The 72,089-nt window shown below is 41.0% G+C and overlaps 2 protein-coding genes, 3 long non-coding RNA genes and 2 other non-coding genes across 7 annotated transcripts in view; 3 read left to right on the top strand and 4 right to left on the bottom strand.

The window, feature by feature from the left end:
• The first annotated feature begins 689 nt into the window (after positions 1-689).
• On the top strand, positions 690-1,681 carry LOC112169810. The gene is made up of 3 exons (XR_002924891.2): positions 690-932; positions 1,003-1,069; positions 1,194-1,681. It is a non-coding gene; the product is annotated as an uncharacterized LOC112169810 (long non-coding RNA).
• A 10,954-nt stretch (positions 1,682-12,635) lies between these two features.
• On the top strand, positions 12,636-13,363 carry LOC112169803 (auxin-responsive protein SAUR20). The gene has a single exon (XM_024306863.2). It carries the CDS (start codon positions 12,800-12,802, stop codon positions 13,106-13,108), a length of 309 nt encoding a protein of 102 aa, XP_024162631.1. The 5' UTR covers positions 12,636-12,799; the 3' UTR covers positions 13,109-13,363.
• An 18,234-nt stretch (positions 13,364-31,597) lies between these two features.
• On the bottom strand, positions 31,598-34,223 carry LOC112169806. Its single transcript, XR_002924888.2, has 6 exons — positions 34,139-34,223; positions 33,908-34,016; positions 32,859-32,923; positions 32,086-32,196; positions 31,718-31,804; positions 31,598-31,609 (listed from the first exon to the last, which is right to left on the bottom strand). It is a non-coding gene; the product is annotated as an uncharacterized LOC112169806 (long non-coding RNA).
• On the bottom strand, positions 33,503-33,579 carry LOC112174891. Its single transcript, XR_002926203.1, has one exon. It is a non-coding gene; the product is annotated as a small nucleolar RNA Z195/SNORD33/SNORD32 family (small nucleolar RNA).
• Positions 33,746-33,827, bottom strand: LOC112174943. The gene has a single exon (XR_002926253.1). It is a non-coding gene; the product is annotated as a small nucleolar RNA U31b (small nucleolar RNA).
• Positions 34,224-34,315: 92 nt separating the features above from the next.
• On the bottom strand, positions 34,316-41,785 carry LOC121049716. Its single transcript, XR_005801137.1, has 3 exons — positions 41,733-41,785; positions 35,103-35,211; positions 34,316-34,394 (listed from the first exon to the last, which is right to left on the bottom strand). It is a non-coding gene; the product is annotated as an uncharacterized LOC121049716 (long non-coding RNA).
• Positions 41,786-69,431: 27,646 nt separating this feature from the next.
• The window catches only part of LOC112169801 (pentatricopeptide repeat-containing protein At1g77170, mitochondrial), a 17,211-nt gene continuing 14,553 nt past the window's right edge, over positions 69,432-72,089 (top strand). Inside the window, exon 1 of the mRNA XM_024306861.2 lies at positions 69,432-69,875. Coding sequence (XP_024162629.1) covers positions 69,438-69,875 — 438 coding nt within the window. The 5' untranslated portion in view covers positions 69,432-69,437. The remainder of the gene's footprint in view (positions 69,876-72,089) is intronic.

Raw genomic sequence — 72,089 nt, 5'->3', positions numbered from 1 at the left:
CAACATCACATCATAAGTAACATTCCATCGTTTCACTACTAGAAAAACTAGCCAATGCACACAGATGAAGTCCACACAGATATTCACACGGGTAGAAATCTGTGTGAGAAACACTACAATACATACAAATGTCTGTGTGAAAACTATATTCACACAGTCATCCGAGTGAAAAAAAATTCTAAAAATGGGACGGCAAAAATTCACACGGATGTCAGTATGAATTAAAATTGACACACAAAAATCTATGTGAATTGTATTTCAAAATAAAACTAAAACAAATTAAATACATAAAATTTAATAAATATATTTAATTTCACACAGATATCTATGTGAATTTTTTTTTTCCTGCAAATTTCAATATTTCCTCATTATCTCATAATTGAACACACACTCTCTCTCTCTCTTTGGGGAATTTTTTTTCCTGCAAATTTCAATATTCCTCATTACTTAACTTCAATTTATCAACTTCCTAACTTCTTTTGAATTTTTGAATTTTATTGTTTTTCTCTTTAAAGCATGAGTGGATAGAGTTTAGGTTGGTATATATTATTTAATCTTCATACTTTCTTCTTATCGTTTACTAGTGGCTAAGAAGGGGCTGTAAACAATTGTTGCCAAAGAGGGAAATACTATAACTCCTTCAAATTCTGCCAAACAGAGACTCAAAAACTGGGTTGCAAACTATCAAATACACTTCCAGTCCCTATTTCCATTTCTTCTCTTTTCACTCCAATCACCTATTCCCAGTCTCCCTCTCTCTCCCAACCCCTCCTTTCTCAACCCCCACTGCCAGACTCCTCATCTCCTCCGGCACCACCGCAAGTAGGAGCTATGAGAAGAAGAAAAAAAGGAGAACTGATGGAAAATGCTCAGATCTCTCTCTCTTTCCCTCTGTTAACCTCATATATGAACTCGTGATGCCAAATCCCCAGGTAACATGGGTTTCAATTTTCTCTCTTTACTAACTCTTGTAGATCTGCCTGATGTTGTTGGTTGTTATAGGATCTTTCAAACCCAACAGAAAATTGAGCCAAGAAGTTTCGATATTTCTCAACAAATTAAACACACTGTAAGTCTCTCTTTCTCCATCTCTACCCAATTTACAGTATTGTGATTGCCGTCCTAGATTTTCGGCACTTCTTACTACTTCTCTGATCCAAAGTTTGTTATTTTTCCCGATTTGGTGCCTGCAGAAGAATCCGTAACAGATCAAAATAGAACCCACTCACTTCGGTTCTGCTTCTAGATTTGGTCAATTTCTTGCTTTTTGGGTACTAGGTTTCCGGTCTCGGAAGCTTGTATATCAGTTCATGCATTACAGACCTGCAAGTATATATGTTTTGCCTCTTCTGTGAGATTAGTGTTTGAATCGGACGAGTTGGCTCTGTCCCATGGATTTGGTGGTATTAAGGAATTCAAATGGACCGGAGATTTGGTGGTATTGGTGACAGCAGATGTAGTGGTATTGGGAATTGAAAGGACAATAAATTGAGAGACCAAAAAATAAATATGTAACTATAAATAATATAGGGCCTCAATGAGGCCTAAAATTTGTGGCCTCAAATCCTAGGTGTCATGCCATGTAAGCAAATACAAATTTTATTTTCAAATCCACATAATAAATCTTGTCACGTCATACTATTGCAACACCAATTTTACCCTTTTATATTTCCTTCAAGATGTTAGGGGATGAATCAATTACATTGATGAACTAAATTAGGTGACAAAAAAAAAAAGATAAGCTATTAATTATGTATTAATTTAAGAGATATGTCTACAAATTCTTTGAAAAATATTTTTCTGTTTAAGGATATCTCTATTTGTGTTTAATCCAAACTCTAGGTTACTTGACCTAGTGGTAATAGGGTTCAATTACAAGAATCTAGAGATTCTCTTTCCTTGTATGATTTTAACTCTATGCATTGTAATCCTCTATATAAAGAGGCCCCTATTATCAATGAGAATACAGCAAATTCCTCTCAATTCTTGTTTCCCTAAAACACGTTATCAGCACGAAGTTCTAACCCTGAAACAAATAGCCAAACTGCCAAACCCTGATTCAAGAAGCTAAAAACCTTGAATCCGAATACAAATCGTGGTAGCCTTTTCTGCCTCCACCTCACACCTTGAAGGAATCGATCCCAGGAGTCCAGAACCGGAGGCCCCACCCCAAGAACCGGCCGGAAACTTACCGAACCGGCCACCGGAAGCTCCATACAACTTGTAGCAAATATTCCACCGGTTCACCATCTTTCGGACCTCCAAATTTCATCAAATTTTGGTAGCAGAAGCCCATTGATCTGAAGTTTTAGGAACCTGAAGAAAAAGTACAAAAACCGGCCTAAAAAGGCGTGAACCGGCTACCTGAGCTGCTGCATCTTGAACCGGCAGAAAAGAAAAGAGAAGGCAAAAAAAAAAAAGGGAGAAAACAAAAGAAGCCCAGAAGCCCAGGCCCACTGACGCAGACCCCACTGCCACGTCAGCGCCCTGACCCACTGCCACGTCAGCAAACAGGGACCCACTGCCACGTCAGCAACCTGACCCACTGCCACGCCAGCAACAGGGACCCACTGCCATGTCAGCATAGGTCAACAGTCAACGGTCAACGCCGGTCAACGATTTTCAGGAGACTTTCCGGCGACTTTTCCGACCACTTTTGTAACGTCCCGTATCTCAATTACCTGTTTACTAGTCATTTGGACGGTAAACGACCTCTATTTTCACTTTTACTATCGTTTCAGTACGTTTAGTGGCCCTAAAAGTTGACTTTTTGTTCGGGTCAAAATTTGAGAAAATTTCCTTCATGAAAATTGTAGGGGACGTTAAACTGAACGCATGCATATGTGGTACGTAAAAATTGGAGTTCGTATGCCAAAGTTATAAGCGAAATATTAAAGTTACTGTTCACAGTAAGTAGTATATATTTGAATTTCTACTGTTGGCCGGTAATTTTTCTTTTCTCTCTCTCTCTCTCTCCTCCTCCCCCCGCATTTTTCTCTCTCCCTTCGGCGATCTGCAACTCCGGCCATCTCCCTCTTCCGGCCACCTGGGGACAAAAACCAAGCACCGGTCGACTCCTCTACTCCTACCCAACCTCCCTACGGCGACCATTCACGGTGTCTTGGCCGGAAAACGACGCATCGAGCCTGCGAAGTTTACTGTAGCAGTTTGAGTCAACGCCATTTTCTTCCGATTCCGGCCACCCCAGACGATAAAGTTCGGTTCTTTGGAAGCGCCTTGGGATGTAGATGCTACCCCCTGAATCTTGTGCAGCGATTTGAAGCATAGAGGAAGAACTGGCGGCTGGAAGATTACGATCACTATTCACGATTCGAGTTCAAGGTTCTCCTTAATTGTTGAGGTACTTCCGCTCATTTTCTAACTTGGTCACAGTTGAAAGAATTAATGGGTGTGTTGAGAAGGAGCTACTGCCAAATTTTGGTGGCAGTGGCGGCGCCGCCGCCACTGTGGGTGGCAGTAGCGGCGGCTAGAATAGCTTTTTAATTTCAATTTCTGGCTAGTTAAATTATATAATTATCATAGAGCTTATATATGAAGTTTGGTAAGGATTGGTGGAGTTTTGAATCGGTTATCAATTTCTAAATATTTGGATTTTGGTTAATGTTAATCGTGAATCCGATTGTCGGATTTCCGCCATAATTGTTATATAGTTTGAAATCGACGAGTGGGCAATGTTGGTGAAGTTTGATTGGATGTGGAAGAGGATTGTAGAAGTTGAGGTTATGGGTTTTGAGATTTATTATTGATTATCGTAAAATTATTTTCCGTTCGGTAATTATTTATGTACGAATAATTGTGTACAGGACGAGGTACCGACTCATCGCTTGACGAGGATCCTTACGCTTGGATACCACGTTAGCCGTATACTGTGAGTGGACTTTTGATTTTAAGTGATGCATGCAATATTGTTTCGTAATTAATTATTACGTTTATTTATTTGAGAATATAAATGGATTTATCTCGGTTATAATTTCAGAATGATTTTGGCTCTAAGTTTTAAAAGGATATTGCGAATTTTGAAATAAAGTATGATGATTTTCTATCGAAAGTGATTTCGGATTTATTTGGGTTTTGAGATTTATATAATATTATAAAGTAATTTCGGGAATGAATTGTTTTTGGATTTTAAATGGAATTTTTGTTGAGGAAACGATTGATTTAATTACTCTTTTAGCGTGTGGGACAAGCTGTTGATTTTTGTGACTTACTACGAGAATTTTCGGGTACAGTTGGGAATCGTACCTGTGTTTTCTTTATCCGCGGGACTTATGGGGAAGCCTTATAGATTTACTGGATTTGAATGGTTTTTACCCGCCATACCTGGGTCGCTATATTTTATTGCTAGCTAGCCTATTAGTACTCCTCCTTGCTTACTATGTGTTCGTGGGTGAGTAAGAGCAGAGCATGGGATGCTCCAGAGTGTGGGACACTCCGACCCGAGCCTGGGAGGCTCCCTTCCTTCGTAAGGTGAAACTTCTTCCCCATATCTTATCGTTGCTTGACTAGCGGGGCTAGTCCGATTTTCACTGTAGCCAGCGGGGCAGGTCTTATCTTCTTGAGAAACGAGATTTCGGTTTTACAATATATTTTTCGAATGTTGTGACTAGCGAGGCTAGTCGGTTTACCGTTTTGAAATTCTTAGATTTAAAGCTAAATGTGTTTTCTAATTTGTGCATGCATCGAGTTTTTAAAGGAATAAATGTGGGAAAGTATGAAATCATTTTTCTTTTAAATTGTTTGTTTTTGTCCACTCACGCTAACGTTTTTATATACTTTCCCCTGGGCCCTTTGGTTTCAAATGCCCAGTCTGTAGAGTAGCTGGTTCGACATACTAGGATTCGAGGCATAGCATCTGCAGCAGTCGTTTTCATATTGCAGGTTAATCGTTGAACCTACGTGTATTATGAATTCCTTCTCTCTTTTAGATTGCTCTGATAACCTGTGGGACAATTATTGTAAAGTTTGGGTTATGCTGTATTGTTCGGATTTTAGTTGTAAACTGTAAATTGTGGAGTTGTTGGATTTTGAGTAGTAGGGTGACTCCAGGAGATTATGGATGATTTGTTAGAAGTGTGATTGTAATTCTACAGGTTTTGGGTAGTCCATTTTTAGGGGTAACTCTGCTGAATTTTCGGTAGAGTTATTCCTAAGGTGGGCCCCACAGGGCCACCTCGGATTTCAGGGTGAAATTCGGGTCGGGTCCTGTCAACTTTTCCGGCGACATTTTTCCGGCCAAGTTTTCGGTCAAGTTTTCCGGCCACTTTTTAAGGTATTTTTTATTAAACGTTCCCGTTTTTTTTTTGAGTTTTTAAATTCAATTTCTTTTTTTTTTTCAGGGACTTCCAACATCCCTTCTTCTACCCCCCTTTCTCTACATAGGGGAGACCAAAAGCCGAACTGTGGGGGGGTTCGTGCTCACTCCAAGTTTGGAGCATGTAGAGTCCTCCAAACTTAGAGTTTGTTGAGAAGAAAACGATCAACCACATACATCGTTGTTTCGATCTAATCCAAAACCCCTCTTGGAATCGGATTTTCTTGGAAGGGACTACGCTCAGAAAATTCCTAATTTCTTGGAAGCGACTACACTCAGAAATTTAGTTTTCATGGTAGCCTTTTTCGCTCCGAAACTAACCCTAATCTTGTGTTGTTTTTCCGGATGAGTTACCTGAACAAGTTGAACTTTGTTCCACTAGAGACAACTGGCGCAGGATACCATAGGTGGGTCCGAGATGTGCGCCAACATCTTAAGGTTGATGGACTTCTGGAAGCCATCCAAGAGCCTAGTTAGAACGTGCTCTCCATTGAGCAAGCTACTGCTTTTGAAGCAAAACAAGCTAAAACCATAATTCTCATGACAAGGCACATGAATGAGCACTCCAAAATGAATACCTCAATGAGGAAGACCAAAGAAAGCTATGGGTAGAACTTGAGCAACGATTTGGCAACGTTCGTGACTCCCTGCTTCCTGATTTAGAAGTGCGATGGCATAGCCTCCGCTTTTGTGATTTCAAGTCTATGCTTGATTATAACTCGGAAGCTCTTCGTATCAAGTCTCTGATGGAGTTTTGTGGCCAAGCCATAACTGATACGATGTTGATCGAGAAGACTCTCTCTACCTTCCCTGTCTCTACATTGATGATTTCAAAGAATTATCGGATTGATGTAAATGCAGGACTTATCACAAGGTTTCATGAGCTCATTGGCGCCATGAACGTAGCTGAAAAGCACGACAATATTCTTGTGAAGAACTATAATGCTAGACCCGTCGGAACTAAGCCTATTCCCGAGTCTAACTATAGTCGCGCCCCAATGGAGGACGCAAGGAGCGAAACCGTAAGAGTAGGGACAATTCTGGACATTTTGGTCCATATGTTCACCCTAAGGAGGAAGGAAATCGCCGAGAGAGGCGTGCACGGAACCATGGAGGTCAACGTGTGAAGAGAGAGAGAGGCGGAGCCTCCGACCATGGTGGTAACGCCACCAAGAGCATAGATCGTCCAAATCGCTCCCCAATGCCACCTCGATCAAGGGAGCCTGACCATAATGATGTTTGTTTTCGATGTGGATCAACTGAACATTGGGCCAAAACATGTACAGCACCCCAGAATGTTGCAAACGCATACAAGACGTATCGTGAAGCAAGAGAAGCAAATTACATGGAACAAGAAGATCAAGATGGCGATCTAGATCTAAGGGTGGAAGACTACAAGGATCAAGACCCAGAAACTGGCGATTTTGATTAAGTCTTTTTATTTTCCAAGAGATGTAGGCGATTGCCATATTACTTTTTATTGGATTAGATTTTCTTTGATCAAAGAAACAATGATGTACTCCGTTGGCTTATGAATAACATTTCGAGTTCTTTTCATTATGACTCAATTTTGATTCTGAGCATATTACTTTGTGACTACGATGGTTGGGCCATCAATATTAATTCAAGGACATGGAATAGCCCAAGTTCCACTTGCCAAAGGGCACCTTGATTACAGCTGTCACAGAAACTCTCTACGCTCTTAGGGAAAATCGTACCCTATGAATAGCCAACGAATTCCATGCGAAAATGCATGTAGAGAACAGAAATGAGTTCCTTTGCATTACCTCTAATGATTGCGAATAAAGGCGCATCTTAGAGAAGTTTATGTGTCTCTCTAGTGGACTTTATGTCAGTATTCGAGCTATTAATCCAATAAAGTTATGAGAGAAGATCTCTTGGATTTAGAGACATATTGGCTTTGTCACGACAGGATAGATCATCCTAGTCATGATATGATGATCCGTCTACAAAGACATCAAATGGACATCCTTTCTCTCGAGCGAAATGAAGCATGAATCAAAAGTTGATTCCTAGACTACGTGTGACCGACGCTATTGCCTAGGGCACTGCCTCCGTCCACCACCAGCCTAGGGCTGGCGCAGTCCCTATCCATGACGCCATGGATGGCGTCCATCATGGTGATGACGCCCCAGGTGATGCTGCAATCACCAACTTGCTTCAAATAGCGTTTTAAACGCCCAAGCCTAACCAAAATACTCAATGGTTGCTTCTAAGGTCCCTCGCTCGTTTTACAAAGCCCGTTCCTTAGGGAAATTAGGACTGAGATCGTCCTATGCAAAGGATATGACATTACTCATTCTGTTCTTACAAAGAATCCATAGGGATTTTGTGGATTGATTCAACCAACTTGCGGACGCTTAAATATTTCATGATATTGGTTGACATGCAAACACGCTGGTCACGTGTTGTGCCATTGTCCACCTATAAATGCTGCTTACGCTATACTCCTAGCACATATCATATGACAACGGGCTCACTCCCCAGATCATCCTATTCAGTCAATTGGATTTGACTATGCCAGAGAGTTTACATCGAAAGACTTTCAATGGATATTGCAATGGGCTTGATGTTGGACATCACATTCCCATGTACACACCCAATTGGTCTCACGGAAACAACTACGATGGTCGTCCGAACATTGGTAACGCGCACCAATCTTCTTACATCCGCTTGGGGTGATGCAATATCGCATGCAGCTATGCTAATTCGTCTACGACCTACCGCTACTCAATGTACCTATGTGTTACAGCTAGTGACTGGGTACACGTATTTTGTACTTACGCACTTTTGAGTGAGCCATTTATGTGCCGATTGCGCTGCCACAGCTCTCTATAATGGGTCCTTATAGACGAATGGGCAACTGCATTGGATTTGAGACTCCAACAATCGTCCGCCACTTAATGCCCTTGCAAGGCAATCTTATTACCACTAGATTTGTGGGTTATCACTTTGATGAGATAGTCTTCCTATCGTTAGGAGGAGATCAGAACATGGATGTTCAGCAGGAACGACAGGAATTGTCGTGGCCTGTCCCCACTATGTCTCATCTCGATCCCTATTAAAGTGACGAGATCACACAAATATGCTGCAAACATGCCTGCAAGGAAGGACGTCCCTACGAGAGGACGTAGCGCCACCCTACAAGGAGGTAAGCATGGTGCCAACGCCAAAGAGAGTGGCACTCTGGCGTTATAGGCCATGGCCCCAGCTATGATGCATGGGAGGCCCGTGGGTTCGAAGGATACATTGGCACAAACCAATCCTTGAATCATCGACACTCAAAATCCGCCTCATGAGAATCTTCTAGGTTATGGTTATTGTTGGGGGACGCCTCAACGTCAGAACCTATTCTTGATAATATAGAGCTCTATGAAACTTACACTAGTGTACATGAGACGTGGCATAGAAACTCCATCATAATTGATGATATAGTTGCGCATTTCGTTGCGCATGAGTTTGTTGAGTCAGATGATATCGAACCACGCTCCGTTGATGAATGAATACCAACGTAGAGAGTTTTTGGCCTAAATGGAAAGATGCGATCCAGGTTAAGTTGGATTCTCTAATGAAGAGGAAGGTTTTCGAGCTAGAGATGCCAACACCTCCTAACATAAAACCTGTTGACTAATGGGTCTTCGTTAGAAAGCGTAGCGAGAAAAAGAGATGGTAATCTCGCCTTATGGCGCAAGGCTTCTCACAAAACGCCCTGAAATCGACTACGATGAGACATATTCTCTCGTAATGGATGTCATTGTACTCCACTACCCTATCAGTTTGGTAGTTTCCGAATAACTGAACATGCAGCTTACAAATGTGGTCACTACGTATCTCTATAGGGATCTAGATACGAAATATACATGAAGGTTCATGGCGAACTTCATTTACCCAAGTCAAGAGGTTCTAGACCACGGAGCGCGTTTACAATAAGGTTGAAACGCTCACTAAAGTGATTACTTGATTGGGAAGGGATATGCCCACGCGTTTTTATAACAAGTTTCGGATTCTATCGCGGTTCATGTTGGACGTGATCTTCATTAGAAGCCCTTAAATAGTTAAGGGAAATCGCTGAACACTTGAAATCCGAGTTTGAGATGAAGGGTTTTTGGAGAACACGATTATGTCTCGGTTTGGAACTTGAGCATCGTGTCGATAGATGCTTAGGCATTTTGACAAGGTCAAGCCTTCAAGCACCCCCATAATCGTCCGTAGTCTTGATCCTGAAAAGGATCCTATTCGTCGAAAGGATGGTGACGAAGATGTGCTAGAGGCAGAAGTGCCTTACTTAGTACAATAGGGGCATTATTGTACTTATCCCAATGCATAAGACCGGACATCTCATATGTTGTGAACTTGTTAGCTAGATATAGCTCTGCGCCAACGCAACGCCATTAGATTGGTGTAAAAGATATCTTTTGATACTTGAGATGTATGAGTGATATGGGCTTGCTCTATCCCTACAAAGAGATGATGGATTCGGACCCATCACACACCAAGAACGCCGCCAACACTGGCCTGCGTCCATTATCCCCATCCCAAAACGACATGTTTTTTGGAAGGTTTTGCTGATGTTGGGTATCTCTCTTACCCACACAAAGGTCATTCCCAATCCGGTTAAGTGTTCACCATGGGAAAAGACCGTGACATCTTGGAGGTCTACAGAATAGACCCTAGTCGCTATATCTTCGAACAATGCAGAGATCATTGCTCTTCACGAAGTGGTTCGTGAATGTATATGGATTGGATCCATAATTACGCATGTTCGAACAATTGTGGTTTGAAGTCTACCACAGATGAGCCTACGAGCGTTTAGGATAATGCTGCTTGTTTTGAACAAATGAGGCAAGGCTACATTAAAAGCGACAACACCCAGCATAATAAGCAGCAACAGACTCTCCTCGAGATCAAAGTGAACTAGATTCAATCTGAGGACAGTGAGGCAGACTTGTTTACTAAGTCATTGCCCAAATCCACGTTCGAGAAACATGTGGCAAGAATTGGCTTGCGGAAATTATCTGAACTCCCATGATCGTAGTCATCAGGGGGAGGCGCAGACATCAGGGGGAGATGTCTACATGTTCACCCCGAAACGTGAAGGGTGTGTTGTGCTCTTTTTCCCCTTCGACCGAGGTTATTTTTGTCTCACTGGGTTTTTGTTACTCGGCAAGGTTTTTAACGAGGCAACGAGAGAAGCACCGCGTTTGGACAACACAAGGGGGAGTGTTTAAGGATATCCCTATTTGTGTTTAATCCAAACTCTAGATTACTTGACCTAGTGGTAATAGGGTTCAATTAGAAGAATCTAGAGATTCTCTTTCCTTAAATGATTCTAACTCTATGCATTGTAATCCTCTATATAAAGAGGCCCCTATTATCAATGAGAATACAGCAAATTCCTCTCAATTCTCGTTTCCCTAAAACATTTTCTTCATTTAATTAAATTCTTTCCTATAAATTTTCTTTCCAAATAGCATCAATATAGTCAAGAAATAGGCATTAACTTTTCTTTTCAAATATTGATTAATTTCATCCAAAAAAATAGCATTAATAAATTGAATTTGGAAAATATGTATGTCTAAATTAAAAGGTAAGAAAAAATTCCAGCTATTAATTATCATCTACAAATCTAAATATAAGGGAAAAAACAATAATAAACTCAAATATAACATGTAAACCCGCCACATAAAGAGAGAAAAAAATAAACAAAAGAATATATATATAATCATATGAATATGTATTTTTCACATTATATTTTCAAAATTTACAGGCCCAACAAACGTTAAATTCATATATATATGTTATGCAAATATATTGATCGAGTGTACGTGCAAATTTATTGACTAAATTACATGAATTTTTTTCTATTCTTGATTGAAGAAAAAAATTGTTGTTTAAATCTAAGCATGAGTGTAATGAAAAGAAAAAAATAAAAAATAAAAAAAACCAAAATAATTTTTTTTAGAAGAAAGCTAAGATAACTTCTTTTTTTTTTTTTTTTTTAAAGAAGCCAAAATAACTTAGATTCATTAGATTTTGGAAGGATAATATGGTATTTTTTTCAAGAATTACATGTCATGATTTGACAAATTGGTGATGTGTATAGGTGACATGGCATGACACCTAAGATTGAGGCCACAAATCTTTGGCCTCATTGAGGCCACAAATCATTTTCCTTTAATAAAATTCAATCAAATATATTATATTTGGTACACACGGATCTTTTCGGTGATGGGATATAATTGCTGGAGTTGTGATTTAAGTGGACCCATTAAATGCATTCACACGGATTCAAAAAATCCGTGTGCAAGTAGTATTAGCAACGTCAGTAATACGTACAGATTGTTTATCCGTCGTTGTACCGTGTGTATTGATATATTCACATGGATTTCCGTGTGTGATGAGGGGTTTTTCTAGTAGTGTATCGTAATAACCTTCACACGGAAAAATCTATAGTTATTGTTTGCGGTCTTTGATTTAAAAAGAACCAAGCATGCATGCTTGAAAAACTAACTCTATGTTAAAGGGGATTCCACTGCAAGAACTGCGTATGAGACACTAGTGACTAGTATGAGATATCCTTGCTATAGTTGGTGTTATAAATAAAAGGGGCATTGGGTATAAATTATTGGATATAACTACCAACGCCTTTCTGGACACTTCAATCCATTCAAAACTCCCCTCACCCTAAGTGATGAGTTACCTCTAAATTTTCCAGCAGTATTCTTCGAGTGAAGTAAGAAAAATAACAAATTTGCAATGGCAGAGCTCGGAAGTTCAAAGCAAGTTATATTGTCATTTTCAGACAATATATTAGAAAACTGTTTGTATGATGTTTGCCTCAACTTACAATTCGGGCAAAGAATCAACTGATTGGTACTAATTATCGTACGTACTATCTAGCTAGCTTGATATTCCGAAATGCAGGTTACGTTGTGATATTGCTGGGACTCAATTTGATCCATACATACAGTGTTTACATGGTGTTGTCAACTAATTATGGTCTTATGGACATATATGTCTATGGCTGTCCGGTATTCAAGGCTAGCCACTAAAACTAACCAAACCAAATGCCAGCAGTTTTAGTTTTCCTCACTTTGTATGTTACGTGGTCACAAATAATGGCTGGGCATAACAATCCCTAACAAATCCACATTAAGGTCTCTATCCACTACCAATATTTTGGGACGGGTAAGAAGACATAACCATGTGACCTTCCAAACACTTGTGTCGTACCCTTCCCCACCCAATTGCCCCACCTCTGTCCCAACCCTGCCCTCCATGGATTTTTCAAATGTCAACATGGCTTTGCTTCTTCTATTTATACTCACTCATTATCCCCAAAGCAAACTCATACCAAGCTAAGCCCTCATATTCTCTACAACTTACTCTCCTTCCTCCTCAGACCTAGCTCTTCTAGTTCGGGTGATAACTACTTTTAAGTATATCATGGCTATTCGAGTACCAGGAATCATGCATGCTAAGCAGATCTTGCGCCAGTCAAGCTTGTTTGCGAACAAGCCGAGTTCAACGTCTTCTATGGGAGTTCCGAAAGGATATGTCGCTGTGTACGTTGGAGAGAGTGAAAGAAAACGATTTGTGGTTCCGATATCCTTTTTGAGACAACCTTTGTTCCAAGAGCTGCTAAGTAAGGCGGAGGAGGAGTTCGGGTACAACTATCCAACAGGCAGACTCACGATTCCTTGCACAGAAGACATCTTCGTTGACCTCACTTCTCGACTGAATAGATTAATGTGATTCACGGCATGCATCCTTTAATTACACTTATGATTTTCGTAAACTGATTGATCTTGTACATTATTTTTGTTTCCATAGCTTTCTGAAGCTGAAGGAAATTGGCTAACCACCAAAAAATTGATGAATTTCTTACAAATTTTCTTTCATCGATTCCCAAATCGATGAAATAACTACTGAATTTTTCTTCTTTCTATTTAGGAATCAAGGTTCAATTAATGTAAGTCATCATTACTAATTTATTCTCTATTGCAACTATGTTTCAACTCCTGGTTCTTGACTCCAATGGTCTCTTTCTTCATGGTAAAAATGCTTGCGTACTGAAGCTACGATACCAACATGGCAACATGCTTCTTAATACAATTGGACGTAGCTTATACCCAAACCGATAAGTCCAAAAACATACACTCCTGATGGAAGAAAACACTAGCCATCTCAAGAGCTTGTCAAGTCCAAAAAAATTAGGTCTATCGATGGAATCGGAATATAACAGGGAAGTGATTTCCATTGATAAGGGGAAATACTAATTCCTAAATAACCGGGAGTTCAGGAATGAGTTTTTTGATCGTTAGGAACCACTTACCCTAGCCAGCTTTAGAAATTGATTTCCCTACAAGGGAAAAGTGAACTCCCCGTTATTTAGGAATAAGTTTCTAATCATAAGGGACCACTTCCATTGTGTAATAGACGCATGACAAAATTTGTTTTGTATCGTGCTCATTGCAGGTAATAAACCGTGTCAACCCATTTAAATCTCTTTAATCTTCTTATTAAACATTTTCCTCCTTTTTTGTTACTGTCATTTTCATTATTTAATACCTCCATCATAACAAATATACAAAAAAAAAAATAGCATCTTCAAAATTAACGTTTAATACTGTACATATTTTGTTTAGTCATTCAATGTTGTATCAAGCTAATGTGTTGATCTTTTAAAAAATAAAAAAAAGGATCAAAGGATTTCACTGAAAAAAAAAAAGCTAATGTGTTGATCGGAGAATTAAACTTTTACCAAAATTGTTTTATGACTCACTAAACGACGATCTTATATTTGATTTACATTTTAAAAAATTGATCATGACATGATGATGTAAAATGAAAACTTCTCATTACAATGCTACACTATAATATTCTAGAAAGAGTGAATTGTTTTTTTGAAATAAAAGTTGAATTCATTAGATCAACAACCAAAATGTTAGAGTTTACTAAACTCAGCAAGAAAATCTGAAATATCTAAGCTAGAGCAGATCATTAAGATCTCTGGGACGCTTACATTTAAGCGAGCCTCGCCTCGAAAAGAAATCATTCAACTAGCCCCCAATTGCCAATCACGCAATTGTGGTACAAGCAAGACACTAGAAACGTCATAGAAGACTCATAGAAGTTAATCAAATCTCACACAGGCTCAATACCCTAAAAAAACATTAAAGTTCAAAAACAGGCCCAACTGGCCTCGACCTGAGCCCAAGCTCTTAGACCCAAGCCCAAGTCAGATCTTGACTAGCAGGAGGGCTCCTCTACATCTCCACCACCGGCATGGTTTCCGATGGCCTGCCTATCCACCCCATCAGCTGCCAAATGAAATAACCGCCGATCAACAATGCCACCACCAGATCAACCAGCAGCACCAGATTGCTCCCTCTCCAATCTGGCAACACCCCTTGCCGCCGACCAAAAAACGACTGGTACTGATCCTTCAAATACTGCCGCACCTGCTTCTCGACGGCTTCAACCCGCAAATTGCCTCAGCGCTTGAGGTCTACAATCCAAGCTAGTGAACCTGTCCTCGACGACGAAGAGTTTTCCTCACCCAATTTTGAGAAGAGGAGTCCCGACTACACCGTCGCTAGTCACGACGACGAAGTCTGCGCCACTGCTATACTCAGAAACCCTAGGTTTCAACTTGCTCCCTTGGTTTTCCCTTTTACCACTAGAAAGAGTGAGTTGTTATTTAACTTATTTTGACATCCTAAATATATACCTTCATACAGTTAAAATACCAAATTCCATTTAAAAAAATATTAAGGACAATTACATAATTAACATTTTTTTAAATGAATTACATAATCAACATGGGTAGAGGCAGTAGCAGGGAGAATAGCTGTGCGTATGGTTCAATAAAAAAATCAACCACCTATTTCCTTTGGGACAAATGCTTTGAAGTTAGCTACTTTTATAAACCAAAGATCAGGTTCAATCACTTCTATTTACGGACGACTCTATGAAGATATTAGTGAAGGGCTATCATCTATACCAAGAGCTATGCTTAGGAATATTTCTAGACATGAGAATGTTGTTGCATGCGCATTCTTTAACTAAGGTTGCCTTGCATTCAGGGCAGCCGCTATGTTGGGATACTATTCCTCCCTCATTCATTCAAAATGCTTTAGCATCGATCCGATTGTAATCTTCTTCATTGATTAATATATTTGACACTTTATTTCAAAAAAAAAAAAAACATGGGTAGATTAAAATGTAAGAGAGTAATATAAAGAGCATGATATTTGGTCTAATAACATAAGTATCTCCTTCATAGATGGGAGATAACTCATGGAAGACTAATTGTGATTCTCAGTTGATAATAAAAAAAAATGACATGTAGTCTAACTTTTAGAGTTTGAATATACATTTATCTGATAAAGTAGAATGTAAAGACAAAGTCGATCTATTTTCTCAGCTATAATTGAACTTGGTCATGCCTGTCTTTTGTAATAAGTATGAGATTTTTAGTTCAACTCTCTTAGATTTCGAACTATAAGTTATTAATAAATAAAACAATAATAAAATTTATATTATATTACGTGAACTATGTATGATTCCAATCAACTCGAATACTGAAGGTCGAATTTGCAACTAAACCCAAGACTTTTATACATCCTTTTTGTTTCCTTTTGTTTTTTTTGTTTTTTTTTTTTTTTTAAGGGACGATTTAAGATCATTATGTCAGATCTCCAAATTTCAAACAGAACAGATCATAGTGGTCTTATACACATGTATATATACAACAGATTTGAGCAAGCATTATTAAGTGTCTACTTTAACACTCTAGCTGGCCATCCTTCGCATATTTGGACATTGTAGGTCACTTGTGTTTGTGAACAAAATCTGTATCTGCATTTGAGCAATTCCAATTGTACGTCCACTTCCGATCTTTTTCTGGAACTCCATTGGCCTAATTAGATGTTGTAGGGCACAGTGTTTTTGAACAAGTTGGACACTCAAGTCCCTTTGTCCTTGTTGGAAGACAGACCATGTGAAACCCTCATCACCTATATGGATTTAGAAATTCCTCTACGCAAATCTAAAAGCAAATGCCTCCTCACCACGAACTACTCCCTCAAAAAACAGAAAGGATTTCATAATATTCTCTGCACACGCATCTTGTGGATGCACTCCACCAAGTCATCGCATTCACGATCGCTTCCCGACCCAACAAGACATGAATTAGGTTTGGATTCATTCATACTTGAGGTACGTCTGCAATGTACTCAGTGATGGATTCAAGATGGAAAATTGGGGTGAGCTAACCTTAAATTGCTTATAATTTTTTGTTTTTATCGATTATGCTTTCAGAATTTTGAGATAAGATTTTAAAAGAAATTATTTTAAACCAATACTTTATATAAACATTACCAAATTAGCAAAACAAGGGGAAAAAAGGGAGAAGAAAGGAAAAGAGTGAAAAAAAGAGACGAGATTTTAGAAGAAATTTTAAAAAATACTAATAGAAACATTAGAAGAAAATGAGGAAAGAGTAAAAACAAGATGTATCATGACCAAATTTTTTGCCTATATACTCTAACAACAAGTAGAAGGTACAAAATTGAGTGTTGGCAGGTGAGACTAGATGATTGATTTTCCTTAGAGAGCGAGGTTATTCTTGCTAAATTAAGCTTGCTTAAATGCGAGTATCCTGTACATACATGTGCATTTGCAAGCATAATTAGCTATAACGAGCCACGCTCAGGGTACCGCCAGGGGTACCAACGCCCACCTCATGAGTGACTGGCGTAAAGACAGCTAGCCAGGTTACCGCCTGAGCCCCGGATCAACCCCAAAGCACCGCCGACGCGCCGCCACGCGCCGTGTCAAGGTAGCATCAGAAGCTACTGAAACTGGGAACTAAAGCACATCAGTCCCACATCGAAAACAAGGAGAAGATCATCCTCTTCCTCACCTATAAAAGGTCCTCTCCTCTCTCCTCATTTATGACGCATTCAATACTTACCTACTGTTACTTTGTCAACATAAATACATTGACTAACTTAGGCATCGGAGAGTCGAAGACCGCCCAGCGCGGTCTCCCTCTGACGCCCATTGTATTTTACTTGACAGGTAACGGTAACCACCAACAGTAGAGGTATCGATCCGCCCGCCGGATCAGCGTTAACTAAAGTCCAGCTACCGCTAGACTTTTAGACATTAACATTGGCGCCGTCTGTGGGAATCCTTGAACAGAAGGTCATCCCATCACAATTACCATGACTAACGGTAGCGGGGGAAATATCGGGGAACAGGCAGACCAGTCCGCCGTTCCCCAACCAGCCCGCCCAGCGGTAAGCATCAACCGCGCACTATTCAACACCCCGGTCAACCCAGGCGGCGAAACAAATCCAAGCAGCAGCCGTCCCCCAGGTCAGGACCTCACCGCCTTGTATGAGCTGGCGCTGGCGGACCTCCACAAAGCAAACAGAGAGCGCGAGCAGGAACGCAAGGAGAAGGCGGAGGCCCAAAACCAAGTGGCCACGTTGATGACACGTTTCGACGAGCTAAGGCGAACACTGGACGCAAACGCCAACCCCGCACGAAGTGAGCAGTCACACGGCACCAGGCACAGCCGGCCTACCGCTGGTATGGGACCCATCGTGCAAATGCAAGTACCACTAAACCCACCTGAGCTGGCAGGAATGGGACCACCCCCTATCCCACAACTGCTGGAGCAGGAGGCGGAGTCATCGCTGCGCACCCACCACTCGAGGACAAGAACAAGGACTGAGGGTAATCTACCCATTCCCGGGCGGGGGTTCGCTCCGCGGAACGCCCAGGCGGGCCCCGCTGGCGACACAACCACCCAAATTTTGGAGAGGATGCAGCAGTTAGAACGGAGACTAATCCTGGCGGAGGCAGGCACCCCGGCGCCAGCCCCAAACCCACTTCGCATCCAGGCCAGGCCCGTTCACCGCTACAATTTTGCAAGCCGTCAGGCCAGCGTTTGCAAAGACCCCAAAAATGTCACATTATAGCGGTAAGACCGACCCCTTCGTCCACATGGACACGTTCAAGAAGGTCACCAACAACAAGGGATTTGATGACGCCACCCTGTGCCACTTGTTCAGCGAAACGCTGGATAGTGAGGCAATGAGTTGGTTTTTCGAGTGTCCGCCAGGGTCCATCGACTCATTCCACGCATTATCTCATGCCTTCCTCTCTCGATTCATCTTGTTGTCCGCCGGTCATCACAACACGAGCCAGTTGTTTGGCGTCAGGCAGGGAGGGGACGAATCATTGAAGGCATTCGTCACCAGATGGCGAGCGGCAGCATCTCAGTGCCGCGATCTCGACAAAACAATGGCTTCGGCGGCTTTCAAGCAGGGACTCCTCAAGGGACCATTCCTCTATCACCTCAACTACAATCATCCAAATGCGGCGTACGATCACCTTATGAGTGAGGCGGTCATTCATGCCCAGGCAGAGTTTATCACATACGGAGAAACCCCACCGCCACCAGCAGCACCAACAAAGTCATCTCAACCCTCCTCCAGCCATCAGGAGACCGCCAGCAAAGCCCCCACTGCACCGCCAGCCGACAAGAAGAGGGAGTGGCAGCAGGGCAGTTATCAAAGCAAGAGGCAGAAAGACAACCACTACAAGGGCAACCGCCCATCCCATGGGGACAATCGCAACAAGCAGACGGAGTCCTCTCAGCGGTATGCAGTATTCACCGTCCTCACAGCCTCGTACGAGGAAATTTACAATCAGTGTAAGGATCAGATACCACCGCCACCCTCGCCGAAATTCCCCAAAAGGGGTAAGCCAAGAAACACCGGCATGTGGTGCAAATACCACGAGGACAGCGGTCACAATACCAACAGTTGCAACGCTCTCAAAACAACCATTGAGACCCTATACCGTGACGGCAAGATGGATCAGTTCAAGGTGCGCCAACCGCCACCTGTGATTGCCAACATTGAGCCACTGGGCCGCATCAACACCATCGACGGCGGGGCTCCAATCACCAACATGTCTCACAGGGCAAGAAAGCGTTACGCACGCGCCAATCACCCAAAGGAAGTCTGTAACATCCGTTACGAGAGATCCACCAAACTCCCAAAGTCTGGTTGGAAGCCCATCACCTTCTCAGAGGAGGAGGAGCGCGGAGTACATCTACCCCATGACGACCCATTCCTGATCGATGCCATTCTCGACAGATGGTCAGTAGGAAGAATCTTGGTGGATAGCGGATCTGCTGTCAATGTCATATTCAGCGGTTGTTACAACAACCTTAAGCGGAACAAGAAACTACTACAAGACCATGAGCCATTGCTTAGCTTCTCCGGCGATATCACTCAGCCGCTGGGTTCTGACTACATGCGGTTAACCATCGGCTCCAGTCCATGTATGGCGGAGGTACATACCGAATTTATAATTGTGGACTGTTTCAGTTCGTATAACGCCATCATAGGACGGCCGGCACTCAACAAGCTCAAATGCATCATCGCCGGATACATGCTTCTCATGAAGTTCCCCACACCCAACGGCACGGGCTGTGTCAGGGGAAGTCAGCAACTGGCACGAGAATGCTACTCTACCACCATTGCGCGGTCAACCCGCCGCCACGAAATCCTAACGGTAGGAAATCAGGCACCGCCACCAGATATCTTCGAGGATCCTAGGGATGAGGAGGAGAAATACGTAAGGAAGGAACCGGTCAATCCGGAAACATCGTTGAAGGTCATCAGCATCTCTGACGAGCACCCAGAGCGGACAGTCCGCATAGGAGCTCAGCTAGACCCAGAAGTGGCCGCAGAACTCACTCAATTCCTGCGGGACAACGCCGCCGTTTTCGCATGGTCATATGCGGACATGCCAGGTATCTCTCCCGAAATCATCACACACAAACTAACCATTAAGCCATCCTTCCATCCCATCAAGCAGAGGCGAAGGGCCTTCGACGAGGAGAAATACCGCGCCATAGGAGAAGAGGTCGCCAAACTCCAGGGCATTGGATTCATCCGCCAGGTAATCTATCCCCAATGGATCTCCAACCTGGTCATGGTCAAGAAGCCTAGCGGCAAGTGGCGGATGTGTGTCGACTTCAAAAATCTCAACAAGGCATGCCCAAAGGACAGTTTCCCTCTGCCACGCATTGACCAGCTGGTCGACACGACCGCCGGGCATGAACTCCTCAGCATGATGGACGCCTTCTCCGGCTACAATCAGATCAAGATGCATCCCAGCGATCAGGAGTGTACCACCTTCACCACCGACAAAGGGCTGTACTGCTACAATGTCATGCCTTTCGGTCTGAAGAACGCCGGTGCAACTTATCAGCGGCTGATGAATGCTATGTTCGCTGAACATTTGGGCAAGATAATCGAGGTCTACGTGGACGACATGTTAGTCAAAAGTATAAAGGCCAGCGGACATGTGGCAAATCTCAAGATCATAGTTACCATCCTCCTGGCCTATGGCATGCGCCTCAACCCAGAAAAATGCTTCTTCGGCGTCACCGCCAGCAAATTTCTGGGTTATATTGTCAGTGAACGAGGAATCGAGGCTAACCCGGACAAGGTACAGGCCATACTCGACCTGGCGGACCCTGAATATAAGATACACGTCCAGTGCCTCCAGGGCAAGTTAACCGTCCTCTCTCGATTCATCTCCAGGCTCTCTGACAGGTGTGCCCCATTTTTCAAGCTCCTCAAAATGACTCACAAGAAAGTTATCAACTGGAACCCAGAGTGTCAGACGGCGTTTCAGGGCTTGAAGGATTACCTAGCGGCAGTCCCACTACTCTCTATCCCTGTGCAAGGAGAGACACTGTTCATATACCTAGCGGTATCGATATCAGCGGTGAGCTGCGCCATTGTCCGGCGGGAGGGACAGGACGAGCTCCCAGTCTTCTACGCCGGCAGAGGCATGAACGGGGCAGAAACAAGATATCCACCCTTGGAGCAGCTAGCTCTCGCACTCATCGTTGCCGCCAGGCGCCTCCGCCAATATTTTCAAGCGCACACAATCCATGTGCTAACTAATCAACCGCTAAGACAGGTGATGCAGAACCCTGAACATTCAGGGCGCCTCAGCAAGTGGGCCATCGAGCTCAGTGAATTTGACATAGATTACAAGCCAAGAACCGCCATGAAGGGTCAGGCGGTAGCGGACTTCATCGCTGAGCTCACCGAGCGTCAGCCCAGTCCCGGCACTGAGGCTGAGCCCGGGACGGAGATGGTAACCGCTGAGGAGCCAGCTCCCATACAGTCAGATTGGAACCTGCATGTGGACGGCTCCGCCAGGGCCAAGGCCAGCGGCGCCGGAGTCATCCTCACAGGCCCTGGGGGGCTGAATGTGGAATACGCACTAAAATTCAACTTCAAAGCCTCCAACAATATGGCGGAATACGAAGCACTCATTGCCGGCCTACTCCACGCCATCGATTCAGGGGCTGACAGCGTCAACATCTTCAGTGATTCCCAGTTGGTCGTTAACCAGGTCAATGACAGCTTCCAGGCCAAGGACCAACAGTTAGCGGCATACTTGGGGTACGTTAAGACACTCCTCAAGAAATTCAAATTTCATAACATCACACAAATCCCCAGGGAAAAGAACGCCAAGGCTGATTCACTGGCAAGGCTGGCAACCGCCCAGCCACATCAGAGTCCAGCGGACACAAGAGTGGAATGTCTTGACAAGCCAAGTATCACAAAAACCCTGGCGGAGATCTTCAACATTGAGGTCAATACCAGCTGGATGGACGAAGTCATTGAGTACAAGCGCAACGGCACATTGCCGGACGACAAAGTTAAGGCGCGACAACTCCAGCGGAGGGCAACCCGCTACAACATCCAGAACGGCAAGCTGTACCGCCAGGGATTCACCCATCCCAACCTCCGCTGCCTAACCCCAGAGGAGGGAAAGGTCGTTCTGGCAGCAATTCATAGCGGAGAATGCGGAAACCATTCAGGCGCCAGATCCTTAGCCAATCGCACAATGCGACAAGGCTATTTTTGGCCTACTCTCGGCGACGATGCCCGCCTGGTATCAAGATCATGCCACAAGTGCCAACAATTTGCTGACATCCCGCATGCACCGGCGGAACCACTATCGGTCATCGTCGCTCCATGGATCCACTCAACTTGGGGCCTGGATCTGATGGGAAAATTTCAAACCGCCAAGGGCCAGTTCAAGTACATCATAGTGGCTATCGACTACGACAGCAAGTGGATAGAGGCGGAACCACTAACAGCAATAACTACCGCCAAGGTAATTCACTTCCTCTGGAAGAACATCTACTGCCGTTACGGTGTCCCACACACGATAATCACCGACAATGGCACACAATTCAACAACAAGGAGCTCATCTCTTTCACCGCCAACTTGGGTACTAAGATGAGTTTTGCATCTGTCGCCCACCCCCAGACCAACGGTCAGGTCGAAGCAGCAAACAAGATAATCAAAAAGCTGCTGAAGAAAAAACTCGACAAAGCAAAGGGTCTATGGGCGGCGAAACTCCCGGAAGTTCTATGGGCCATCAGAACAACCCCAACTTCCGCAACTGGTGAAACTCCTTTTTGCATGATGTTCGGAACGGAGGCTGTCCTGCCTATTGAGGTCTCTCAACCTACCGCCAGAGTCGAGGGCTACCGCCCAGAGACCAACACTGACGGCATCAACCTGGACAAGGACCTCCTGGAGGAAAAGCGACACAAGGCCCACCTATGCAACCTGCAAAACAAGCAGCGGGTATCGCGTTTCTACAACGCCAGAGTCAAGGCCCGGAACCTCCAACTGGGGGACTGGGTAATGAAGGAAGTCATTCCACCGCCAACAAGGCTTCGCCCAACTTGGGAAGGTCCATACAAAATTGTGGAAGTCGTTAGCCCAGGCACCTTCTACTTAATGGACAAGGATGGCGTCACAACGACCCACCCTTGGAATACCGAACACCTTCGGTATTATTACAAATAGTCATGCCGCTACCCAAGAGCATCTTGACTTAGCTAAATTTTTGTTCAATATTTAGCTAAGGGAAGCTACCCAACGGGTACTACCCCTCTTTTGTAAACGCTGATCAGTCAGCTATCAATGAAACGAGGAATTATTCAAACCATTGTTACCAAGTCTAGCACTGAGGGCAACTGGCAACGCCAGGAATCGTCAGCGGACCACGTCCGCTACGTGGTGCACTTGGACCAATTTTAATTCCTTTAATGTTTCATTGCTTGGCAAAAGAAAAATCTCTACGTCAAAACTCTAGCGGTACAAACACATCATGACAAACGTCAAACTCTGAAATTTCATTTCAGGGCTGGGACTCCCCACCCAAAATAGTTCATTATTACAGTGTCAAAAAAAAAAAAAAAAAAAAAAAAAAAAACCTATGGAAGTCTCAGCTAGCTTCGGCGGTTGTCTTCGGCTTCTCCGGCTTCAACTGGCGGCGGCACGACCGACAGGCTCGCCTGATCGGACCCTCGAGCTGTCGGACTGGGAGTCTCCATTGTACCATCCGCCCGGGCGTGTGCCTCCAGAAATCCGGCACGTGACACCTCCGACGGGGTCTGCTGGGGAGTCTGCTGGGACCTTTCCGGCGGATGGGAGCCACTTTCCCCGCTGCCCGAATGAGTACCCGCCGCAGGGGCAGGCACGACTTCTGTCTCCGGCGGGACACCCTCGACCACCGGCACGTCGGGCTGTGACGCCTTTGCAAAGTCAATGGCGCCCTTCCGCGTCAACATGTCTATATTGGCCCGGGCCCCAGACTTCGCCGCTTCGGTCAATGTCTTTTTATACTCCGCCGACATCTTGAACGCTTCAACGGCGGCGGCCGCAGAAGAACTCTGTTCATTTTTCAGGCGGTTGACCTCCCCGTCCAGCCGCTGCATCTCACCCAGTCTGGCGGCAGACTCCCGCTGCACAATAATGAGCTTCTTATCTTTAGCGGCTATCCGCTCCTGCAGCAATGCGATCTCCTGCTCCAACTGGGAGACGCGTTCATTCCTCTCCAGGTCCCGCCTTATGGCCGCATTAAGCTTGCCGCGGGCGTCCGCATAGTCACACTCCGCCTTGACCAGCCCCCGCTCGGCCTCCGCCAATCTCTCCTTGGCCTCCGCCAACTCCCTCTGGAGACCCCCGATCTCTCCCCTGAGCTCTTCCTTAATCCGGGGCTGCTTAGACGCCGCCTCGAACATATCATGTAACCCCGCAGATATTTGACCAAACGCCGAGCTGAAGGGCGATTGGTCAATTGTCGTCGGGCGCGATATGCCCGCCAGACCCCCGAACCCCAGCCGCTCGCACAGATGGAAAAGGAATGCCCGCTCCCCTTCTGTCATGAATGGCGCATACTCGGCAAAGGAGTCCAGATCACTGACGGCTGCTGCCTCTCCCTCCGCCACTGCAACCTTCGACGCAGCTTGCCGAGCCTTCTTTTGTTGGCGGACTCCGATCACCACCTCTTCTTCCTCTTCCTCGACAGGGGAGTCAGGCTGCCGGCGTTTTTTCTCCAGCGCCCGTTGTGTCCCAGCAGCGGTCCTCGTCACCCGCACCGGCGGCTCACCCCGGGACTCGGTGGCAGTCTCCGTCGGCTGCACCGTCTTCTTTTGAGGACCGCGCCGGGTGGTAGGCATCCGCTCCCGCGGCCTTGTACCAACAATCCCCTCTCCCCGCCGCCCGCTTGGGTGTCCGCCTGCACTACCGGCAGGCCATCCTCGCCCAGATGGGAGTGGTGCGGCATCGGCAGCTCCACCGCAACCTCGGACTGGCTCAGCACCAGCGTCTCCGGGTTCACCACCGTCTGCTGGGCCGCCAGCCCCTCGGCATACATAGCCTCAAGAAAATTCTCTATCTCGGCGCGATCCATTGCTTTTTCGAAAGCGTCGCGACTAGATTTGTTACCGGGCGGGGTTTCTGAAAAGAAAAACACAAACACCCGTCAGTCCGGATCACTTACAAAAAAAGAGGTGTGGCGGAAATGCTCTCACCAATAGAGCGAGTTAGCCCCAGGTCGACCAGCAATTCCCAACCGGTCAGAAGACGGAAGTCAAGCAAATTGCGGTTCCGCCAGCAGCCACGGATCCTCGCCACGCGACACTCCTCTTCGCGCGTCAAAATGTACCTTAGTCCCGCTGCACAAACACAATAATCATTAGCAAAAACCGCAGGTTTGCAAAAGTTTGAACCCGCCAGTTATTTTTAGCGGAAACCAGTTGCCAACCTCGGATGGGCTGGAATTCCGACTTAGTCTTAAACGTTGGCCCCTCCACATTCGACCTGGTGTGGTACTCCCAGCCATCTGTGGCGACGCAGAAGGTCCCCCGCCAGTAGGACATTGAGTCCCTTAGATTCTCAATCAACTTGGGCGCTCCCTGGCGGCGGCTCAGGTTCACGCACCCTCTGCAACCTCGGCGCTTCACATACACTAGCTCGTAGAAGTGAAGCACTTCCGCCACGGTAGGCCCCTCGCACCCCGACAAGCGCCACAAGGAGTTCATCGCCAACATCAACCGCCACATGTTGGGACAGATCTGCCCAAAGGCAAGGCCAAACTCGCACACAAGAATTTGGAGATTGGGCACTAGCGGGAATGTCACTCCTTGGCGGAATATGGCCTCGTGCACGGCAGCACATCCCGCTGGGAGCATCGAGGCCTTCTCATCCGCTGTCGGGGGGCGCAGCTTCACCGAGCCCGGCAACCGGAACGTCCGCTTCATCCGGTTAACAGCGGCGGCATCCATCCGCCCACCTGCCTCGTCGACGGCGGTGCCATCTGAGAGGTACCACGCCGACTCGACATTTTGGCCCGGCGCTTCCCCTTCGCCAGCGGAGCCGCTAGCAGCACTATTGCTCGCCAAGCGCTCGTCGCGCCTAGCAACCTCACCCGCCCTAGAGCTCTCTGGACGCAAACCACGATCCATAGCTATTTCCCAGGGGATGGTCCGAAGTGGCTCAACTTCAAGCGGTTCTGGCAGTGAGGTTCCTGCATGGGCAGACGGACGCAACGAGTCAATAAAGGTCATATCCGCCACGCTGAACGACACGTCAGACCCGGAATCCTCACTGCTCGAAATATCTATGACGTTGGCCATCCCAAACCCTAAAACCCACATCAGTTAGCACAAATACAGATCTAACCTACTCTCACATCAGATATAGCCAAAGATGCCAAGAACAACTACCCACAAAAATACCAAAACAAAAACAACCGCACGCTCAACCCAGATTGGACCGTCTAGCAAAACCCAAAACCCCAACTTTCTATCAGACATCGTAACCTCCCTCAAATCTCTCCCTACACCCTCCGAGAATAACACAGAGGCAATATCATACCATTAACAGAAATACCAAAACCCAGAAACCACCATTGCAGATTCAATGAAACAGGAAAAGGATCCGAAATACCAACCTTACGTCGAAGACTTTGGAGTGCAGCTCGTCTTCACTAACAGATTTCGTCCTCTCCAGTCCGACTACTCCACGCAAACCCGGAGATCTCCTTCGCAATTCGCAGACGAACAAGGCTCGAAGGAGGCAACTCAGATTTGAAGATTTTCCAGAAGTGTCGAAACTCGCTCAGTTCCCCCCTTTTTATGTCAACATCAGGTAATCCTGAGCCGTCCGCTACAAAACGACATCACGTAACAACCGTACACGTGTCCCACGTCTCCACTAACTCCCTGGATTAGCCGAGGCGTCGCCTCGGTTACGAAATCCATCATTACTCACATTAATGACGAGAAGACGGCTAGGCTTAGCAGACAAACCTCCACACGCTAACCCTCTAGGAGTTGGCCACGTGTCAACCGTCGTCTTCTTCAGCTCCCAAGGGAAATCACCACTTAAGAAGAAACCCCGAGTGACGGAGTCTCCGCTGAGCGAAACCCCGCCACCGGACCTTCACTTGCCATTCTCCAAGTGACGGAGTCTCCGCTGAGCGAAACCCCGCCAGCGGACCTTCACTTGCCATTCTCCAAGTGACGGAGTCTCCGCTGAGCGAAACCCCGCCAGCGGACCTTCACTTGCCATTTTCCAAGTGGCGGAGTCTCCGCTGAGCGAAACCCCGCCAGCGGACCTTCACTTGCCATTCTCCAAGTGACGGAGTCTCCGCTGAGCGAAACCCCGCCAGCGGACCTTCACTTGCCATTCTCCAAGTGACGGAGTCTCCGCTGAGCGAAACCCCGCCATCGGACCTTCACTTGCTATTCTCCAAGTGACGAAGTCTCCGCTGAGCGAAACCCCGCCAGAGGATTTTCTCACTTGTCGTCTCAGGTGACAGTCCACTGAGCGACACCCCGCCAGCGGAACTTTTCTTGTCACCATCGAAGTCTCCACCGGAACTTCCTTCGTCATTCGGTAAACGGGGCGTCCTCCGCTACACAGCACACCGCTAGCGGACCCCCTTTCTCATCTGACAAGCTGCGTACTTTATTCAGCGCAACACCGCTCAATAAAATACCACCAAGCACGTCTACTTGACGCTGCTTCCTGCTACATCTAGCAGGGGGACTTCCGCCAGCGGCGGATCCCGAGGCCACGCCTCTCTGACAACGCCGCCACGCGGAGTTACGGTCAGAATGTCCCTACGGGACACGGGGACTAGTCAACAGTCTACGACAACCCTGATCAGGTACGTTGACCCCCGTCACCTGGGTGCTAAGATTGGGCTCGCAACCCAACACCCTCTGCTCCGTGCAGCGCTGCTCCGTGCAGCTCCCCCTCAACAAACAATAACAGCGACCATCCGGAGGTCCATCTTAGCCGGGGAGTGGGGGACTCCCTGGGGGGCCTAGCAGGGGCCCACCCGAAAGGGCACAAAGCGTTTGCTCAGTAAATCCATGGCTGACAACGCACTGACGCTAATTATGCTTCTGCAAAGTCTAGCGGGAGAAACGCTTCAAACCGCCGATCAACTCCCCAACCAAGATTGCCCTCCTTGACTGGGGATTTGGGGGACTTGTACATACATGTGCATTTGCAAGCATAATTAGCTATAACGAGCCACGCTCAGGGTACCGCCAGGGGTACCAACGCCCACCTCATGAGTGACTGGCGTAAAGACAGCTAGCCAGGTTACCGCCTGAGCCCCGGATCAACCCCAAAGCACCGCCGACGCGCCGCCACGCGCCGTGTCAAGGTAGCATCAGAAGCTACTGAAACTGGGAACTAAAGCACATCAGTCCCACATCGAAAACAAGGAGAAGATCATCCTCTTCCTCACCTATAAAAGGTCCTCTCCTCTCTCCTCATTTATGACGCATTCAATACTTACCTACTGTTACTTTGTCAACATAAATACATTGACTAACTTAGGCATCGGAGAGTCGAAGACCGCCCAGCGCGGTCTCCCTCTGACGCCTGTATTTTACTTGACAGGTAACGGTAACCACCAACAGTAGAGGTATCGATCCGCCCGCCGGATCAGCGTTAACTAAAGTCCAGCTACCGCTAGACTTTTAGACATTAACATATCCTTTAGACTATAATAGTAGCATTGGCTTAGGTAGGTTCTCTGAATTTCCTGACCGGATTTCTTGTATAAGTGCATATAAAGTCTAGCCTTTTTTTAGCGAGTAATTCTAAGGGTGCGGCTATTGCCACCCTACCATTTTCTTAGTTCAACCTACAAATATTTGAATTATTGAAAGACTATATTACCTAAGTGCAAAATGACTAATAAGTAAACTAATTTTCTAAAATCCAAATATGTGAGGAAAAATAAATACATAAGTAATTAATTAAATACAAAGATTACTTAATTTCTCATTGGATAACATTAATCTTTATCTTCTCCACCCAAATTTGAATTTATTACTTTTTTGTTTTCTTTTTGTTGCCTCCTCATCGTTAATTCGTTATTCAATTCACAAAACCATTAGTATTAAGTTTATCAAAATCTTTGTAATACCATTTGTGAACACCGAAAGTAAAAATTTAAAACACAAAAAAAAAAAAAAAATCAATCTCATCTTCATTGCTCATAGTTCTAGACTTACTAATCTTTTTTTTTTTCTTGAAGAAACGTACTAATCTTTTTACATGGATTGAAATAGAGAACACTGAAATTGAAAAAAAAAAAAAACAAAATTAAAAAATTGAAGGTAAATTAGATTATGATTTTATTAGGAAATTTTAATTTTTTTTTATTGGTATAAATTAAATAAGAGATTTTCATTAAAAACATTTTTTTCAATTGGATATGTCATATAAGGATATTCTTGGAAAGAAAAATGGGTTAGATAAGTAAATTTAATAATTGAAATTAAAATGTATGGTGTAATGAGCAAGTAGGGTGAACAAAGAAAATGATAGGGTGACAATAGCCGCATCTTAATTCTAATGATATCAATTTCTATTAAAAATAATGAAAAGGTACAAAAGCCTAAAATTATCGAAAATAAAAAAGTCTGAATTCGTAGTCTAAATCCAATTCTCAAAGTTTTACTCAAAAAAAAAAGAAAAAAAAAAAAGAAGGACGTGCATCAGAATCATACTAGTAGTATAACCCGCACCATGCTGCGGGTTTGTTTGCTTGGCGCAGCACTTCTAATCCAACGTTAACTTTTTTTTTTTTTTTTGAATAAATCGAACATTAACTTTTCTTGACCAATATTTGTTGTCAAAAGTAATGCTTCACTTTTGAAGATTTCATTCAATTTAAAGAGCTCCAGATTAGAAATTCCTTGTAATTACTATCGCAAATCAATGTGCAGCACACATTGTCTCCTTTGCAGCAGATAAGAGAGGTTCTCATTCAAAATGTACAAACAAAAAAACAGAGATAGGACGAACACAGAATCATATAAATCAACACTCCAAAAGCAGGTCATCCTAAATCGGCATTCAAAGGATATGCAAGCTTAAAGCGGGACTGCACACAACTGTGCAACCACAAATAAACATAATTGGAACATTAGAAGATACATTTTTTTTTTCCATATTCTAAAACACTCGCCCTAACCAACAATATAACGGACATAGTTTTGTTCAAATAATCTTTTGCTTGATTCATCAAGTCTGGTGCAACGTTAAAACTGAAAAGAAAAGAACAAACAGATTTAGAAAGAGTAGCAAATGAAATTTATATTGAACTTATGTCAAAAGACTGTTATACACAATACAAAGGGTCAGAGGATCTTCATCTTTTTTTAAAATGTAGTAAGGAGCTTCAATTGGCATGATAAAAACGTCTGAAAAGTCCCAAGTAAAGCAACCCAAACCATTCTTCAAGCTCTATGCTTCTCTAGTATAGTAACTACAGAATTCATTCAAACTTGCGACCCTAAAAATTTGCGCAAATCAGAATAGCATAAAGTGGAATAAGAAATAGCTAATCAATAAAGCTTTTTGTTATCTAATTCCTCATAGAATACTGACCCATGCACTTTCACTAAGGTAAATAGTGAACCAAACTATATTAGAGATTCAAAATAATGTGGTTTTGAAATGAAAGCTTTAACCAAATGATCTTTTCCATCTTTCAATAGGTCAATAGATTTTGTTTACCTTGTGACAGGATCAAGGTAATGGCAGACCTGCTTGCATACAGAATCTGCATAAACAAACAGGAACAACACCATTAGGCTCAAAACAGAACTCCACCTAATAACAAATAGAATAACTATATTGCCCGTTAGAACTGCAGTACATTTCTTTTCCTGATATCCCATAACTTAACCTGGAGAAAACACAAAAACCAAAGAAACAACACAATCACTTAGAAACTAAACCAACTGCAATATGAGGCAGAATTACTTATCTACATCTTTCCTCCTACCAGATTTCATTACATTTTCCCTCATTCATGTGCTACTAACAAAGTTCTTAATCCTGATTAGTCAATTTCAACTTTTCTAACTTCTCTCAAAGTGGACACTTACAGTTTGATCACCAGAAGCTGTCACAATTTTAGTATTGTCCTGTAAAAACATTACATTGCATAAGCACCATATTACATCTGCTACATTTTCACAACGATAAGGAAAAAACTCAGTAAGAAAAAAAATAGTAAAGGAAACAAACCTCACTTGTCAGCTTGGAATAGTAAACAACCCCAAAACCACCTTGTCCAATCTTATCGAAATCAGCTTACAAAAAATCAAAATTCAAAAGGAATTAGGAAAGATGAATTATTAACCTGAAGAAAATCAGAGGAGAAGGCGAAAAATAAGAGAAGAGAAACCATACCCCAAGACAGATACGTTTGATGGATAATTAACCTGATGAATATCGTCCGGATTAAGGCCACTATGGGGAGATTTCCGTGCTACATTCCAGGTTGCCACAAAAGCTCTGAAAGACAAACCCGAAAGGGGTGTATTTACAAAGTTGCATCATATATTGTAGTAAGGAAAGCAAAATGAAATAGAGACGGGAAAAAAAAATTCAAATTATGATTACCGAAAAGACTGAACATTCGACCCCCAGGCATTTGAGCCCCTCTGCCACTAATAGATTGACTGTCAAGCACTGTATCAGATTGTGCTTCTGAAAGAAGATAAAAGCAAGGTAGTTTTCATGCTATAAAATAGGTATAAGCTTTTAGCTCTACTTTCACCTCACCTATCGCATATATTTTAGTTAAATTCTCATGTAAGGGAACATAAATAGTTCCTAATCAGAGACATCTACACGAACTATTTTTAAACTTTTATTTATGCATGTGTATTCATTCCGAGTCTTGGCTTATGCCTTTACAGAAATATTGTCAAGTCTATACTACTTCAATAAGAAAGAGTGATTTTTTGGTTCTATAAATTGAATTATACCTTTCTATTCTCTGCCTCTTCTTCTGAATTCAGTGAGAATAAACAGCTATGTAAAAATATTCAAGCATTTCCCTAGATTTCAGTTGTTTTGAAGAAAGGGAATCAATTGCTCTGCAACATGAAAATGCAGAATGATTAAGCATAGGAACCAATGATATGAAAACATCTAACAATAAAAATCCAATCACATTATATTGAGGGGATACATTACTTGTGATAACTGTTGGATACTCAAATGCAAATTGATCTAAACACACCAAGTTTTACTTTTGATCAGACAAAGAACTCAAATGGGCACTTCTATATCCAGGGTTAAAGTAACAGAAAGCTGTTGAGAACTCTGTGTCGAAGGACTTGTATAGATTCTATGTATGCCCTGTAAACAAAATGCCCAGCTACAAATAAAGCCTGGACATTAGATACCATGGGCAATTAAACCTTCCATCCAATCAACAAATTGACACAAACAGAGCAAACACAAATGTCTAAAACGGGTTCCATTAATTGCAGCACATCCAGTAGATAAACACAAATGATATCTCTTAGTTTAGGAGTTAAATGAATAAAGCTCAAAGTCCAAATGTAGGCAACAGCAAGAGAAACAAATAAAGAAAGGAAAGTATTTATAAGATTGAGAGACATAGCATAAGAAGTTGTGGATCCAAAACTGGTGAAAATAGAGCATGGTTGAGTTCGGAGGAGGATTTTACATCCAATGTTGAACTGAAGGAAAGTAGAAACAGAGCAACTGATGTTGTTGACGGAGGTCATACCTTCTGTGAAAGAAACCGGATCTCCAAGCCTTTTGGGAGCAATTCAACCTTAGAAAACTGCAAAACTGTAAGATCTAAATCAAAATTACTGATTCCGATACCAAAATTTCATTTCCAAGTAATACTATTTTGGGTACATAAATGAGGTCGTGTATAGAGAATTTCGATTTGATCAGTGTAATAACAATCTGGAAATTTTAAAATGGATTTTATTTTTGTACACATCACCTAAACTTACTGCTTTCTTCTCCAAATGAAAAGTGAATGATTCAAATAATTGATAATAGAGTTATATATATAGCATACAAATTAGTGAAAACTAATATCAGTTCAAACTCAATGAGAACATAAAATTCAATAAAAATTGAAGCAGACAAAATTGAGACAAAAAGAATTTCAGTCAGAAAATTTCAGCGCTATGGATATGTGAGAAACGCTTTGACTATAAAGCAACAAGTACAATTAAAAACCACAAGCATTAGGTTAAAGTTTGCATCACAGATTGCAGGAAGACGTTTAAAAATTAAGCAAAAAAGAGACAAAATTGAAATTTGATCAACTATTTGCCCAACTGTGCCGCTGCATCTCAAGATGCAAGCAAGCACGGGTATTAAGAGTTATCCAGAAGTAAAAAGGGAATGCAACGTAGATCAGATGGTAGTGCATGTAAATATTCATCATTCAACAGCAGAAATGATGGGTACAAATCATCACTTCTTGTTGCATACCCCCAAAAAAATTTGACATTTTCAACAAAAGAAACGACACTGGAAAGTAGAGCACATATTGAGTACCCCAGACAAACAAAACAAAATTACAATTATAAAATCAGATCAGAAAGACAATCACTGATTTACCCTATCAAAACTTTCTATCAATTTCTACATGAATGAGATCAGATAGTCATTCACCACCTTGCATTTCTTGGATGCAAATAAGACGGGGGCTACAATCACTATCATCATTTTCACTCAAAAACCAAATTCAACTTTACAAATTGCAAGCTAAACAAATACAACATGGTGATAATGGTGGAAAAAAGTTAATACCCTGACGCAGATCTTGCAGTCGCTTTGGGGCCTCTTGAACTGCTTGACCCTCTTCTTCACGATCACCTTCTTCAACAATGGAACCGCCATTTTCACTCAGCTCCTCCTCCTGCAAAATCGAAACAGAAGATTGAAACTGAGTTAGATAAACCAAATGGAATAGTCGAATGAGATTGATGAAATAGATCTGAAACCCTAGTGAGCGAGAGAGTGAAAGAGAGGGTCAATTACCAAAAACTTGAATTGGGCTGCATCATAATCAAATTAACTGAAGTTCGATAGAGGCTTCCAGATGCAAAACCTCTATCTAACCTCAGCCTTCTGTCGGTGTGCAGTATTTCCTTGTAAAATTCCATTGCCACATCAGCTTTTCCAGCAGCACAGATTGCACGTATCATCATTCTGAATACCAGAGTCTAGTTCAAAACCGCATTTCTTTATTTCTCTCTCCCCCTCTGTCTCTGCTCTTTGGTCTCTTTCCTTTCATCTGAAAAGTCCAATTTGCGAGGGTTCTTGTTGGGTTACGCATCAATAATTTAATACTAACAAATCAAATAAACCCCAAGTTTGGTTCTTTTTTGGCTCTAGAAGCAAGGAAGCTCGTGGCCTAATGAATGAGGCTTCTAGTCATGGCCTAAGGAAGCTCTAGATCTGACTCATATATTTTGCAGAATACCAAGTTGAAGTTCAAATCTGGGGTATAGTGAGAGATGGTTGGTGAGTTGAACATGAGGCTCTTCAACCCTTACCAGAATATATAAAAAAACAAATTGTGAGTAGTGAAAACAGCAAGAACAGTAATCAATTTGTATACTTATTAGTCATGGATTTTTGGTGCATTTTCCATTTGGCTGCCATGAAATACAGAAAATAACTTCTGAATTGGAACTAACTATTGCAAATACATCTATTAAGAAGCCAGCTCTTTAGTCCCTAGCAACTTTAGTTTCACTGACCAAGAACATGACAGTGTTTTCATAGTAGTGTTTTCATATGGTTGAAAGTAAAGTCAATATATATGCACAAACAACACAAACAGCATAATCAATATATGTGCCAACTGTGAAAGCACAAAATCATTGAAAACCTGATTCTTTATCATCAAGTATAGAATTTTGAAGCATCCAATCCTTGACTGATCAAATACAGGATCCACAAACAATTTCAAATCAAATTCACACAAAATCACAAATACCTTCCCCTTGTTTTGTTTTCAGTAACAACTTTCTGCCTCTCTCTTCTCCTCCTTTTCCTTATTCCCCGTTCTCTTCTCCCTCTCTCTTTGTTTCATCTCCTTTCTTTCTCTGTATCAGACGAACAACAAAATCCGAAAATTATGAATCGGAGCATATAATAACAAATCAAACTACCAAATTAATAAAAATAATAGAATCAAAACAGAGACTTAAATTACTTACTACAACTTTGTCACCTTGTTCTTGTTTAAGGATATGTGTATTGAGAGAGATTGATGAGAGAATTGTGTGTATTATTATTGAGAATAGGAGCCCTATATATAGGGATTACAAAGTGCTAGTTCTAATGTTACAAGGAATACCAATCCGTGTAGGATTGGGAAATCTAGAACCTTCTCTCCTATTGCTACTCAAAGTTTGATAAGGCACACTAAATCGATATTCCTTCAACACTCCCCCTTGTGCCGCTTCAAACTTGGTGGTGACGCTTCATCCGTTGCCTCGTTAAAAACCTTGCCAGGTAACAAAAACCCTGTGGGACAAAAATAACCCTGGTCAAAGGACAAAAAGAGCACAACACGTCCTTCACTTTTCGAGATCGAACATGTAGACATCATAACTCCCCCTGATGTCGATATCTCCTCTTGATTGCTACAATCGTGGGAGTTCGGATAACTTTCTCAATCCGATGCTCTTCACATGTTTCTCGAAGGTGGATTTAGGTAACGACTTAGTGAATAAGTCTGCTACATTATCCTCTGATCGGATTTGATTCACTTCAATCTTTAGGAGTGATTGTTGTTGCTGATTATAGAAGAACTTAGGCGATATATGCTTGGTGTTGTCGCCCTTGATGAAACCTAACTTCATTTGCTCAATAGAAGCTGCATTATCCTCATAAATGCATGTAGGTTCATCTGTGGTAGACTTCAAACCACAACTTCCTTGAATGTGTCGAATTACAGACCTTAGCCATACACATTCACGTACAGCTTCATGTAGAGCAATAATCTCTGCATGATTTGAGGAAGTAGCAACAAGGGTCTGTTTTGTAGACCTCCAAGATATCGCAGTGCTTCCCATGGTAAAGACATAACCTGTTTGGGAGCGACCTTTGTGAGGGTCAGAGAGGTACCTTGCATCAGCAAAACCCATCAAGACATCATTGTCGTTTTGATGGAGGGAGATAGGAGGACGCCGACCATCATGAGCGGCGGCGGCGTGTTGCCGGCGGCCATTCCATGGACGGGGGCGTTTTGCCTTTTGGGGTCCGATCCCAACTTTCCGTCATTCATTTTCTCTCTGTAGGGATAGAATAGGCCCATATCAATCGTATCTCTTAGGTATCGAAAGATGGTCTTTACACCAATCCAATGGCGGCGTGTTGGCGCAGAGCTATGTCGAGCTAACAAGTTTACTGCGAATGAGATATCCGGTCTTGTGCATTGAGCTAAGTACAATAATGCGCCTATTGCACTCAAATAGGGCACTTCGGCCTCTAATGGTTCTTCGTCCTCATCCCTTGGATGAAACGGATATTTTCCGGGCTCAAGACTACGGCCGATCATGGGAGTACTCGCAGGCTTTGCTTTATCTTCATTAAAGCGCCTTAGGATTTTCTGAGTATATGCAGACTGATGGATCAAAATCCCATCACTACGGTGCTCGAGTTCTAAACCGAGACAAAACCGTGTTTTCCCAAGATCTTTCATCTCAAATTCGGATTTCAAGTATTTAGCAGTTTCCTTCAACTCATCTAGAGTTCCAATTAGGTTCATGTCATCGACATAAACTGCTACGATTGCAAATCCGGAACTTGTTCTTTTAATGAACACGCATGGGCATATTTCATTATTAATATATCCCTTCCCAATCAAGTAGTCACTTAGACGGTTATACCACATCCGTCCGGATTGTTTTAATCCATATAGTGAGCGTTTTAATCTTATTGAAAACGTGCTCCGTGGTTTAGAGCCACTTGATTTGGGTAATTGAAGTCCATCTGGAACCTTCATATATATATATATATATATATATATATATATATATATGAATCTAGATCCCCATAGAGATATGCTGTAACCACATCCATAAGCTGCATGTCAAGTTTTTCGGAAACTACCAAACTGACAAGGTAGCGGAACGTTATCACGTCCATTACGGGAGAATATGTCTCCTCGTAGTTGATTCCAGGGCGTTGTGAGAAACCTTGCGCCACAAGGCGGGCTTTGTATCTTACCACCTCATTTTTCTCATTACGCTTTCTAACAAAGACCCATTTATGGCCAACAGGCTTTACATTTGGGGGTGTCTGCGTTACAGGCCCAAATACCTGTCTCTTTGTTAGTGAATCCAATTCAACCTGGATTGCATCTTTCCATTTAGGCCAATCTGCTCTTCGTTGACATTCTTCAACAGAGCGAGGTTCGATATCATCATATTCTATAATTCCTTTTGCAATATGATATGCAAATGCATCATCAATCGCCATAGAATTTCTATCCATCATCTCATGTACACTAGTGTAATTTATGGAGATCTCTCTATTCTCTGGAGTTGGTTCTGACATTGGAGCGTCCCCCAATGATGTCTCTTGGACATAACCATAATCCGGAATATTCTCATGAGATGGATTATTTACATCAATGATTAATGGATTATTTTGTGCCAAACTCGCTTTCTTTCTTGGGCGAGAATCCATCGAACCTATTGGCCTCCCGCGCTTTCTGGTATGAGCCATGGGCCTAGCCAAAACGTCACCATCATTGTGAGAGGGGACGTTGGCGCCATGCTCATGTACTCTTGAGTTGGCGTCATGTCCTCTAGTTTTAGGGACATTAATCCTTGCAGGCACGTTTGCAGCAGGTATGTGTGATCTCGTCACTTTAGCGATATCAGAAAACGCATCAGGCATCGATTCTGCTACGTTATGAAGATCGAGTATTCTCCGCACTTCAATTTCGGACTGTGCGGTTCGGGGATCAAGATGAGACAGAGTGGGGACAGACCACGACAATTCCTGTCGTTCCTGTTGAACATTTATGTTCTTATCTCCCCCTAACGACGGGAAGACTGTCTCATCGAAGTGACAATTCCGCAAATCTTGCGGTAAAGAGATCGCCTGTCAAGGGTTCTAAATAGCGGACAATGGTTGGAGAATCATATCCAACATAAATGCCTAATCGTCGTTGAGGACTCATTTTGGTGCGCTGTGGCGGCGCAATAGGCACATAAACTGCACACCCAAATATGGGTAAGTGTGAGACATTAGTCTCATACCCAGTCACCATCTGGGACGCAGAAAAGGGTTGAGTGGTAGTGGGCCTCAGACGAAGAAGCACAGCTGCATGCAATATTGCATAGCCCCAAGCAGAAATAGGGAGATTGGTGCGCATTACCAATGCCCTAGCGACCATTTGTAGTCGTTTAATGGCGGCTTCTGCGAGACCATTTTGAGTGTGAACATGAGGAACTGGATGTTCAACTTCTATCCCAATGGACATGCAATAATCATCAAAAGTCTTTGATGTAAACTCCCCAACATTGTCTAACCTTATAGACTTAATAGGATGATCAGGGTGGTGAGCCCTTAACTTAATTATTTGTGCTAGGAGTTTAGCAAATGCAGCGTTCCTTGTGGACAATAGCATGACATGTGACCAGCGTGTCGATGCATCAACCAACATCATAAAATATCTAAATGGTCCGCATGGTGGTTGAATAGGTCCACAAATATCACCGTGGATTCTTTACAAGAATGGTATATTTTCTTTAGTGTCCTTTGCACAGGATGGTCTCGATCCTAATTTTGCTAAAGAGCAGGCTTTGCAGAACGAATGATGGGCTTTAGAGACAACCAATGAGGATTTTGGTTTAGCCATGAAGTCACAATTGACTTTAGAAGTAGAAGGAGGAGTCAAACAATGATCCATGGCGTCAATGCCATGTTGTTGCCGTAGGGGGTAGACGGCGCCGGCCTTAAGTGGCCGGTCTAGTACAGTCTTGGCGCCGTGAGGCGCAGGTGCATCTCCTCGAACCAATTTTTGGTTTTTACTTCTCTTCGTTCTGAAGAATGGATGTCCGTGTGAAGTCTTTGATATACGGATCATCATATCACGACCTAGGTGTCCCAGACGGTCATGCCAAAGCCTATATGTGTCATAATCCCATAAATCATCTCTCATAACATGATTGGATTCAATTATGCGAATAGTGGTTGCATACAACCCACTAGATCGACACATAAGTTTCTCTAAGACTCTTTTACGTCCGTAGTCATTAGAGGTGATGCAAAGGAACTCTTGTCCATTCTCACAATGCGTTTCCGAATGAAAACCATTGGCTCTTATATATTTGAAGTAATAAAGTTCGAAAAATATGTCCATGACATGAGATAAAATAAATCGATACTTTATTAATAATAGCCAATGATTACATCAAAGTTTCGTGACCATAATCTAATCCAAAGTAAAATCAAACATTAGACAAATTGTGGTCACTCAATTCGTTCGGTAATTCCAATTAAATATGACCAGGGAAGTAGAGAGAGATGTCGGTGGAGCAAAGCTCTCTTAAGTACCACTAATCTCAATTACTTTCCTAGACATCATACTTAATTGAGTACGCCTAGAGGAAAAGAGATAATCCAATAAGTCATTTTATTGATTAAGGCATAATTGCCATTACATAATTCTTGGAAATTAAAAGACTATTCTAAATAAAAATCTGCGGCATTCTATCTTCATCGCCAGATTTAAAGTCTTTTATAGCTCGATATATTACCATTGATCAGGTACTCCATAAAATATCATGAAGAGGATGCTCTCTTGATTGAGGTGTATTGACACAATACATATGGTGCCTAGAACCAATGGCGTTGGAATAGTGCAATCATGGCCAAAAATGGCGCCATGGTGTCCAACCCTATATCCTCAACGTCATGACTCCTATGGTCATGTTATGGTTTTCTCAATCAATTTGTTATTTTGTGTTTTTCCACAAGCATGCATAAATAATATGATGCAGAGAGCCTCCGAACAATATTTCATAACTCTTTCAATGTTATAGTGAAGCAGATATTATTCCATCGTGCTTCTATGTTCGGATAGTTGTGAATGTTACTAAAACGTTCACTAGGCGCAACCCAAAGGTTGTTAGCGTTATCCTCATTCATGTACTCAAACTGGAGGGCCATCTTCATGTGGCGCTTCATCAGGGTAAATGCCCTGGAATTTTCTATCTCAGTTTGTGAGTCTTGAGCGGTTCCTTTAGAACAGGGCTCTTGGATTGTAGGAAAATAAATATCCCGTGCCTGTTGAATCCAATGGAGTAAAATCGAGCTCGTTCAAGTCTTACATCCTGAAAGGAAAGCAAGAACGTATTAGTTTCGGAGTCAATGCTTCCACGAAAACTAATATAAGATTTCTGAGCCTTAATGCTACCAAGAAATCGATTTCCAAGAATATTTGGATTAGACCGAAACAATGATGTTTAAATGGTCAAAATCTATGCTCACGAACGCTCTTAGTCCGTAGCTTACGAACGCTCTTAGTTCGTTAAATCGATGCTTACGGACGCCCTTGGTCCGAAGTCTTACGAACGCTCTTAGTTTGTTAATTGAGTGAATCCCCACGATTCCGCTTTCTCAAGAATCGAACCCACGTTATAAGAAAGGTGGGATGTAGAAGGTGGGATGTAGAAAAGAAGAAATATTTAAATTTCGAATTATAGGAACTTCAAAACTTACTCTTTTGAATACTTACTTGTTGAAAATTCGGAGCAGATTCTGTTCTGAATAGCTTCTACTTCGATTGGTGTACAGGTCTCAATATAACTCCGTTAAGGCTGAAATTTGGAGGTTAGATGGAAGAGACAGAGATGAACAACTTTGATGAAGAAAGTTTTTCGATCTGAGCTTCTGAACTAGACGTTTTGAGGCTTTCAAGAAGACGGATGTGCACAGGAACGGGAAAAAGATGCAGTGGGTGTGCGTTGGCTTGTTTGCGCAGCAGTGATGCTTCGATGGCAGCAGGCTGGAATGCAGGGCTGCAGGAAGGGGGGCAGCAGGGGCTGCTGTGCAAGGTTGCAAGCGCACGGGCGCGCGGGCTGCAGCGAAGGCTCGGCTAGCTCGGGCTAGGGGCTGCTTTGTGAATGAGTTTTGGTTTTTTGTGTTGTGGTTAGAGTCGTGCTGATAACGTGTTTAAGGATATGTGTATTGAGAGAGATTGATGAGAGAATTGTGTGTATTATTATTGAGAATAGGAGCCCTATATATAGGGATTACAAAGTGCTAGTTCTAATGTTACAAGGAATACCAATCCGTGTAGGATTGGGAAATCTAGAACCTTCTCTCCTATTGCTACTCAAAGTTTGATAAGGCACACTAAATCGATATTCCTTCAACAGTTCTTTTTTTTCTTGTTATTTTTTTTCTTGTTATTTTTTTTCTTCAAATAATCATCAATGCAAGTTCATGGAAAATATTAGAAAGTATTCATTTAGACATACCAGAAACAAAGAAAAGAAAAACTTGTCTTTGAAAATGATTGAATGTTTGAAAGGAAATTCATTCGCACTCAGAAAGAAGATTAGAAATTCAACTAAAACATAGATTTAATTACTTGACTGACCTAGAGAGCAACCTCTGTCAGTAAAGACCCTGAAATAAACTCAAACTCAAAGCCGTTCTCTTGTGCTTTGCCGAATCAGTAAGTTCCTGTAAATTTCATTAAAATCAAAGGATAGCTAAAGAAAGAAAAAGAAATAAGAAAAGAAGTATGTTCACAGACGAAGCCTTTTCTATTTGATTTTAGTCAAATCTTCCTCTCTCAAACTATCAGTGGAATTTCAATTTGAGAGCTGTTCAAAAAACAAAAATACAAATACAAATCAGTGAAAATAAATCATCATAGGTATTTAACAAAAAGATTAATCTTTATCATGTTGTACTGACTGTATGCAATTAAAATCTTACCAACCTGTGATAGGTATTGATTAAACAAATGCAGATCGATTACTCCTCTTCTCCTTTCACAGTGTCTCTCTCTCTCTCTCTCTCTCTGCACCGAAACAAACAGTCACAGTTCTTATCCACAAATCAAAGGCATGGCCGTAACGCAAGCCAAAATCCACAAAAACGACGACCCAGTATTAATCCAAACTAAACTTCTTCTCTTCTTCTTTCGGCGAACAGAAAGACTGATATTGATGGAGGGTTCTGGAAACGAAAAAGAAGTGAAGATCTTGCTTATATACTCAAGGATTCAGGTGGCAAGTCTGGAACCATCGCAAACTTTCATTTTGTCTTGATTCCGACTGTTTGGTAGCATATCTTCTCCTACCCCAGAGATTGTCTTTTCTGTTGATTGTCCGAGAACACCAAGGGTAAAAATGATTTTTCAACCAGCTTGATATTCTCCACAAACAGTAAGGGCAAAATCGCCTTTTCAACCCCTTGATGAACAGTAGTAACAGTTAACTCACCTTTCAATATATGTATAATGTATAATGAGCCCTAAACCCTAAGCCTCTGGATTTAGGCCCAATCAACTTATTCTTTCTTACTTTGGAATGTTCACCTTTCTTTCTTATTAACTTCTCTCAAATTGTTCTTTGCTCTCGCCAAGGTGATCTATTGTCTCCTTATCTTTTCCTTCTTTGTACTGAAGGATTCTCGGCATTGATTAACCGGATGCATTTTAGAGGTGATCTGCGAGGTATAAAAATTTGTCGTAGAGCTCCCATTCTTCATCATCTTTTATTTGCAGATGACAGCTTTCTATTTGCACAAGCTACTCCCACCTCATGCAACCGGTTGAAAGATTTGCTTCATGCCTATACTCGGGCTTCTGGCCAAGAGATTAACTTCTAGAGAAGCAGTGTTTGTTTCAGCCAAATCTATCATTTCAAGCTCAGGAGGATTTAGCTAGCATCCTGGGGGTGGAGTTTGTTCCTTCCCATTTGGGTCTTCCAACTCATGTGGGATGAGGAAAGAAAGATACCTTTTCTTATATTCGTGACAAACTGAGGAAGAAGTTGTCAGGGTGGAGAGGTAAGTTGTTAAGTGCTGCTGAGAGAGAGCTTTTGATTAAGGTAGTTGCATAGTCACTACCTTCTTATGCCATGAATTGCTTTCAGTTGCAGAAAATAATTTGTGAAGAATTACTAATGATATGTGCTTACTATTGGTGGGGGATGTAGAAAATAATTGAAAAATTCATTGGTGTACCTGGGATCATTTGTGTTTACCTAAGGAGGAAGGGCGCTTGGGTGTTCGCAACCTTTATGCTTATAATCTAGCCATGTTGGCCAAACAAGCTTGGAGGATTGTTCAAAATCCGGATTCTCTTGTGAGTTCTATTTATAAGACCAAGTATTTCCATTCTACCTCATTCATCAATAATTCGTTGGGGGCTGCTCTCTCTTATACTTGGAGGAGCATTATTACTTCTAGAGAGATTTTAGAGGCTGGTATGAGGTGGCAAGTGGACGATGCACGTTCCATTGCAATTTGGGAAGATAACTAGATACCGAAAGATTATAGGTATAGGTCGGTGATCCTCTCCATCAGCCTACAACTTTTCAGTGTGTGTCTCAGCTGATTGATTATTCTTCCATTAGTTGGGATGTGTCAAAATGTCACTTCCTTTTTTCTGATGAAAATGTTAAGATAATTAGAAATATTTCATTTAGCAAACGGTTTCCTACTGATTTCTTGGTTTGGCATTTCACTTCTAAAGAAACTTTTTCAGTAAATAGCGCTTATGTAGTGGCAAGGGATGTGGTGATAGAATCAAATGGAGGGGGTTTAAATCGTGTTGGACTAGGTCCTTCTTTTTGGAAGAAGTTTTTGAAGATCAAAATCCCAACGAAAATAAAGATTTGTGTCTGGGAACTTTTGAAAGGCTTTGTGGCTACCCATGATAACCTGTTGATATAGCAGGTTGATGTCCCAAGATTCTGTGTGATTTGTGACGAAGCAATTGAATTAGTATAGCATGTGTTTAGAGACTGTGCTTTTCCTCAAAGAATTTTATCTCCATTACTTGGTCATTTGGTTAATCAACAAGCATCACCTTACTTTTCAAGCTTGGTTAAAGCAGTGTATGGATTTGGTTATGGTTGATCAATGGGTTGAGCTATTGGTGTTATTATGGTTCATTTGGAAGGCTAAGAATGATGAACTTTGGTTTGGGAAAGATTGTAATCCACCTTAGGTGATTATGGGTGCATAAACTTGGCTTCAGAGTTATAGAGTGCTGATCCTCAACCTTTCAAGACGGCTATAGCTAATGTAGATGGCTTACGCCCTTTTCAGGTCGTATCACTATTTATCTTGATGGTGCTTTCAAGTTTCAACCCTGTTACTTTTGAAGGTGGTGTGGGTACAATTGCTAGAGGCAGCAATGGACAATTGGGAGATATGTTCAGATATGTGTAGCAATCCAATTCATCAGCGCATGTAGAGCTGCTGGCAAGCTTTGACACTGGCTCTTGCTTGTGATGTAGGAGTGCAGAATGTAATATTTGAATCTGGTTGTGCTCAATTGGTGCGTTCTATTTCTTTTCCCCAAGATTCATGGCCATCTTTAAGGCTACTATACAGCGACTAGCAGCTTGGGATCAATGCTTTGAGTGGTAGTTTTTTAAGCATATTTATAGGGAGAAAAATGAAGCTGCACACCATCTTGCTAGGTGGTCACTTCAGAATAAGTTGATATCTTTTAGTAATCCTTCAAGTTTCTTGGTGGATATTTTAATCAATGATTGTACTTAAGTTTGAGTAATAAAAGTGTTTTTCATTTCTTAAAAAAAAAAATGCTAGCAAAAAACCACAACACCAGCCACCAACCATCATTGGATCAAGATGACAGGATCCGCTCCATATTTCACCCTGAAATCTGTAGCGGCCTGTGGGGCAAACCTTAGCAGAAATTCTATCGAAAGTTTGGCAGAACTTTCCCTAAAAATGGATTACCCAAACCTGTAAAACAACTTAACATTCCTATTATACAAATCTAACTTCCAACTCCTGGATCCTACCTATTCCCATAATAACAACTAAATCCAACCAAAAAAATATATGGGTAACTGTCCTTAAATCTCGATCATCAAACTATAATACGAAATGCATAATACTAATTAAAGTAATCAATTTTTATACCAGAAATTGATAATACAAAATAGATATCTAACACCTCACCTGTAGCTCTTACCAAGTGATTACTAACTGAGTTACCTCACTCGCAGCACTCACCAAACTACCACTAGGATCCTATCACCAGTAATACTCATCAGACGGCCACTAGGATAATGTCACCAGTAATACTTAACAGATGACCACCAGTGATACTTAACAGATGACCACTAGGATCATGTTAGCAGTAGTATTCATCAGACTATTAGTAGGATCATATCACCAGTAGCACTCATCAGACGGTCACTAGAATCATGACACCAGTAGTACACACTTGGCGGCTACTAAGATCAGTTCGCCAATAGTACTCACTAAGCGGCCACTAAATGGAAGATGCCGAAAGGACCAATTACACTATAGAACTACTCACTTTAGCTGAAATATCTATTGTTTACTGCCATCTCATGCTATTTACAGGGTACTATCAACCAAATGACACATCGAAGGTTACTGCCATCCGGAATGCTCTTCATTTCAATAACACATGACTAACCATCTCATACCATTTAGAGGGTACTGCTGACTAGATGACACATCGGAGGGTACTACTATCCATAATACGAGGAGGCGATAGCTAGCTGGTATTGTCGACTAACCATCTCATGCCATTTGGAGGGTACTACCGACCGGATTACCAAGAGGTAATGGTTAGAGGGTACTGTTGACTAACCATTTCTTGACATCTAGTGGGTACTACAGACCAGATGACGCATCGGAGGGTACTACCATCCGAAAATATATTCCGGAGGGTACTGCCAACCAAAATATATATTACCTAAAGGGTATTGCTGACCTGGTAAGGCATGCATGCACTTGATAATATAATGAACCTCCTTAAATTCATAATTCCAGACTCATTAACTCTCATATGATTTAACTCATAATCTTTCTGAAGAAAAATTTCTATAACTCAAAACTCAAATAACTATAAATGATCCATATGCAAATATCATCATAAAAATCTTAATACGATAATTTAATATTCAAAAAATTGTTAAAGGAAAAACATATTATGTGCTTTCGTCAAAGCGACTGACGGAGATGGAATCAAGGAATCAGCGATTACCATCAATCAGCACAATTACGGATCAATCAGCATTTAATGTCATCATTGTAATTGATATTTCCGTTGTAATTCTCTCCCTATATAAAGGGACTATGAAATTAAATGAGTAGACCAATTCCAATCTCAATTTTATTTTTACACGTTATCAGCACGCTCAGAGCAAATAGCCAAGAGAAAAAAACCGTAGATTCGAGAAAAAAACAAAACCCTAGAAAAAAAAAAAACTTTTTCTTTGCAGCCACCCTAAACAAAAGAAAATTTTCTGGCCTTTTTCTTTTGCCGCCAGCCCACACGGGCCTCCACCCCAACCTACCTACATGCGGCATCCCCCAGCAGTCCAACGCCTGCAACAGCGCTACTCCCTACCGGCATCCAGCGCACGTCCTCGCAGGCCAGACCGTTCCACAGTCCACGTAGACCTCGCTGCAGACCCACGCCCAGCAGCTCATCCCAGCACCGATCCGGAGATCCCTGTAGCACCAGACCACAGTGCCTAGCCCAGCACGTACCGCCCTCCCAGTGCCCTGGCCCAGCAAGCACAGCCTTCCCCGCAGCCTGCACGCCCAGCCCCGTGCACCAATAGCAGCATCCCCGTGCCCACCTCACCGACCTCCATCTAGATCTGGCGGCCTTCCCACTCGATCCCAGCCCACCGGGCCGAGCATCGCAGCATCCAGCCTCCTGCCTCCTGCCCCCGCGCGTCTGTGGCAGCCCCTAGTGCCTTGCAGCAGCTACCCACCCTCGCAGCAACCCGCTTGCAGTAGCCCCACGCCTCCACCATACCTGCAAACCCGCAAGTAGCAACTCACCGAGAAAAAAAATTTCTCTTCCAAGTATGTCCTTTTATTTTATATATATATATATATATATATATTTTTTGGCTGCTTATTTATTTTTCACTTTTTCATATGGGGTTCATATATCTTACTTTATGTGTTTATATAATTGTGGAATTTAGTGCACTTGTTTTATGATGGGACAATGATAAAAGTGGTCATTTTAAAGTACCTTATGATAATCCAGTCACCACAAATGTCTCCATGATAATTAAGGTCACCTATTAACAACCTGTCACTAAAGTTAAGTTTAATTACCAAAGCTGCCACTGGCAGCTCTCTCTCTCTCTTCTCTTGCCGTTACCCAAGCCAGTCTGAATCCATTGGGACTCGACCCTTACCAAAATCTCTCTCTCCCCCCCCCCCCAATGGCGTCCAATACGTCCGGTCCCCTACGACGTCGTTTATGCGTTCTTCGCCGGAGCGGGAGCTTTGAATCGGCTCTATGGATTTGGTAGCGGCGGCGCGTATTTCCGGGAGTTGCTTCGGGAGTTCCTCAGGTCCGGTTTCGTTTTTGGGCTTTTCGAGATCTAGTGTGAATTTGATAGAGTTTGAGGAATCAATTACATGAGGAGCTTCTTTTTTTTCTTCGCATTGGCCGCTACGGCAGAGATTCGTCTTCTTCTTCATCAAAGCCACATGTATCTCTCTAACTGCATCCCTGATTTTTCCACCAAAAAAGCTGTAGGCTATAGCTTTAATCATCATTTCTTATTGATATTGTTGATAACTTGATAATCGACCAGTAGTGTAGTATGAGATGACAAACTTGCTGATGAATTGCTCAGTTTAATGGATTTATATGAGTTTGTTTGGAGTTATAGGTAGACAAAGGAAAATTGTGTGTGTGGTATTGGCCTGCATATGGAGATCGAGGCCTTGTTACTTGTTCTTCTTCAATGGTTATCTGTTTGGCTCTCTGCCTCTGTAATTTATGAAGCACAACTCAAGCTATTTCTCTCAATATCTTAGTCAATATCTTTGCTGTTGGTTTGATTTTGTTATTTGTAGTGGATTGGTTTATGTGTAGACAAAAGCTGCTGCTCCTGGGTATGTCTATGTGAAGTTTTTAGGTTTTTATTGTTATGCTTCTATTGTTTTTGCTAAATTTGATTCTAATATAGTTTTGGGATCACAGTTTATGGAGATGGTAACTGTGTGGTAGTCAATGTTAAGAATTTATGGTTGTATGATTTCTAGGTAGCATTGAGATAGAATTTACACCTAAGTGCTATTTTCAATGTAGTGTCTGAAACATTTGTGTAAAATTTATTGAATTAAGAGCTTAATTTGGGGGTACCATGGACTTGCTTAATCAAAGTGAATTGTTAGTGAGAATCAGGTCTTAGAGGACAAATGGTAACTATAATAGTAAAATACTACTGTATTTAATTAAGCTGGTATCACATTGTAGTTGTATTTCTTAGTTAGTATACTGCTCAGTATGCTAAGTTGATAATTTTTTTAAGTTGTGGAAAGTAGGGCTGGGCGCGGTCCGGTCCGGTCCGGATTTTAAGGGAACCCGAGACCGAACCCGAGTAATCGGTCTCGGTTCGGTTCACAGTTTTTTCCATTGCAAAACCGACTACAACCCGATCCGTCAACATCGGTCGAGGTTTTCGGGCTATCGGTTCTAGAACCGATGAACTGAGATTTCCAGATTTCTAGAAATCCAGCTTTCCCAGTTTATACTAGCTTTCCTGTTTTCTGTTTTCATATGAAAATGCAACACAACGATCATACAACATAAATCATAACTCATAGAATGAATAGAATGACCACATTACAATTAATCAACTATCAAGCATTACTCACAGTTTGGCAAATTAACTCACAGTTTAACTCACAAATGGTTTGGCAAATTACTCACAGATTGAACTTAAAAAAATAGAACAAAATCAACAAAGTGTCCAAGTGAAGAGCAAATGAGCAATTTAAGATGAATAGGAGGAATTGAGAAGCAATCAAACAAAGCAATCAACAATGAATATGAACATTGCAGCAGCAGCAGCATCTCATTCACTCTCACATTGCTGATCATTCCAAGCCTCCAACAGCCTGCAAAAATAGCAAATCAGTTCCATAACGCAACAGAACATGCATAACTTGAACTTCAAAATGTCAGCCACAAGTCCACAACAGAAGTACAGAACACTAACACATAACACATTGTCACATTGCATCAGAAATTGTGCTGCATCTGAAATTTAAATTAAGTAACACACTAACACATAACACATTGCATCATAAATTTCAGTTGCATACTAACACAGTAACACACTATCACATCACAATGCAGTCCCACACTTCACAAAAATACAAACAAGTCAAAAATTGAAACACACCAATACAACAGAACACAAGTACACAACACATACTCACATAGCTTAAATTAAGTAACCTACATCAAGCCATCAAGCATTCAAGATGAAGTATCTGAAGCCATTGCTGCATCACACTCGGTGGTAGAGCTGTTGAACTTGCCGGATTGGACTGACTTGTATCACTAGCCGGAATTATAGCATTGGTGGCGCTACCCGAAGCCATGCTTGTATCAGTTGACGGACCTGAAGCCATGCTTTGCGAACTAAGAACTCGAGAGAGTGAGTCCGAGACTGGGAAAGGAAATTGGGAAGAAACTGAGTCCGAGACTGAGATCGAGTCGAATGACTGGTTGAGGGAAGAAATTGGGACAGAGGCTTGAGGCTTGAATGCTTGATCGACCCGATTCAGTGATTCACTAATCGACTGATTGAGGAAGAAATTGGGGAAAAAATTTGGGGGCTAGGGTTCGTGTTAGACTGAAAGAGGCGAAATGCAAAAATGAACCGAAGGCTGTGGTCGACTGGTCGTGTACTCGGGTTTGACTCGAGAGTTTAAAAGCCAATGAAAGGCTGACACGTAGACATGGTGCAGGTATCGGGCCTGTTCGGGTTACCCGAACTTAGAGATATTGGAAACCGAGACCGGCCCGTGGCCAAGGTTCTCGGTTTGGTTTCAGCCCGGACCGTCAAAAGCAGCAGAAAAGCCCAACCCGAATGGTCGGGTTCTCGGGTTTCCGGATCGGTCCCTCAGGTTTTCGGCTTCAAACGCCCAGCCCTAGTGGAAAGAGATACATTGCTATATACATGTACTGTATTGATAATTTTCAAGTTGACTTTATACTTTGATGTATGTATTTTATTCATGATTGAGTTTACTGCCTTACTTTTGCTTTCCCCATTCCATTGAATTTGCTTGTACGCATAGGAAGAAGTGCATCATGTTCTAGTCCCCCAGAGCCAAAAGTTGCTAGAATTGATTGGAATTTTAATAGCCAGGAGGTACGGTCTATAATTATGCAAAGCTAATCTCTATATTAAATTGTACAGTTTTCTATAGATGCCACCGTATGCTCAATCTTTCAAGCAACTGAACAGTATAATATTCTTTTTTATGTTTTGAGGTGCATAATCACATTTAATGCTAATCTTAGTATTTGTAGGATCATTATGTTTCATATATTTTTTGTTTTCTTTGTGGTTGTACAGTAATAACTTTTAAAGTATATAGTCTTTAATGAAAAATCTTCGTATTTGTAGGATCATTATGTTTCATACTTTTTTTTCTTCGTGGTCGTAGAATAACAAATTTTGAAGCATATAGTCTTTAATGAAAGAAAGAGAACAAAGAAAGAACATGAGAGAAGCCTTTTATGCAATTTAAAAGTTGTTACTTGTACTATAATAATCTGTTTGTTTTTAATGTTGGAATTGTTTAGCTGCTGATGTTTTGTTGTGGAGGAACAAAAATATATCAGCTAGCGTTTTAACTGTTGCAACTTTTGTTTGGGTGCTCTTTGAATGGCTCAGTTATCATTTCTTAACTCTTGTGGGTTTTGCTTTGGTTCTTGGTATGCTTGCTCAATTTCTCTGGTCAAATTTGAGAACTAGGTGCTAATTGTAGAACTGTGTCAAATTTGTTGTTACTAGCCAGGTTACTGGTCATGTCCAATGTCAATCACATCTCACTTGCTAAGTCATTGTTATATCCATGACCATGTCACTGGTCAAGTCATATTGCACTGAACAAGTCATTGGTTAAGTCATATTGCATGTCATTGACATATTTTAGAATTTTTTCAGTCACTGTTATATCCAGGTCACTGGCCGGTTAACTGTTAACCTCAAATCATTAGTCATGTCATAGTCATGAACATGTTTCTGACTATGTCACTGATCATGTAACTGTCAAAGTTATTGATGATTTTCTCATTTTCACAAGAAGAAATCTTATAAGTATACAACACTTTAGAATGTCACTTTATTGTTATACTGTTCAAATTCATTGACTATAATTTTTTCATGGCCAACAGATTGGATTGTGGAATTTGTGTGATGTACTACATGAAGAAAATTTCGAAAGAGGAGGGGATTCAGAAGACAATAAGCAAGAAGTACATTTTGCAATATAGAGCTCATATAATCAAGACATTTGCGAAACATAGGCAGAGTTAGATTTTTGTAAATTTAGAGTTTTAGCAATCTGTTTAGGGTTAGGATGCAATTCACTGGCCAATTTTAAACTCCAGCTTACTAAATCAATTAGCTTTTTGTATCTTTTTATGGTATCACTATTATGTTTAGTGACTTCGCTAGTAACTAGCCAAGTCACTTACCAGGTAACGGTTAACCTCAAGTAACTGACCAGGTAACTGTTAACCTCAAGAGATTATTGTAAAGTCTTTGGCCATATTACAATCATGAACATGTCACTGACCATGTAACTGTCAAAGTCAGTAAGTAACTGATAATCTTCATTGCTAACCTCAAGTCACTGGCCAGGCAACTGTTAACCTCATGTCACTGATCATAAAACTATCAAAGTCACTAATGATGAACTGGCAACGTGTGTTAACCTCATGTCACTGATTATGTAACTGATCATGTAACTGACCATGTCACTTACAATGTATGTCACTGATCATGTAACTGACCATGTCACTTACAATGTATGTAACTGACCATATAACTTACAATGTATGTAACTGACCATGTAATTGATCATGTCACTGACATTGTCATTGACATGGCATGTGACTTCACTGGGCCTACTCCTTGGCAACATGTGTTAACCTCATGTCACAGATTATGTAACTGATCATGTAACTGACTATGTCACTGATCATGTCACTGATCATGTAACTGACCATGTAACTTACAATATATGTAACTGACCATGTAATTGATCATGTCACTGACATTGTCATTGACATGGCATGTGACTTCACTGGTAATTGTTAACCTCAAGTCACTAGCTATGTCACTGATCAAATTACTGACCATGTCAACCATGAACATGTCACTGTTGATCTCTGACCAAGTCACCATTAACCTCAAGTCACGGGTAAAGTCACTGTTAACCTCAAGTCATTGTTAATCCCTAGCCATGTCACTGTTAACTTTAAGTTACTGGCTATGTTACTGGTCATGTCATAGTCATGAACATGTCACTATCAATCCCTGGCCAAGTCACTGTTAACTTGAAGTCATCGGCAAAGTCATTGACCATGTCACTATCAATCCCTAGTCAAGTCACTGTTAACATCAAGTCACCGGAAAAGTCATTGGTCAACTTACTGTTACACACGTAACTAACCAAGTCACTGACCATGTCACAAGCCAATGAAGTCATTAACCAGCCCAAGTCCTTAATTAGTGAGGTCACTAAGCAAGTCATTGTTAACCTCAAGTCACTGGTTATGTCACTGGGCAAGTCACTGATCATGTAACTGAACACTGACCAAGTCACTGTCAATCACATGTCACTTACCAAGAGTCACTTTTACCACTATTATATCCATGTCATTGTTTAATAGTGTAATTACCTTTATAGAAGGTTTCTCAATTTACGGCAGTGAAGTAAATGAATGCAATTTGCTATCAATTTATTCAAGTATAAACTAGTCTGGATTATAGTGATGGACAAATTAGATACACAGCTCCTGATACAAATATATACAATAATGAGATAAAAAAAATCTACTGATTTTAACCTATAACTAGATCAGAGAGCTATCCTTTTCTCGAAACCAATTTTTGTTATGGCTTTGTACAAATTCAGCTGCATTCACAAGTGTGATATTAAGCGGACTCTTTGTGCATTTTCCGAAGAGCTTATATGGCAAATTCAAGACAATCTCTGTATATGCTGGAGTAGGAGCCAAAAACACAAAATCAGAATTGTATTAGAAAAGGCAGATGCATATAAAGCGTAAACATGAACATCATAGTAAAAAAGTTCATGAAAAATGTTTTGCCCTCGTGAAACAAACTCTTTCATCTAGATATCTTTGCTTATAACTATGCAAGGAAAGTTACATCTAGTGAAACCAACTCTTTGACCTAGATATCTTTGCTTATAACTATACAAAGGTCACCTGTTCATATCATTAAGATAGTTTGTTATTGACAATACTAAACAAGGAAAAACATTATACATTACAAGTATACCTTCAGGTAAGCTCATAGTTCGTAAGGCATCCTCTGCATAGAGTAGACAAGTTGGACCTTCCAGTGTATTTATGGTTGATATATTTACACTGAATCTCCATATTTGAATGGGCCATACTACTACACTGACATTGGTTGGAAGCATGGAAACAAGATCTGCATACTTAAGCTTAACAATTACCTTGCTGCAAAAGAGAAAATTACACTCTTTAGCATGATAATAAATATCTTTACTCAAGAGGATGAATCTGTTCATGCTTACCACATTCAAAAATCAGTGTATTTATTTTGATGACTTAGAAAACAATCTATTATCACGTGACAACGGATATCAAAAGCAACAGGTAGTACCAGCTACATTTGTCTCTCAAAGAAATATAGAAATGGCTAGTTTATGATTCTGCAACTTAGGATATTTGCGTATCAGCAACAATAACAAATTGCTGATCTCAAAAGATAACCTTCATAAGGAAATGACTCAATATATAAAACACATGTGACCTGCAATTTATATATGGCACCAAAAGAATAAAATCCTGATAGACGACTACTAACATGTTTAGAATATCAAAATTAATGAAATACTATATCGAAAGCAGGAAAAAAAAAAACAAAACAAAAAAGTATAATGTAGAAAGGACAATGTACCAACTAGCCAAAATCAGCAATGCAAACAAAATCAAGTGGTAGCTATGTCAGTCTACAGTGAGTTTCTTTAATCTGGTTCTCATATAACTCCTTGACAAGCCGAACCTTCATGCAAAATTAGTGAAGTAGCAGAAGTGTCAAATTAAATCCTGTTCTCAACAAAAATGTCTAAAATGAATAGCAGAAACCTAGTAACATCATACAGAGCTCTAACACAATTCCATTACACATTGCATGTTACTTCGAGCAATTCTTTTAACTTTTCAACACTTCAATTTTACTCTGAGTTCCACAGATTCATTCTTTCATCATTTCATGGATGTTCGGATGGCACAGGTAAGCCACCCTCCACCCAAATCTAATGGGGCAGATTTGGATTTGAACCAAATGGAATAGGACTTGGTTTAACCTAACTCATATCATAAGTTAAAGCCTGTAAAAAGCAACAGGCAATAAACAATTGTCTAGTTATAAGAAACTAATCATCCTCATTATAGATACTACCTAGCAGCATACAGTAACAAAAAGAAAGTTCCAAGACGTTCAATAACAACATCAACCCCTAAATAGAGAGACCACAAAAACATTCTTTTAGTAGTTTAACATTTAGCACCACTATAGCCTACAAGTTTCCACAAATAGAGAAAGCACAAAAACGGAGCACCACATCAATTTCGGCTCAAATACAAATAGTGATTGAAAATCAAAGAGTTCAACCTCAACCTAACCCTAGAAATAGTAAGAAATTAAAAATCAATACTACAAAAACTAAAAACGTGATCAATACAAAGCATACACAACTCCAGCAATGCTATTACTTCCACAGAGATCATTTTGATGCTTCTATCACAAATAGAATTGAGCAAAATCAAATTGTGCCAGGCAGACCTACTGAGATAACGAAGAACTAACCATTGATAAATTGCATCAAAACCAAACAGATCGAGGTACTACAAACCAGAAAACAAAAATAAAAATCAAAACTGAGATTTCACCATTAGAAAAGAACCAGAGGAATCAAGGTACTTCTCAAAATAGACCGGGGCGTGCATCACCTCGATCACCTGCTCGACGGCGTTCATTACGAGAGGTCCAATTCCGTCGCCAGGGATTATGTTTTGGGCACTCGGAGCTCCGTCGTTGGGTCTGGGCATGTAGGTGACCGATTGGGTTTGGGTCCTGACGCCAGGTGAAGTTTGAGCTTCGTCTTCTACCTTTTGGATTTCTAATCTGAGCTTTGGGATTTCTGATCAAAATGCAACCAGAATAATACTTCAAAGCTGGTTTGATAATGAACATTAGTGAGACTTACATCACCATCTTCAGCATCATCAGCTTCAGTCTCTAAGGTCTTTTTGTACTCAGCTTTAAGCTCAGCAGTTTTGTCCGTATAAGGCTTCTACTCCTAAACACATGATATGCAATGAGATTGAGAATTTACAAGATTGAAAATTTCCAGTCTGAATAGTTTTGGGGCCAAGGAATTAAAGGAATGAACAATGCCACCCTATCTTGCACAGAAAATCATCAAATCCAACAAGAAAAAAAAGGGGCACGGGTTCAGGGTGAGTTGATTTGAAAAAAATCAAATGGTGTTGGTGCTGTTATTTATGATCGTTGCTGATTTGGGGTATCTATCTGTCTTGGTTGGCCATCATAATCAAAGAAATCTAGTACCCAAAATACCACAAATTGACCAAATCTGGAAACAGGCCCGAAGAGAGTTGTTTCGATCTGTTACTACTTGTTCTGCAGGGGACGCATATGGGGAAAAGTAAGAACTTTAGAGGAGTGAAAGAATAAGAAGCGCAGCGAATCGAAGCAATATACTATAAATTTGGGGAGAAAGGAGACGACTTACAGTGAGGTTGATTCGCTAAATCAATTAACAACTTTCAACTTTGAAGATGTCGGAGCACAGAGCTAGTCGGAGCACAGAGCGATCTATCGAGCTTTGAAGATGAGATGTCGGAGCACAGACCGAGTAGAAGCACAGAGCTATCTGTCAAGATGTCGGAGCACAGAGCGATCTCTCGAGCTTTGAAGATGTTGGAGCACAGAATGAGCCGGAGCACAGAGCGATCTCTCAACCTTTGAAGATGTCGGAGCACAGAGCCTCTCGTGAATTTTGTGCGATCTCTCGAGCTGGGATGCGTTGACGGCAGAGGAAGGAAGCTGGGGACTGAAATGAGATGATTAAAAAGTAACCCTATTGGCTTAAAGGTAATTGTTAGAAAAGAATGAGGATAAAATTGGTCATTTGATAAATTTCATTAAAAAACACTATTCATTCCGTGTTTTACTCAGAAGCAGAATCCAAAAGCATGGTGATGGTTGCTTCTCAGTTTTAGCTGCCGTGAGAATCTATTTGGACCAAAAGCAGCTTCTAGACAATTTACCAAACACCATACCCAAACCCCAAAAGCAGAATCAACTCCAAAAGCAGCTCCAAAATCAATCCCAAACTGGGCCTTGATCTCTGATATTTTTGAGTATAAAGCTATAAACGTTTTTAAGGACAGAATCGCAATCAAAAAAATTAAAAACTGACCTTTTTTAACATCACTTCATTATTCATAAGGACTTAATTAATATTATTGACAATTCATTATGGACCTTTTTATCAAGTGGAAAACTAGGTGACCTTTTAATCATTTCATTATCTAATGTGACCTTTTCCCTCATTTCCCTTTTTATGATTTTAATTTCTATTTTACATAATTATGTTTAAGCATGTTTTAATTATGCTATGGTTTATACTTTATTTTGAACATGCCATATATATATATATATATATATATATATTGTTATATATATTTATGCAATTTGAGCATGTTTTGTGAACTTTATTTACGCTTATATAATAATTTCTAAGCATGCTTTTATATAGGCTATGTTTTATTTATTATTAAATGTGTTATAGTTATTTTTTTTGTAATGCAACGTATAAATTCCATTTTGCCATGATAATGAAAATTCATGCACATTATACACACTTACCATGATAAAGCATTTTCACATAGCATCGAAAAATGTGACCATTACGAATCTTGGTCTTGAAATCTAATTCATATGTTTTGGAAAATAATTAACGTGGATGTCTTTATGACTGCGTAATTTATTTCTTTTCTCTTGTTTATGTAGATGGCTGATCCAACTCGACCTGAATTTGACATTTTGGACTCAAAAGGACTTGAGTACCATCATTGGGTTTCCGATGTAGAAACTGTCTTTGTGGCAAAAGACTACATTGCCACCATCAAAACTCCCACTGACCCCAAAGACGATGGACCGTCTGATAAGGTGAAAGCAAATGCCTAAATGTTTCTGAGGCGACATATTGATCCTAGCCTACGCTGGGAATACCTTCAGTTGAAGACACCCAAAGAACTGTGGGATGCCCTTAAGGGACGTTTTGGGAACATTCATGACACCTTGCTCCCAGAACTGACGGTTCAGTGGAATGAAATCCGCTTGCTTGACTACAAAAGGGTCAATGACTTCAATAAGGACATGTTGCGCCTAAAGGCACGTCTAAATTTATGTCGAAAGGAACTCACAGAAGATGATATGATCCAGAAGACTCTTTCCACTTTTCATACTTCAACAATTATACTAGCGAACCAATATAGGCTAGAGTATGATAATAAAAGAATCACAACATTCAATAAGCTGATCAACCTACTGCAAGTGGCTGAGAGGCATGATGAGGTTCTTTTGAGCAACAATGCTAGGCCTGTTGGGAAAAAGAAAATTCCTGAGGCTAATTATGGCAAAGTCAAAGGTGGAAAGAATCCCAATGCAAAGGGGGTTGGACGTGCTGATCCCTACCCACGTGGCAACAATGCACAACGTGGCAAGGGACGTGGGGGTCGTGGAATGGGACGTGGAGGCCCTCCCAATGTATGGCTCAGAGATGGTGGTGCTGGCCCTAGTGGTCATAGAAACAAGGTGCACAGGGCACCTAAGAACCCTTCAGTCAAACAGGGTAGAGTTGGCAATGAACCATGCTATAGGTGTGAAGTCATGGGGCATTGGTACAAGAACTGCCAAGCAAGCAACAAAGTAGCAGCCAATTACAAGAGGTATATGGAGTCCAAAGAACAAGAGGCTCACTATATGGAAGAAGGAGGCCATGACCCAGACGTCAACCTCACAATCGCAGACTTCAATGACAACAAGGAACTTGCTCAGTCAATGGATGCTTCAGATTTTGACTGATCTGCTTTATTTATTTTATTTTCCAAAAACAATTGTGAAGGCATAATGCCTTATTTTTAATTAGACTATTACTTGGTCTTAAAGTTTATTTCAATAATAGTTTGATGAATTAGATTTCTGAACAAGACCTTGATTTGATTATCGTTGGCTTATTAATAAATTTCGGATTTTATTCTGAAGCATTGAATTTATTCGATTTTTATTTACTACACATATTCACATGGTTCGAAAAAGCACTATAAAGATGTAAAACAATACATCTAGAGAAAAATTATTAGAATGAAAAGACTATCATTCTACGCAAATAGAAATACTCTAAAAAATATGAGATATATTTTCTAAATTAATTAATAATACCTCCCATTTATTTGTAGGAATGAATCGATGAGAACTTGAGTGCTTAGTTGATAAAGGGACTACCCACACCATATTAAGGAATAGGCAATTATTCATTGAATTAATAGCCTATAATTCCTCAGTGACTACGATGATTGGATCATCACAAGTAATAAAAGGACGAGAAACTGCCAAATTTTTGCTGCCTAATGGCACAACATTTAAAGTCACAGACGCTCTATATGCACCAAGAGCTAATCGAACCTTGTTAAGTTTCAAAGATATTCGTGCCAACCGTTATCATGTAGAAACACACTGTGAGAATGGAACTGAATACCTTTATATTACCTCTAATGAATGTGAAAGGAAACGCATTTTAGAGAAACTTATGAGTCAATCTAGCGGACTGTACCTCACTACGATTCGGATCATTGAATCATATGCTGTCACCAACAATGAAATGTGGGACACTGACTCATACAGGCTTTAGCATGACCGCCTAGGGCACTCCGGTCGTGATATAATGATCCGTATTTTAAAGAACTCACACGGACATCCCTTCTTTCGAGTGAAAAATAAAATGGGAGAAAAATCCGCCACACTGCAAGGTGTCGGTCATAGTATTGCTCAAATGCAGCCATTGCCTTCTAAAGTACCAGAAGCACTATCTCCCTCCCATTATGCCTCATTGACTATTTCAAAGGCACATCACTCGTTTTGCAAAGCCTGCTCTTTAGCAAAAATAGGATCGAGACCTTCCTATGCTAAAGATACAAAACAAAACATTCCATTCTTACAAAGGATACAAGGAGATATCTGTGGACCTATCCATCAGAATGCGGACCATTCAAGTACTTTATGGTTCTGGTTAGGGATGGCATTTGTACCCATTGGGTATTACCCGCTGGGTATTACCCACCCAATAATAATTTGCTGGTAATACCCATCAAATAATTCGCGGGTATGGGTATTACCCACCCATTTTTAAATGGGTAAAACCCATACCCACCCATTTACCCATTTTCAATTGGGGCAGTTTTTTTTTTTTTTTTTTTTTTTTTTTTTTTTTAAGGACTTTAGCCTATTAAAAGCTGGGAATTTTTTTTTTTTTTAAATACTTACTATTTTTTTTTTTGACAAATACACTTTATTGTTTTTCTTTAATCTTAATATGGGCAATTTTTTTTTATTTATTTATAATTTTTTTTCTTTATACTTGCTACAAACATCTACCACTACATTATTGTTTTTTTTTATATGAATATTTCTACTTTAGTGTTAAGTTAGTAAATAAAATTAAATTTATTTTTCAACACCGACTCAGATAATGAAAATGAATAAGTGTCTTCTAAATATAACTTCAATGATAAGAAGAAAAAATTACAAAATGAGAATTCTAATATCTAAATCCTATAACTAAAATAAAGGTGAAGAGTGTGCTCTTCCTCTGGGTGTATCAATGTCGCCCTGCATCCTCTGAAGTAGAGTAAGATCATCATCAATATCATGGCAAGACTCCTCATCAACATCAACATCATCCTCTAATGTGCTAGGAGCATCTCGTATCTCACTCCTCATCCAATCACGAGCACACATTAAAGCCTCCACTGTGTTTGAGTGAAGTCAGTTCCTATGCGGGCTCACAATCCGTCCACCAGTACTAAATGCCGACTCTGAGGCAACAGTAGATACAAGAATAGCTAGAATGTCACGAGCAACCTTATACAAGGTAGGATATTTCATCCCACTTGTCTTCCACCAGTATAAAATATCGAACTCCTTATCATTTATCCTTGGTAAAACAGCCTCCTCCAGATACCTATCCAAGTCAGACTTGTCATTATCCTTGCTAGAGTCAAAAACATAAGCATCATAAGCATCCATGTTATCATCCCCCAAATCATCATCGCCTGGCCTTGAACTTTCAAAAATGGACGAGTTATCAGATACGTGAGATACAACACATGCATTATACTCCTTGACCAAGTCATAAGCAAGCCTCTTGACTCTCTCAATTTCCAATGCAGCTCTATAAGGATAAATTTGCTTGAAGTAAAATTCAATCAACTTTAGCTTATATCGAGGATCTAAAATAGTGGCAACGGCAATTGTTCCAATCACGCTCCAATACTTGACAAACTTTTCATCCATCTTCTTTGCCATTTCTTCCACTTCATTTATATCAGACTCAAGCCACTTAGATATAGCCAACTTAATGTTGCAAATCTTTGGGAATAACAAGTTGGCTGTGGGATACTTGGTACCAGATAGCAGTTCAGTCGTCTTGTAAAACAATTGCAGCTTTTCAGCAATCATTGTCACGAGATTCCAGTCATTTTCAGTTGGCACATCCTTATATCCCCTAGTCTTTAAAGCTGGAAACACTGTCTTATACTCCAATGTTGTCTGCAACATCAAATATGTGGAGTTCCATCTCGTCTTACAATCAAGTATCAACTTCCTATTACATGCAACATCCAATTGGCGAGCTGCCTTAGCAAACGTTTCTTCTCTCTTTGGGCCACCGGTCCAATAAGCAACACTAGACCTAATGGTCTCAATGCTCTCCCGAATTACATCCAAACCATCCCTAACTATCAAATTCAATATGTGTGCACAACAACGCATATGCAATAACTTGCCACCAACCAACAATGAATTTGATCTCAAAGTCACAAGAAGTAATTCAATCATGGCATCATTAGTGGTACAATTATTCACAGTTAACGTTGATAAGTTACGATGGATATTCCAACTATATAAACACTCCATCAATACCCTATGAAGCGTATCTGCATCATGTGGACAGGGAACATATACAAATCTGCATAATAGTAAGTTACATTAGAAATCAGTTCCATGGATGATAATAAACATTATCATAACAGTAAGTTACATTACAAATCTGCATAACAAGTACCATGATTAACAGATAGTGCAGCACTATAAACATATAATGACTAAGCAATATCAATACAAGACAGAGATACATTTCAGTAGCTAAGTAATACAACATCAACACTAAAAAAGAGTGGAAATCATATATACCTCAAAAGTCGACTCTGCAAGTTCCAAGAATCATCAATAAAATGCGATGTTATGGCCATAAATCCTTTCTTTTGATTACTTGCAGTCCACATGTCTGTAGTGATTGCAATTCTACTTCTATTCATATGTGTAAGCTTCATTGTCTTTTCTTTCTCGAATTCATAGATCTTCATAATCTCCTTCTTGATTGTGTTTCTACATGGAACCCTAAAGGAAGGTTGTAATGCATTAGAATACCTCCTGAACCCGAGATGCTCAACCATCGATAATTGGTACTCATGCAAGATGATCATATTGGCAAGCTCAGTCTTTGCATTACTCTCATCAAAATGACCAAATATGATTGTCCCCTCGCTCCTTGTTGATTGGGGCTTTAGTCCTTTACATGATTTAACATGTAAATTCAAGGAATTAGTTCCATTTGAAGACTTTGCACTTAGGATCTTGCCGCAATGCTTACAAATTGCTTTCTCTTCCCCCTTGATCACTTCTACTTCAAAATTATCCCATACTGCTGCTTTCCTCTTTCTTTTGCGTGGAACCCTTTGCTCCACATCCTCATCCATTATTTCATTATTAGCACAGCTATATGACATATCTTCCATACTGTAAGAAGTAAAATAGCATTCAAATGATGAATACAATTTCCAATATATAAGTAGATGCATACTGCAAGAAGTTAGATACACAAAAACCAATCAAAGGATGGTGATTTTAGAGTTATTATTAAGCTAGGTAAAATACCTAAAATATTACAGATGTGGAAGACATTATAACATCTCAAAACAGTAACTACGAACTTAAATATCTCATTCATTTGCTCAGTCACAGAAGCCGCTACCAGATGCAAACAATACACTTCAAACATTTCAAAAATCTAGCTGTACCTCCAAATCAAATTCCCTTCTTCTACTAGAATATCTCATTCAAATTCAAGTTAACAAAACCCAGAATCCCTTTGCAAAAATTAACACAGAATCAAACTCCATTCAAACAAATCCCACAATCAAAAGCCAAAACGTAAAAGCACTTGCTCAAATCCACAAAACTACGATCTTTGATCCCAATATGCTTAACCAAAACAAGAAAAACCACATGAATCGCAAAACCCACTTCCTGAAATCAAATCAAGCATGGCAAATTGCATATATACCGACAATAGATACAGATATAAGAGAGAAGGAAGCGAGTACCTTAGAGAAACTTGAGTATGAGTTCAAAGCTGGTGAGAGCCAAGATGGAATAGAACCCTAGAAATCCACCTCGTTTCCGCCGACGATATCCACCACGACCTCAACCCTAGACGCCGGAGTAGTCGATCTCCGGCGAGACTGCTGGGTCGAACAGAGAGAAAAGAGGAGATCGCGGGTGAATAGAAATGGGTATTGGGTAAAATTTTAATACCCGTGGGTAACACCCATACCCACCCTTTTTGATATGGGTATTTTATCAAATACCGTACCCACCCAAAACTCATAAATAGGTACCCATACCCGAAAAAAAATACCCAGAAGGAATAATTACCCGTGGGTTAAAATGCCATCCCTAGTTCTGGTGGATGCCTCGACACACTGGTCACATGTCGTTTTATTGTCCACAAGAAATGCTGCATTTGCAAAACTTCTAGCACAGATTATACACTTAAGGGCTCACCACCCTGATCACCCTATCAAGTCTATAAGGCTTGATAACGCTGGAGAGTTTAGATAAAAAATATTTGATGATTATTGCATGTCTATTGGGATCGATGTAGAGCATCCTGTACCCCATGTGCATACACAAAATGGTCTCGCAGAAGCCACCATCAAAAGGCTACAGATGGTGGCTAGGGCATTGGTTATGCGCACCAACCTACCTATATCTGCATGGGGTTATGCAATATTGCACGCAGCTTTACTAATTTGTTTCAGACCCACTGCTAGCCAACCATTTTCTGCGTACCAGTTGGTAACTGGATATGAGCCTGACATTTCACACTAACGCATATTTGGTTGCGCAGTATATGTGTCTATTGCGCCCCCACAGTGCACCAAAATAGGTCCTCAGAGACGATTAAGTATTTATGTTGGATACGAATCTCCAATGATTATCCGCTATTTGGAACCCTTGACAGACAATTTCTTTACCGCTAGATTTGCGGATTGTCACTTTGATGAGACAGTCTTCCCGTCGTTAGGGGACATAGGAAAAAGGATTTTCCAAGGGAACGACAGGAATTGTCGTGGTTTGTCCCCACTATGTCTCATTTTGATCCCCGCACTTCACAATGTGAAAATGAAGTGAAAATAATAATCAATCTTCAGAACGTAGCAGATTCGATGCCTGATGCGTTTACTGATATCGCAAAAGTGACGAGATCACATATACCAGCTGCAATGTGCCTGCAAGGTTAGAAGTCCCCAACAAGGGGCACGGTGCCGCAGATAGAGGCACTGCAACCACACTTAGTGGAGGTGTGGTTGAGGCCGTGGCTCCCCAAAGGAAGAGGGGGAGGCCACTTGGTTCGATTGACACTCACCCAAGGAAGAAGAGGGCGAGTAAGGCACAAACCGATCCATTAATCATCAATGTAGAGAATCCCTCTCATGAGATTGTCTCTGATTATAGTTATGTCCATGGATCAATACTGGAGGACGCTCTGATGATTGAAATCATTCTAGAGAACAAAGAAATCTCAATGGATTATGAGAGTGCGTATGAGTTGATAGAAAGATCTTCCATACACATTGATGATATATACTGTTGCTCAAGGAATCATAGAGCACGGTGCTATCGAACCACGCTCTGTTGTAGAATGTCAACAAAGAGCAGATTGGCCTAAATGGAAAGAAGCAATCTAGGAAGAACTAGATTCTCTGACAAAGAGACAGGTATTTGGTCCAGTAGTGTTAACCTCACCAAGTGTAAAGCCTGTAGGACATAAATGGGTCTTTGTCAGAAAGCGTAATGAGAAGAATGAAGTTCTGAGGTACAAGGCTCGCCTTGTGGAGCAAGGTTTCTCACAACGCCCTGGAATTGACTACGAGGAGACATACTCTCCTGTAATGGACGTTATAACCTTCCGCTACTTAGTTAGCTTAGTAGTTTCCGAAGGACTGGAAATGCAGCTCATGGATATGGTTACTGCATATATCTATGGGGATCTAGATTCAGAGATATATATGAAAGTGCTTGATGGCTGTACATTACCCAAGTCAAGTGACTCTAAACCACGGAGTGCGTTTGCAATTAGTTTGAAACGTTCAGTTTACAGATTGAAACAATCCGGGCGGATGTGCTATACCCGTCTAAGTGACTACTTGATTGGGAAGAGAAATAAAAACGATGAATTATGCCCCTGCGTATTCATAAAGAAAACAAGTTTCGGATTTACAATTGTAGTAGTATATGTCGATGATATGAACATAATAGGTACTCTTGATGAAATAAGAGAAACCGTGAGCTACTTGAAATCCGAATTTGAGATGAAGGATCTTGGGAAAACTCGATTCTGTCTAGGCCTTGAACTAGAACACCGAGTTTGTGGAATACTAATCCACCAGTCTGCGTATGTCCAAAAGATGCTCAGGCGATTTAACATGGACAAAGTGCATCCTGCTAGTACTCCCATGATCGGTCGAAGTTTGGATGCAAGGAAAGATCCATTTCGTCCAAAGGAAGATGACAAAGAGGTGTTGGGAGCTAAAATTCCCTATCTAAGTGCAATAGGTGCATTATTGTACTTAGCCCAATGTACTCGACCAGACATTGCATTCTCAGTGAACTTGTTAGCTAGATTTAGCTCAGCGCCAACGCAGCGTCACTGGAATGGTATCAAGAACATTTTCTGATACCTAAAATGAACCATTGACTTGGGACTGTTCTTTCCATATAGAGAGACAAGAGGAACCGTAGATGGAGCTGCAATCCCTAAAGGAAATGTTGATGGTGAAAGTGCCACTCACTACACCGAAACGCCAAATGACGTTTTGGTTAGTTTTGCTGATGCTAGGTACCTCTCTGACCCACATAAAGGTCGTTCCCAAACTAGTTATGTATTTACCATTGGGAACACATCGATATCTTGGAGATCAACCAAGCAAACCATTGTGGCTACCTCCTCGAACCACTCAGAGATCATTGCTCTACATGAGGCAGTTCGTGAGTGTATATGGTTAAGAGCTATCATTACACATATTCGAGGGACTAGTGGTTTGAGTTCTACCATTGAAGAGTCTACTTGCATTTATGAAGATAATGCAGCTTGCATCGAACAGATGAAGCTAGGATATATCAAGGGTGATTACACAAAACACATATCGCCAAAATTTTTCTACAATTAGCAACAACAGGCCCTCCTCAAGATTCAAGTGAATCAAGTAAGGTCTGAGGTGAATATGGAAGATTTGTTGACCAAATCATTGCCTAAGGCCACATTTGAGAAACATGTGAAAAGCATAGGAAGGGAAAGACTTTCCAAGCTCCCTTGATTAATGTAAGGATCAGGGGGAGGTGTAGACGTCAGGGGGAGTCTAACACACACATGTCATCTCAAATGTAAATGGTGTGTTGTGCTCTTTTCCTTCGACCAAGGTGTATTTTTTGTCTCATAGGGTTTTTATTGTTACTTGGCAAGCTTTTTAGTGAGGCAACAACTCATGCACCATTTCGTCTTTGACTTGGCACAAGGGGGAGTGTTAAAGGAAAAACATATTATGTGCCTTCGTCAAAGTGACTAACGGAGATGGAATCAAGGAATCAACGATTACCATCAATCAGCACAATTATAGATCAATCAGCATTTAATGTCATCATTGTAATTGATATTTCTGTTGTAATTCTCTCCCTATATAAAGCGACTATGAAATGAAATGAGTAGACTAATTCCAATCTCAATTTTACTTTTACAAAAATATATTACTGCATGCATTTTAATCTAAAAAGCAAATGTCCACTCACGCGTTTATTATTTCTCAAACCTTACTCAAATCTCAAATTCTGAATATTTATTGAAAACTATAATTTATGTACGAACTCAATTTAATACTTGCCAGTAAGTTTACTTATTTCTCAAATCATAATTAAATAATGTTCAAATCCGACATTCCCGTTGGAAATTACCTGTAAACAACAAATTCAAGCTCAAGACGAAACTTCGAAACTTCTTTAAATAATTTATCTTAAATTCTTGAAAAATTCGATCTCAAGTCAGAATTAGCTCAAATTTCAATATTTTCATTGATTTAATAATTCGAACAACCTATAGAAAAATCACGACGATCCAACTGTCAGATAGTTACAATTCGAAATCCAAAATTCTCGAAATTTTAGAAATTTCAATCACTCCCCAACGTTGTCCAATGGCAACGAAAATCATACAAACTTGTTTCTAATGCAGAACTCTATATAACAAGCTAACAAAGATGGCCAGAGGAGCTGGCATGCTCCCTCACGTGCCACCACAAGTGGCAACGCATGGCCCTACGTGCCGACACCTCAACCTGCAATTTGGAGCATAAACTATACACCAATCGATTTATTTCAACATGCTTAACAACAATTACAACTACACCAAAGCCTAAATCTAAACGAGAAATCCAGACACCCTAGAAGTTTCGGGAACTAAAATTTTACCTTGGTGGTACGGCGTCCATGCTTTAAATTGATCCAAATCATTTGGGAGTTTTGATTAGCGGTTGAAGGGCTATAAAGCCAAAGCAGAATGGTAGCCAATAGTGGTCGGAGGAGGAAGATGCAACCAAGTTGCGCAGCACGGGTCGGTCAGGTTTCATAGCCTCGATTCTCACTGTACAAGACTAATCGATCTAAATGAAGACCATGGATCGATAAAGGAGGGAGGTGCGGTCATTTTTCGATCCATTTCAAAGCCTATAGTTGTTGGAAGGTGGCGAACCAATCAGGTGTAGCTTTCGGGTTAGGTCAAACCCGCATCTCTCTCTCTCTCTCCCCATGTGTGTACCATCACTGGGAAGGGGGGGGGGGGGGTGCCCTCTACTAGGGTTACCTCCCATATATATAACATAATGTGAAATGTCGGTTTTTTTTTTCCGGAAAACTTTGACAAAATAAATAAACTTCTGCAGACGATATTTTACTCATACAAACTCTGATTTTGGTACATACTCAGATTAAGGACCTCTACAACTGACGTGAAGAAAGTTTCTTCAAAATGTGAACCGATTAAAAAGTCAACTCTAGAAGCCCCTTAAATGTTAAAAAAGAAAGTAACAATAAAAATTTCGAATAGTTTACCGTTTAAATGACTAATAAATGGGTAATTCTAGGTACAGAGAGTGTAACAAATTATGTTACTGAAGTGGTACTATTCTTGTGGTACTCCAAAAGGAGTGAAACGTTATATGCATTTTGACTCTTAATTATATTGTAATAATTTCATACAAAAAAAAAAAGTTTCTTGCAAAATTTTAAGGATTATACACACACACACACTGTTTTTTTTACTATTTTAAGGGATTGATTATTTGATCAATTTTTCAATGACGTATAAACATTTCCACCGTTCAGTTGTTAGATCTATATGAGTAGATAAATTCTGCAAATTTTCAGCCAAATTGATAGTCGTTAAGACATTCAAAATAGTGATTTATAATTATAAGCATGAACGGTTCAGCTTTAATAGATTTGGTTCGTTTATTGATTTGATTTAGTTCGACACCTTAACGGTCACCAATGTGGCTGAAAATTTACAAAAGTGATATATTCATGACGTCCTAAGAACAGAACGGTCAAGATGCCGATATATGATTAAAAAGTGAGTCACACAAATGATCCTTTAAAATGACTAAAAAATTGAATCCCTTAGTAGAAGAGCCCTATATATATATATATAAATATATATATATATATATAAATATATATATATATATATATATACACACACACAGTCCGTCTCAAGTGAGGACGTCCGTACCGAGCGGACGGTGCGGATTTCCTGTTTTCGACCACTTTCCGGCAACATTTTTACATCTTGACCGTTCAGTTTTTAGGTCCTAGTGTATAGATCACCTCTGCAAAATTTCAGCCAATTTGGTGATCGTTAAGGCATCCAAAACTGCAATTTACCATTATAAATACGAACGGTTCCGGTTCGACAGATTCGGTCCGTTCGTGTAAAATGCAGTTTTGGATGCCTTAATGATCACCAAATTGGCTGAAATTTTGTAGATCGAGGTGATCTATACACTAGGACCTAAAACCTGAACGGTTAAGATGTAAAAATGTGGCCGGAAAGTGGTCGAAAATAGGAAATCCGTACCGAAAATTCGATACGGACGTTCGCACCTGAGAAAATTCCTATATATATATATATATATAAATATGAGACAGTAATACAAACCCGGCAAAAATTAGCGTAACACTTGCATGATGGCCAAACTAGCCCTCTATGATTTACGATGTTTTTAGGGGTGATACTAAATACTAAATTTTAGTCGGGTTACTTCTGAGTTCTGAAGCCTATTATCCAGTTTTTGATGTCCAACTATTTCTCTCTATATAGAACACATAGCTCTGATTTCATTACTCGTTATATACACCACATTTCTCAAACCAAGAATCAAAGCGCTGTTAAGAAACTCCATGCTCACCTTCTAACAACAGGGTTGCTTATCATATCCCCTCATTTTCACGCTAAACTCATCCTCTCATACACCAAATGCCTTCCCAAACACAACCTCCAGACACTGACCAACTTCTTCAAATGCATGAAACCCAAAAGCGAATTACCATTCAATGTGTTAATGGCTGACTTTTGGCGAAATGGGTTCAGTTTTCTTGCTCTGAAAACCTTATCATTCATGCACAGTAGCGGTGTTCCTATAGATACGTATGCTTTGTGTAGTTCTTTAACTGCTGCATCTTCTATTAAAGATGTTGGCTTCGGTAGAAAGATACATGCCTATGTGGTAAATGTTGGAGAATGTGGGAGGGACTCCCACATCTAAGAAATGGTTTAAGGAATATGTCCTTTAATAAGGGTTCTTAAAACACTTATTAAATGGACAAAGAGAGGCAATGCCCAAAATTGGGAGGAAGTAGACCTATGCCCTGTTGTAAATATATATATATATATATATATATATTTAAATATCATAGATGGGCCTTGGGCCTTGGGGCACTTGGGACTTGGGCCAAACGAGGAAAATAAGTTCCTTTTTTGCGTTTTGTTTCTGGTTCTTGTTTGATTTTCGGATAAATATCAAACAACAGTTATCAACAGTTACAACTGTTCCTTGAGTTTGAAATTGGAACAAACAGTTACAACTGTTCGTCTGAGGTCTATATATGGAACGCAAGAAGAAACAGAACGTACGCTTCTCCTCTCCCCTCCTTCTTCTGAAAAGAGAAACACATAGTAAAGTTTGACAGGATTCAAGTCGAAGTGCTTCGACTTGAATAAGATAGTTGTATCCTGCAAGATAGACGTCCAAGGAACTACAAGCACAAGAGTAGGGACGAATTTCTGTCTTAGGAGATTGCTGCAAGCAAGCCTCTATCTATTATCAAGTCAGTGATTCAATTCTCTCTTTGTTTAAATTCAACAAAACTTATTCCTTGTGTGTGTGTGTGTGTGTGTGTGTGTCTGTATATATATTAGAACTGTTCGTGTATTAGGATTGATTTACTTTGGTCAATTGATTTCATAATTATATCAATATCTATATACGATTCATTGTAGTACACGATCCATTGCTTATTGTGCATTGTTCTAACAATCTAAGACAGAAATTCTACTATTGTTTATCACGCAATGGATCCTGCTGGTGTTAAGTCCCACATTGAGAAGCCTGAGAAATTCAAAGTGTGGATTTCAAACGATGGCAGCAAAAGATGTTGTTCTACTTAACAACGTTGACCCTGGCGCAAGTCATAACTTCTGAGGCTCCTCAAGTACCAAACGAGGGAGACATCCCTGCTGCAACTCGTAAGACTGTTGAAGCATGGAATCAAAGCGAGTTCCTATGTAAAAACTACATTTTGAATGCCTTAGACGATTCGTTATATGATGTCTATTCGTCATTCAAAAATGCTAAGGAGTTGTGGGAATCCCTCGAGAAGAAGTACAAATCCGAGGTTGCAAGTGCCAAAAACTTCGTCATTGGAAGGTTCCTGAACTTCAAGATGAACGACATCAACTCTATTGTGAAACAAGTGGAGGAACTCCAGATTATTGTTCACGAGTTAGATGATGAAAGTATGGGACTAAACGAGACTTTTCTTGTTGGTTCAATCATTGAAAAATTACTCCCTTCTTGGAAAGATTTCAAAATCTATCTCAAACACCTAACTGAAGATATGACCCTTGATGAACTAATTCTCAAACTTCGTGTGGAAGAGGATCACTGAAAGAATGAGAAATCTGATGTGACTTCTATGGAGGCAAAAGCCAACATAATTGAAGGCAGCACATTGAAGCCTAAGTTTTCCCTCAATCAAAAGAAGAAAGGAAAAGTTGCTGTCAAGAAAGCATTCACTGCCCCAAAGGCTAATACTTTCAAGAAGAAAATTCAAGGTGGCTGCTGGGTGTGTGGGAAGCCTGGTCATAGAGCCAAGGACTGTCGCCACAAGAAGGAAGGGAATTCTGGAACTTCTAACCAAGCAAATATGGCAGAAGATAAGTTTGTTGCTGTTGTATCTGAGGTCAACCTAATGACTAATGCCAATGAATGGTGGGTTGACACAGGTGCGACTAGACATGTGTGTGCTGAGAAGGACATGTTTGCTGCATATGAACAAGTATCTGGTGGAGAAAATCTGTACATGGGGAATGCTAGTATTGCTGCTGTTGAAGGAAAGGGAAAAGTGGTTCTCAAACTCACTTCCGGAAAAGAACTCACGCTCACTAATGTGCTGCATGTTCCTGAGATCCGAAAGAATCTGATTTCTGGTTCCCTTCTTAGCAACAAAGGCTTCAAGTTAGTATTTGAATCTGATAAGTTTGTACTCACCAAGGGTGGGATGTATGTAGGGAAGGGCTACCTTATGGAAGGGCTCTTCAAGCTTAATGTACTACCTATTATTAATAATAATAATGCAGGCAATAGCGCTGCTTCTATCTACTTACTTGACTCCTTTGATTTATGGCATGCAAGACTAGGCCATGTTAATCATCGTTCATTAAAAAG

Source organism: Rosa chinensis, chromosome 6 (assembly GCF_002994745.2).
Source record: "Rosa chinensis cultivar Old Blush chromosome 6, RchiOBHm-V2, whole genome shotgun sequence".
In the NCBI taxonomy this organism is placed as follows: domain Eukaryota; kingdom Viridiplantae; phylum Streptophyta; class Magnoliopsida; order Rosales; family Rosaceae; genus Rosa; species Rosa chinensis.
This window is presented reverse-complemented; position numbering and strand designations above follow the sequence as displayed.

Bases quoted from the DNA above. Each gene is read 5' to 3' on its own strand.
- LOC112169803 (XM_024306863.2), top strand. From the start codon at position 12,800: ATGGCTATTCGAGTACCAGGAATCATGCATGCTAAGCAGATCTTGCGC.